This window comes from Bombina bombina, unplaced genomic scaffold, assembly GCF_027579735.1.
Source record: "Bombina bombina isolate aBomBom1 unplaced genomic scaffold, aBomBom1.pri scaffold_1183, whole genome shotgun sequence".
Taxonomy (NCBI): Eukaryota; Metazoa; Chordata; class Amphibia; order Anura; family Bombinatoridae; genus Bombina; species Bombina bombina.
The window spans coordinates 1679-73767 of NW_026511538.1; the positions used below are offsets into that span (position 1 = coordinate 1679).

At 37.2% G+C, this 72089-nt stretch overlaps 1 protein-coding gene across 1 annotated transcript; it reads left to right on the forward strand.

The window, feature by feature from the left end:
- Window positions 1-8808: 8808 nt before the first annotated feature.
- Window positions 8809-43590, forward strand: LOC128643785 (lysozyme g-like; the record flags this gene model as incomplete). The annotated part of the gene is made up of 3 exons (XM_053696598.1): window positions 8809-8982; window positions 21051-21247; window positions 43452-43590. Coding segments are annotated over exons 1-3 (424 nt in total), but the record flags the coding sequence as incomplete, so codon positions are not given.
- Window positions 43591-72089: the final 28499 nt, after the last annotated feature.

The window sequence follows — 72089 nt, forward strand, 5'->3', positions numbered from 1 at the left end:
CACTCAGTCACCCTCTGTCAATCAACTTTTCTTATTTGCACAGTCAAAATATTAACCCTTTACATTCTCAAGATCTATCAGTTACCCTCTGTCAATCATCTTTTCTTATTTACAGTTAGAATTATTAACCCTTTACATTTTCAAGATCACTCAGTCACCCTCTGTCAATCATCTTTTCATATTTGCACAGTCAGAAATATTAACCCTTTACATTCTCAAGATCATTCAGTCACCCTCTGTCAATCATCTTTTCTTATTTGCACAGTCAGAAATATTAACTCTTTACATTCTCAAGATCACTCAGTCACCCTCTGTCAATCATCTTTTCCTATTTACAGTCAGAAATATTAAACCTTTACATTCTCAAGAAAACTCAGTCAACCTGTGTCAATCATCTTTTCTTATTTACAGAGTCACAAATATTAACCTTTTACATGCTCAAGATCATTCAGTCACCATCTGTCAATCATCTTTTCTTATTTGCAAAGTCAGAAATATTAACCCTTTACATTCTCTAGATCACAATCACCCTCTGTGAATCATCTTTTCTTATTTGCAGTCAGAAATATTAACCCTTTACATTCTCAAGATGACTCAGTCACCCTCTGTCAATCATCTTTTCTTATTTGCAAAGTCAGACATATTAACCCCTTACATTCTCAAGATCATTCAGTCACCCTCTGTCATTGATAATTTCTTAATTGCAGTCAGAAATATTAATCCTTTACATTCACAAGATGACTCAGTCACCCTTTGTGAATCATCTTTTCTTATTTCCAAAGTCAGAAATATTAACCCTTTACATTCTCTAGATCACAGTCACCCTCTGTCAGTCATCTTTTCTTATTTGCACAATCAGAAATATTAACCCTTTACATTATCAAGATCACTCAGTCACCCTTTGTGAATCATCTTTTCTTATTTGCAAAGTCAGAAATATTAACCCTTTACAGTCTCTAGATCACAGTCACCCTCTGTCAATCATCTTTTTTTATTTGCACAGTCAGAAATATTAACCCTTTACATTCTCAAGATCAGTCACCCTCTGTCAATTATCTTTTCTTATTTGCAGTCAGATATATTAACCCTTTACATTCTCTAGATCACAGTACCCCTCTGTCAATCATCTTTTCTTATTTGCAGTCAGATATATTAACCCTTTACACTCTCAATATGACTCAGTCACCCTTTGTCAATCATCTTTTCTTATTTGCAAAGTCAGAAATTTTAACCCTTTACATTCACAAGATCACTCAGTCACCCTCTGTCATTCATCTTTTCTTATTTGCAGTCAGAAATATTAACCCTTTACATTCACAAGATCACTCACTCAACCTCTGTCAATCATCTTTTCTTATTTGCACAGTCACAAATATTTACCCTTTCAATTCTCAAGATCACTCACTCACCCTCTGTCAATCAAATTTTCTTATTTGCACAGTCAGACATATTAAGCCTTTGTGAATTATCTTTTCTTATTTGCAAAGTCATAAATATTAACCCTTTACATTTTCAAGATCACCGTCACCCTCTGTCAATCATCTTTTTTTATTTGCACAGTCAGAAATATTAACCCTTTACATTCTCAAGATCACTCAGTCACCTTTGGGAATCATCTTTTCTTATTTGCAAAGTCAGAAATATTAACCCTTTACAGTCTCTAGATCACAGTCACCCTCTGTCAATCATCTTTTTTTTTTTGCACAGTCAGAAATATTAACCATTTACATTAGCAAGATCACTCAGACACCTTCTGTCAATCATCTTTTCTTATTTGCACAGTCAGAAATATTAACCCTTTAAATTCTCAAAACAATTCAGTCACCCTATGTCAATCATCTTTTCTTATTTGCAGTCAGAAATATCAACCCTTTACATTCTTTAGATCACAGTCACCCTCTGTCAATCATCTTTTCTTATTTGCAGTCAGAAATATTAACCCTTTACATTCTCAAGATGACTCAGTCACCCTTTGTCAATCATCTTTTCTTATTTGCAAAGGCAGACATATTAACCCTTTACAGTCTCAAGATCATTCAATCACCCTCTGTCATTCATATTTTCTCATTTGCAGTCAGAAATATTAACCCTTTACATTCACAAGATGACTCAGTCACCCTTTATGAATCATCTTTTCTTATTTCCAAAGTCAGAAATATTAACCCTTTACATTCTCAAGATCACCGTCACCCTCTGTCAATCATCTTTTCTTATTTGCACAGTCAGAAATATTAACCCTTTACATTCTCAAGATCACTCAGTCACCCTTTGTGAATCATATTTTCTTATTTGCAAAGTCAGAAATATTAACCCTTTACAGTCTCTAGATCACAGTCACCCTCTGTCAATCATCTTTTTTTATTTGCACAGTCAGAAATATTAACCCTTTCCATTCTCAAGATCACTCAGTCACCTTCTGTCAATCATCTTTTCTTAGTTGCACAGTCAGAAATATTAACCCTTTACATTCTCAAGATAATTCAGTCACCCTCTGTCAATCATCTTTTCTTATTTGCAGTCAGAAATATTAACCCTTTGCATTCTTTAGATCACAGTCACCCTCTGTCAATCATCTTTTCTTATTTGCAGTCAGAAATATTAACCCTTTACATTCTCAAGATGACTCAGTCACCCTTTGTCAATCATCTTTTCTTATTTGCAAAGTCAGAAATATTAACCCTTTACAGTCTCTAGATCACAGTCACCCTCTGTCAATCATCTTTTTTTATTTGCACAGTCAGAAATATTAACCCTTTCCATTCTCAAGATCACTCAGTCACCTTCTGTCAATCATCTTTTCTTAGTTGCACAGTCAGAAATATTAACCCTTTACATTCTCAAGATAATTCAGTCACCCTCTGTCAATCATCTTTTCTTATTTGCAGTCAGAAATATTAACCCTTTGCATTCTTTAGATCACAGTCACCCTCTGTCATTCATATTTTCTTATTTGCAGTCAGAAATATTAACCCTTTACATTCACAAAATGACTCAATCACCCTTTGTGAATCATCTTTTCTTATTTGCAAAGTCAGAAATATTAACCCTTTACATTCTCAAGATCACCGTCACCCTCTGTCAATCATCTTTTCTTATTTGCAAAGTCAGAAATATTAACCCTTTACAGTCTCTATATCACAGTCACCCTCTGTCAATCATCTTTTTCTTATTTGCACAGTCAGAAATATTAACCCTTTACATTCTCTAGATCACAGTAACCCTCTGTCAATCATCTTTTTTTATTTGCACAGTCAGAAATATTAACCCTTTACATTCTCAAGATAACTCAGTCACCCTCTGTCATTCATCTTTTCTTATTTGCAGTCAGAAATATTAACCCTTTACATTCACAAGATCACTCACTCACCCTCTGTCAATCATCTTTTCTTATTTGCACAGTCAGAAATATTTACCCTTTCCATTCTCAAGATCACTCACTCACCCTCTGTCAATCATATTTTCTTATTTGCACAGTCAGACATATTAACCCTTTACATTCTCAAAATGACTTAGTCACCCTCTGTCAATCATCTTTTCTTATTTGCCCAGTCAGAAATATTAACCCTTTACATTCTCAAGATGACTCAGTCACACTCTGTCAATCATATTTTCTTATTTGCAGTCAGAAATATTAACCCTTTACATTTTCAAGATCACTCTGTCAATCAACTTTTCTTATTTGCACAGTTAGAAATATTAACCCTTTACATTCTCAAGATAATTCAGTCACACTCTGTCAATCATCTTTTCTTATTTGCAGTCAGAAATATTAACCCTTTACATTCTTTAGATCGCAGTCACCCTCTGTCAATCATCTTTTCTTATTTGCAAAGTCAGACATATTAACCCTTTACATTCTCAAGATCATTCAGTCACCCTCTGTCATTCATAGTTTTCCAATTGCAGTCAGAAATATTAACCCTTTACATTCACAAGATGACTCTGTCACCCTTTGTGAATCATGGGCGCGATCCCATATAGATCGTAGTTTGCGGAGCAAGCGAGGGAACCCGCGTCGCCCGCAGTTTCCGCTCGCAACTCGAGCTATCCCATATATGTCGCTGTCAGATGCTAACGTGCCGTAAGTCTGACAAACCAGCGATGTCCAGAAATCTGCGCAAGTACAAATTTCTGGCGTAGCCAGTGACTTGCGGCACGTTAGAAACTGCCGGCGCCTACAAAACCTGACTAAAGTCTAAATCACCCGCACTGTCTAACACGCCTCCCTAACATAGCCCGACACGTCTAACTCTCTATCCGCTATCCCCCCTCACTAGCCTAACAATAAAATATGTAATAACCCCTAAACCGCCGCTCGCGGAGCCCGCCGCTACCTAATAAAGTTATTAACCCCTAAACCGCCACCAGCTATATTAAATCTATAACCCCCTAAAGTGAGCCCCTAACACCGCCGCCATCTACCTTACCTACCCCCTAAAGTGAGCCCCTACCCCGCCGCTATCTATTTTAAAATTATTAACCCCTAATCTAATCCCCCTACCCCGCCGCCATCTATATTAAATTATTCAACCCCTAAAATACTAAACTATCCCTACCACTAAGCCTAAGTCAAAGTAACAGCTCTTTTGCCAGCCCTTAAAAGGGCTTTTGGCGGGGCTTTGTCACAAAGTAAACTGCTCTTTTACCTACAATCTACATCCCCCTACACCGCGGCCACCTATAATAAATGTATTAACCCCTAATCTAATCCCCCTACACCGCCGCCAGCTATATTAACTATATTAACCCTAATTATATTAGGGTTAATATAGTTAATTTAGTTATTATATTATATATATTAACTATATTAACCCTAATTATATTAGGGTTCATATAGTTAATATCGTTATTATAATTATATATATATTAAGTATAATAACCCTATCTAACTCTAACATCCTAACTAAACTCTTATTAAAATAAATCTAATATTAATATTATTAATTAAAATATTCCTATTTAAATCTAAATACTTACCTATAAAATAAACCCTAAGATAGCTACAATATAATTAATAATTACATTATAGCTATGTTAGGGTTTATATTTATTTTACAGGTAAATAGTTAATTATTTTAACTAGGTATAATAGCTATTAAATAGTTATGAACTATTTAATAGCTACCTAGTTAAAATAATTACCCAATTACCTGTAAAATAAATCCTAACCTAAGTTACAAATACACCTACACTATCAATAAATTAAATAAACTACAAATATCTATCTAAAAATACAATTAAATAAACTAAACTAAATTACAAAAACAAACAAACACTAAATTACAAAAAATAAAAAAAAGATTACAAGATTTTTAAGCTAATTACACCTATTCTAAGCCCCCTAATAAAATAATAAAGCCCCCCAAAATAAAAAAATTCCCTACCCTATTCTAAATTAAAAAAAGTTCAAAGTCACTCACTCACCATCTGTCAATCATCTTTTCTTATTTGCAGAGTCAGAAATATTAACCCTTTACATTCTCAAGATCACTCACTCACCCTCTGTCAATCATATTTTCTTATTTGCCCAGTCAGAAATATTAACCCTTTACATTCTCGAGATGAGTAAGTCACCCTCTGTCAATCATCTTTTCTCATTTGCAGTCAGAAATATTAACCCTTTACATTCTCAATATTACTCAGTCACCCTCTGTCAATCATCTTTTCTTATTTGCACAGTCAGAAATATTAACCCTTTACATTCTCAAGATCACTCTGTCACCTTCTGTCAATTATTTTTTTCTTATTTGCAGTCAGAAATATTAACCCTTTACATTCTCAAGATTACTCAGTCAACCTCTGTGAATCATCTTTTCTTATTTGCACAGTCAGAAATATTGACCCTTTACAGTCTCAAGATCACCAGTCACCCTCTGTCAATCATCTTTTCTTATTTGCACAGTCAGAAATATTAACCATTTACAGTCCTCTAGATCATCAGTCACCCTCTGTCAATCATCTTTCTTATTTGCAGTCAGAAATATTAACCATTTACATTCTCAAGATCACTCAGTCACCCTCTGTCAATCATCTTTTTTTATTTGCACAGTCAGAAATATTAACCCTTTACATCCTCAAGATCATTAAGTCACCCTCTGTCAATCATCTTTCTTATTTGCAGTCAAAAATATTAACCCTTTACATTCTCAAGATCACTCAGTCACCCTGTCAATCATCTTTTCTTATTTGCACAGTCACAAATATTAACCTTTTACATTCTCAAGATCACTCAGTCACCCTCTGTCAATTATCTTTTCTTATTTTCTTACATTATATCATACATTAACAGACTCACAAAAATAGATAACTTCTTTCAAATACTCCCCCCTCAGATTGTTACACAGTGAAGGAACTGGCTGAACTTGGTGACTAAGTATAAGGGGTCAATAGCTGTGCAAGTCTTTGCATCCTTTGTGTGGTGGTGTACAGATTCTGCAACCTGTCTGGCACACTTTCTGGTTACAAAATCCGATGACAAACAGCTTGTTCCATCTGATTTTTATAACCAGTAATGTGCGCATGCCATATAATTCCTCGACCCGTGTAAATCAGCTGTTTTAAGGAGGTTGGGCCTCTAGCACATGCGCAGTGAGCGCCACTGACCTCCAGCAGCTGATTCACGTCACCGGAAGTGACATGGTAGACACATTCCTACACGGTAGACAACTTATCTTAGAACACCGACCAGTGCGGATGATGACTGTGGCTCCAGCTTCCGGCCTGGACTACTGAATTTTACCAGAGGAGGGAAACCGTGCACCATATGACAGCGGCAGTGCACACATCCAACATGGGTCCGGGACATTTTTAAAACACCTGGAAAACTATTTGAGGGCAACACAGGGCTCAATGGGCAGCTGCCTTTGTGCCCCACAACAAAGACTGGGCCCGGAGCAGCTGCCCCTTTTGCTCACGCATTTGCTTTAAACTTTTAATAGAAGGCGTAAACCTGACACACGCAATCACCTGCGATAAACCCACTTTATCTGGCACTAAATGTTATAAATTCCAAGAAAACAATTTTATCCTCAGTTTCATTATGAGTGCTATTACTTACAGGAACACAGAACAGTAGTTGGTTGGCTGTGTAATAGTGAAAGTGAAACCAGTGAATGAAAGTATTTTGCAAGATGATTGGTTCTTATTTTGTCTCGTTCTTATTTCCTGGTACTGCAGGATATTCTTGTTGTATCTCCTGGTATTGCATGATATTCCTGGTACTGCATGATATTCCTGGTACTGCATGCTATTATTGTTCTAATTTCCTGGCACTGCATGATATTCTTGTTTTCCTCCCTGAAAGGGACAGGATCAAACAGTATTTGTGCTATTTAAAGGAATAGTGAAAGTCAGAAAAGATAATCAGCACATTTCTGCTATTTGTGTGCTACAGATTTTTGTCTGTGTGAAATATAGCACCGGTCATCTTTTCTTATTTGCACAGTCAGAAATATTAATCCTTTACATTCTCAAGATGATTCAGTCACCCTCTGTCAATCATCTTTTCTTATTTGCACAGTCAGAAATATTAACCATTTACATTTTCAAGATCACTCAGTCACCCTCTGTCAATTATCTTTTCTTATTTCCACATTCAGAAATATTAACCCTTTACATTCTCAAGATCACTCAGTCCCCCTCTGTCAATCATCTTTTCTTATTTGCAAAGTCAGAAATATTTAGGCTTTACATTCTCTCATACATTTACAGACTCACAAAAATAAATAACTTCTTTCAAATACTCCCCCCCTCAGATTGTTACACAGTAAAGGGACTGACTGAACTTGGTGACTGAGTATAAGGGGTCAACAGCTGTGCAAGTCGTTGCAGCCATTGTGTGGTGGTATACAGATTCTGCAACCCGTCTGGGGCACTTTCTGGTTACAAACTTCGATGACAGACAGATTGTTCCGTCTGATTTTGCAACCAGTAACGTGCGCGTACCATATAATTCCTTGACCCGTGTAAATCAGCTTTTTTAAGGAGGTTGGGCCTCTAGCGCATGCACAGTGAGTGCCACAAACCTCCAGCAGCTGATTCATGTTAATCGGAAGTGACATGGTAGACACATTCCTACACGGTAGACAACTTATCTTAGAACACCGACCAGTGCGGGTCATGACTGTGGCTCCAGCTTCTGGCCTGGACTACTGAACTTTACCAGAGGAGGGAAACCATGCACCCTGTGAAAGCGGCAGTGCACACATCCAACAGCTGATGCCACTTCCGGTGACCCGGGTCCTATGGGTCCAGGACATTTTTAAAACACCTGGAAAACTATTTGAAGGCAGCGCAGGGATCAATGGGCAGCTGCTTTGGGCCCCACAACAAAGACTGGGCCCGGAGCAGCTGACCCTTTTGCTCACGCATTTACTTTAAACTTTTAATAGAAGCAGTACACCTGACACGTGCAATCACCCGCGATAAACCCACTTTATCTGGCACTAAATGTTATAAATTCCAAGAAAACAACTTTATCCTCAGTTTCATTATGAGTGCTATTACTTACAGGAACACAGAACAGTAGTTGGTTGGCTGTGTAATAGTGAAAGTGAAACCAGTGAATGAAAGTATTTTGCAAGATGATTGGTTCTTATTTTGTCTTGTTATTATTTCCTGGTACTGCAGGATATTCTTGTTTTATCTCCTGGTACAGCATGGTATTCCTGGTACTGCATGATATTCCTGGTACTGCATGCTATTATTGTTCTAATTTCCTGGCACTGCATGATATTCTTGTTTTCCTCCCTGAAAGGGGCAGGATCAAACAGTATTTGTGCTATTTAAAGGAATAGTGAAGGCCAGAAAAGATAATCAGAACATTTCTGCTCTTTGTGTGCTACAGATTTATCTCTGTGTGATATATAGCACCGGTGATCCAGCACAAGGAAGCTATGGCTTTACGGCATGCTGATATAATGACTGTTCCTACAACAGGGGCATCAGCTAAAACTGCAGGATATGACAAACTTTCCTTTAAGGGTGAGTACTCCCTGCACTGTTTTCCCCCAGTATACATGAAAATTAGCACTTATGTTTTATAGCCATATTCTTTTTGTTTCATTTTTTGTTGCTGTAAGAAGATCAAAATTATAAAAATAATTTTGACTCATACAATTTTCAACTAAAATGTAACTTAAATCAGTTAAATGTAAACCAGGGGCAGAACTACCATTGGTGCAGCAGGTGTAGTGTCTCCAGGGCCCAAGAGCTGCAGGGGGCCCATAAAAGCCAGCGATACATAGGCGTAAGCAGAATGTGTACAATCCTAATGCAGGGAAGCCTTTCATTAGTGCAAGTTGCAGGTCCATTTATGTATCCTCAATATCATTATATTGACCAGAATGTATTTTATTACGTTTGCTTTTTATTGAGTTACCTTTGGGGAGGCCCCAAAAAATCTTGCAGCAGGGCCCTCTGTTGAGTAGGTCCACTACTGATGTAAGCAGAAAAGGACTTATTTTGTGTGAAAATACAAATGAGTTAAAAACATAGAGCAAGAAAATATTAAACACTATTCACAAAAAGGACCAGATTACGAGTGGAACCCCTTTATTTACGCTCAAATCTATAATACAAAGGGCGGGCTGTGTAAATTACAGCAATTCCTTTTTGTGCAAAATTGCAGTAATTTACGCTCCCCATATTTTCTATGGGTAGCGTTGAGCAGCAATATGTCCGAACGCAATCGCATTTGCCTCTCAAACTTATTACACAACCTAGTTTGGCTGGAAAAAAAACAATTGCACTAAACTACATTGTTAACCATTGAACTGCCACCCCTATTGCATAATAACCCACTACACTATTAACCCCTAAACTGCCACACACCCCATCACAAAGTAACACATTACACTATTAACCCCTAAACTGCCACACCACCCATCACAAAGTAACTCACTAACATCTAAACCCCTAACCTAACACCCCCTAAGTTACCCCAAAACAGACTATTTTTAGAGTAATTTTTTTTTAGATAGACTTTTTTTTGGGGGGGTTGTTACTTGAAGAGGTTTGTAGACTTTTTTTATTTCAGAAAAAGAGCTAACACTTTAGGACAATGCCCTACAAAAGGCCCTTTTAAAGGGACATTAAATACTTTGATATTGTACTATAAAATGATACTAGTGCAGAAATGTGTTAAAAAATAATAAATCAATGTGATAAAGTAATATTAAAGATACCATACTGTATAATAGTGTTCAAAAGTAATAATTTCATTGTGTAGGATAGATCTTCACATGTGTCCCCAAATTACTCAAAAGGATAATGAAACAATCTTAAAAAAGGCTCTTGTTACAGCCGAAACACAAAAACAACAGTTACCTGGGGTCGATGCATGCCTTATTACTTGTTGGTAAGCACAATTTTGTTAGTAGGTTTTATTTTGTTATAACAAAGTGCACTATGTTAGTACTTTTTTTTAGGCTATGATTTTGCACTTTTTACCTTGGAGACTGGTTCATTATCCTTTGGAGTAATTTGGGGACACATAAGAATATTTATCCTACACTATCCTACACAACAGTGATATCTTATGAACTTTTGGACACTATTATAAGTAATGTTTGATATTGTTTTTTAATATCACATTGATTTATCATTGTGTAACACGTTTCTTTACTATTAGATACACAACTGTTTTTGCAAGGGTAAACTGTACCCCTGTGGTAAATTGTGATCTTTGTGTTTCTAAAAGTACATTTTATTTTTATCTCACACACCAGAGCCTTATTTTTTGGTGCTTCCTTTTTTTTTTTTTTTTATATTTTTTCACACAAACACATCCAGACACTGCTGGATTCAAGAATGTTTTACACAAAAACATCTGGGTCTTTTTTTTAGAAAACCATTTAGTTTATAAAATGTTTAATTATGTGTGATAAAAACCTTGCAATATACTTTCATCATTATTCATTTTGTCTTTTGAAGTAGAATGTTAATAAAAGCCTAGATTACAAGTTTTGCGGTAACAGGGGTGCGTTGCTAACGAGCCTTTTTTTTTCAGCGCTCACTTAAGACAACGCTGGTATTACAAGTTATCTGAATGGCCGCGTTAGCCTCAGAAAAGTGAGCGTTGAGCAAAGTTTAGCTGCACATCTCACTGTAATACCAGCGTTGCTTAAGTCAGCGGTAAGCTGGTGTAAAGTGCTCGTGCACGATTTCCCCATAGGAAACAATGGGTCTGAGACGGCTGAATAAAAACCTAACACCTGCAAAAAAGCAGCGTCCAGCTTCTAACGCAGCCCCATTGTTTCCTATGGGAAAATAAAAAATATGTCTACACCTAACACCCTAACATGAACCCCGAGTCTAAACACCCCTAATCTTACACTTATTAACCCCTAATCTGCTGCCCCCGACATCGTTGCCACCTGCATTATACTATTAACCCCTAATCTGCCGCTCCGGACACCACTGCCACTTACATTATAACTATGAACCCCTAATCTGCTGCCCCTAACATCGCCGACACCTACATTATATTTATTAACTCCTAATCTGCCAACCCCAATGTCGCCGTCACCTACCTACAATTATTAACCCCTAATCTGCTGCCCCCAATGTCGCCACCACTTTAACTAAATGTATTAACCCCTAAACCTAATTCTAACCCTAACCCTAACACCCCCCCTAACTTAAATATAATTTAAATAAATATAAATAAAATTACTATAACTAAATAAATTAATCCAATTTAAAACTAAATACTTACCTATAAAATAAACCCTAATGTAACTGTAACTAATAGTTACATTGTATCTAGCTTAGGATTTATTTTTATTTTACAGGCAACTTTGTATTTATTTTAACTAGGTAGAATAGTTATTAAATAGTTATTAACTATTTAATAACTACCTAGCTAAAATAAATACAAAATCACCTGTAAAATAAAACCTAACCTAAGTTACAATTACACCTAACACTACTCTATAAATAAATTAATTAACTCAATTAAATTAAACTAATTACAATTAAATTAAATAAACTAAATTACGAAAAAAAAAAAACACTAAATTACAGAAAATAAAAAAGAAATTACAATTTTTTAAACTAATTAAACCTAATCGAATCCCCCTAATAAATAAAAAAGCCCCCAAAATAATAAAATTCCCTACCCTATACTAAATTACAAATAGTCCTTAAAAGGGCCTTTTGCGGGGCATTGCCCCAAAGTAATCAGCTCTTTTACCTGTAAAAAGAAAATACAATAATCCCCCCAACATTACAACCCACCACCCACACACCCCTACTCTAAAACCTACCCAATCCCCACTTAAAAAAACCTAACACTAACCCCCTGAAGATCACCCTACCTTGAGCCGTCTTCACCCAGCCGGGCACAAGTGGTCCTCCATACGGCAGAAGTCAGGGCATTTAGCTCTTTTACGTTGCCCAAACCCTAATCTAAAAATAAAACCCAGCTAAGGGCAATGCCCATCCAAATGCCCTTTTCAGGGCAATGGGGAGCTTAGGTTTTTTAGGTAGGTTTTTATTTGGGGTGGTTTGTTGTGTGGGTGGTGGGTTTAACTGTTGGGGGGTAGTTTGTATTTTTTATTACAGGTAAAAGAATTGATTGCTTTGGGACAATGCCCTGCAAAAGATCCTTTTAAGGGCCATTGGCAGTTTAGTGTAGGTTAGGTTTTTTTTATTTTGGGGGGCTTTTTAATTTTGATAGGGCTATTAGATTAGGTGTAATTAGTTTAAATATTTGATCATTTCTTTTTTATTTTGTGTAATTTAGTGTATATTGTTTTTTGTAATTTAGAGTTTATTATTTTTTGTAACAGAGTTTATTTTTTGTAACAGTTTATTATTTTTTGTAATTTAGATAAATGTTTTTTTGTAATTTAATTTATTTAATTATAGTGTAATGTTAGGTTTAACTCTACCTAGTTAAAATAAATACAAACTTACCTGTAAAATAAAAATAAAACCTAAGCTAGATACAATATAACTATTAATTATATTGTAGCTAGCTTAGGTTTATTTTACAGGTAAGTATTTAGTCTTAAATAGGTATTATTTAGGTAATAATAGTAATTTTGATTTATTTTAATTATATTAAAGTTAGGGTTGTTAGGGTTAGGGTTAGACGTAGGGTTAGGTTTAGGGGTTAACGTATTTATTTAGTGTTAGTGATGTGTGAGGCCAGAGGTTTAGGGGGTTTATAACTTTAGTAAAGTGGTGGCGGCGATGTTGGGGGCGGAAGATTAGGGGTTAATAAGTTTAGGTAGGAGGCGGCGACATTGGGGTTGGCAGATTAGGGGTTAATAAGTGTAATGTAGGTGGTGGTGACATTGGGGCGGCAGATTAGGGGTTAATAAGTGTAATGTAGGTGGCGGCGACATTTGAGGCGGCAGATTAGGGATTAATAAATGTAATGTAGGTGGCGGCGACATTGGGGGCAGCAGATTAGGGTTTAATAAGTGTAATGTAGGTGGCGGCAATGTCGGGGGTGGCAGATTAGGGGTGTTAATACTCGGGGGTTTATGTTAGGGTGTTAGGTTTAAACATATATTTTCTTTCCCCATAGGAATCAATGGGGCTGTGTTACGGAGCTTTATGCTCCAGTATTGCAGGTGTTAGGCTTTTTCTTCTATGGGCAAATCTTGCTCGAGCACATAAAAGCAGCTCACAGCAGCGCTGGTATTTGGGTTCGGTATGGAGCTCAACGCTGCCATATTGCCTGCTAACGCCGAGCTTTTGAAAACCTGTAATACCAGCGCTGTTAAAGGTGAGCGGTTGAAATAACTTGCAAGTTAGAAGCAAGGCAGCCATAAAGCAAAACTCGTAATCTGGCTGATTGTTTTCTATGTAAAAAAGTTTATTTTTCCCTGTTACATTCCTAAGTTGTGTGAGTGCACGGCAACTGGCAGGTTTATAAATGTAAATAACAAGCTACACAGAGGGAGGGGAGAGATAGCAGGCTGATTATACTTTTACCTGGAGGTTTATTCAATAAAATATTTGGTTTTATTTGGCTGGCAACATTATTAAAAAAATGTCAGTCCTTCTATTTCCCTGGTGGAATTATATAAAGCCCCTTTTATAACAAAACATAACATTTGTAAATTACACAGGAATCTATCATATTACATATGTGCACTGTAAAATCTAATTTAAGTACACCGGAAGTGCAAAAACACATACAATTGTACATATTAGTATAAAATACAAAACATAATTTTTTCGTAAAATGGGTTGAACATGTGGGTTCCATGGGCGTGTTTAAATTTTTCTCTCAAATTCCAGCGTTATTCTCAAAACATTTCGTCCCTGCAGTTCTCACTCGTTTTTACAAATGAAAAGGTGGTGAGGTTGTGACAAAATACTGAAAATATAAATACCCTGATATTAGCTTGCATTGGTAGGTGGCGGTTTAGGCTTTACTCTCCTTACCACCTCCCATACCAGTGTGGGGGTTGATTAGGTGATTATTGATGGTTAGCATTTAGTAGGCCTTAATCTCCTACCCACTCCCCATACCTATATGGGGGTTGATTAGGTGATTATTGATGGTTACCATTTATTAGGCCTTAATCTCCTAACCACTCTAATACCTGTATGTGGTTTATTAGGTGATTAGGTTAGGGAATCTTATGGGTTAATAGTGCATTTATCTACAATATATTTAAAATATTATGCTTTTATATGTAACATGCATATTCTTTAAACTATTGTATATAAGCAAATATGCATTTATTTTTTCTTGTGTTTTTTATTGTAAGCATAAATATATATTCTAAAATGTATATTTGTTTAAAAAGGTGCTAATATTACAATTTTATTATTACATAACAGTCATGCAGTTATGTAATATTATAATTATAATGCAACTGTCTTTTATAACATAAATATCTATTTTACAGATATATTTAAAATAATAAACACATCAAGCAAGAACATCTACATTTTAATGTATATAGCCAATACTTAAAGGGACACTAAACACAAATTTTTTCTTTCATGATTCAGGTAGAGAATACAATTTTAAACAACATTCCAATTTACTTCTATTATAGAAATTGCTTTATTCTTTAGCTATTCTTTGCTAAAGAAATAGCAATGGACATGAGTGAGCCAATCACACGAGTCATCTGCAGCCACCAATCAGTAGCCACTAAGCATATCTAGATATTCTTTTCAGCAAAGGATATCAAGAGAATGAAGCAAAATAGATAGTATAAATAAATTAGAAAGCTGTTTAAAATTACATGATGTTTCCAAATCATGAAAGAAGAAATGTGTGTTTCATGTCCCTTTAAACTAATATACATTATACGTAACCATGCCTTTCATTTCAAACATTATTGATATAATGTAGTTAGGCCTTACATTGATATTTAATATTTAAATTGTTATGCATGTATATTGCATAATGCAATTAGCTTGTTGTGTTTGTTAGTGATAACATAGATATATATGTTGATATATATATATTATTTTATAGTAGTCAGTAGCATTAAAGTATATTTTTTTACATAACACTCATGCAGTTATCAAATAATAAACACAACAAGCAATATTAATTACATTTTTTCTAACACCCCACACCCTCTTACTTTAACCTGCTTTGTGCAGTTATTTATTTATTTTTAAAAAAGCTATTTTTTTAATTTTAAAAAGGATATGTCCACTTTATTTTGGGGTAAATCGGGGGACATTTTTTTTTTCATTAACCAGAAATCTGATATGAATGCTACCTTCTGGGAGTAAGGGGGCACTTTATTTCTGGTCCCCCATTCCTCCCAAAAGGTACCACCCCCAAACAAGTGGTATCCTTAGGTGCCTCATGAAATTGACGACAAGATACTATAAGGGAGACTTGATCCCCGGAACCCTGCTCAATCGACATCCCTTTTAAGAAGCGGCAGACTGGCGGTCAATTCCGGTCTGACACCGATTTCCAGGAGCCTGGCTATCCGGCAAGGTTTTGCCAACCCACCGGCGGATGGGCCCAATCTCTGTGACACATTATGTAAACAATGATTATAATTTTGAAAAAAGAAGGAAATTATCCCATACAACACCGTGCACTATAAGGTCATGGGATAGTATACAAAAGGTGATCTTCGTCGTACCTCAAAGAAAATGGAGAGAAACTTTCAGAGTGCCAAACCATACCAGAATATCCCTTAAAGCACAACAGGAAAACTACTCACATGATTTTGAGCTACTATAGCTCTAAGTGATGCGCTCAGTAACAAATGGATCCAAGACTGTATTTGTTGTAGGGGGTTCCAATATTTAATAACAAAAATACAAACGTGTTAAAAACTAAGATTCTTTAAAAAACAAAGTCCTTGCAAAATAGAAAGGCAATAAATGTCCGTCTGGGGTACCAGGGGCTATCAACAGGCAACACTTTCAGACCTTCTCCCTAGATAGATATCAGAAGGGTCCTGTGCGATTTGATTTCAATATGCCTGCCCCTCCTTGTGACTTTGCCTTTGTGCCACCATTCAGCAAGCGCTATACAGAGCGCTTAACCAAATATGGACCAGCTCCTAAGCTTAGATTCCTGCTTTTTCAAATAAAGATAGCAAGAGAACGAAGACAATTTGGTAATAGGAATAAATTAGAAAGTTGATTAGAATTATATGCTCTATCTGGATTGAGAAAGAAAAAAAAATGGGTTTAGTATTCCTTTAACCCCTTAGTGACAAGTGACGTACCAGGTACGTCCTGCAAAAACTTGCAGTTAGTGACAATGGACGTACCTGGTACGTCACTTGTCTAAGAGAGTGCTGGAAGCGATCGCAATCGCTTCCAGCAGCTCTCAGGGTATTGCAGTGATGCCTCGATATTGAGGCATCCTGCAATACCCTTTAGAAACATCCGATGCAGAGAGAGCCACTCTGTGGCCCTCTCTGCACCGGTAGCGATGCGGCCGGTTCGTTGGTGGGTGGGAGCGCAACAGGGAGGCGGGTGGGCGGCCCATCGCTACCCGGCATCCGGCTCCTGTTAGTGCAATGTGCACGCCGGGTGCCGGGAGCGTGCAGGGGCGCGCATGCGCGTGCGCGTGCGCGCGATTACCTACCCACACTGACACCAATGAGTGGGAAGAGGGGGGGGGAAAGTAATAATATAATAATAAATATATGAGGATCTGGGAGGGGGAGGGGGGTTGGGGTATTGTGGGGGGCTGCTACACTACAGAAAAAATTAAAATGGAAATAAAAAATAATAAAAAAACCACTTTTTTGGGGGGCAAATTGGGTACTGGCAGACAGCTGCCAGTACCCAAGATGGCGGCAATTAGGTAGGGGAGAGGGTTAGAGAGCTGGGGGGGGGATCATGGAGGTTGGGGCTAAGGCAGGAGTCCATCACAGCTAAAACATTTTATTTTTTTTTATTAAAAAAAAGAAAAACTCCTTTTATTTAGTACTGGCAGACTTTCTGCCAGTACTTAAGATGGCGGGGACAATTGTGGGGTGGGGGAGGGAAGAGAACTGTTTGGGAGGGATCAGGGGGTGGGATGTGTCAGGTGGGAGGCTGATCTCTACCCTAAAGCTAAAATTAACCCTGCAAGCTCCCTACAAGCTACCTAATTTAACCCCTTAACTGCTGGGCATAATTTACGTGTGGTGCGCAGCAGCATTTAGCGGCCTTCTACTTACCAAAAAGCAACCCCAAAGCCATATAAGTCTGCTATTTCTGAACAAAGGGGATCCCAAAGAAGCATTTACAACCATTTGTGCCTTAATTGCAGAAGCTGTTTGTAAATAATTTCAGTGGGAAACCTAAAGTTTGTGACAAAATTTGTGAAAAAGTGAACTTTTTTTTTTATTTGATGACATTTGGCGGTGAAATGGTGGCATGAAATATACCAAAATGGGCCTAGATCAATACTTTGGGTTGTCTTCTAAAAAAAAATATATACATGTCAAGGGATATTCAGGTATTCCTGACAGATATCAGGGTTCCAATGTAACTAGCGCTAATTTTGAAAAAAAGTTGTTTGGAAATAGCAAAGTACTACTTGTATTTATGGCCCTATAACTTGCAAAAAAAGTAAAGAACATGTAAACATTGGGTATTTCTAAACTCAGGACAAAATTTAGAAACTATTTAGCATAGGTGTTTTTTGGTGATTGTAGATGTGTAACAGATTTTGGGGGTCAAAGTTAGAAAAAGTGTGTTTTTTTCAATTTTTTCCTCATATTTTATATTTTTTTTATAGGAAATTATAAGATATGATGAAAATAATGGTATCCTTAGAAAGTCCATTTAATGGCGAGAAAAACGGTATATAATATGTGTGGGTACAGTAAATGAGTAAGAGGGAAATTACAGCTAAACACAAACACTGCAGAAATGTAAAAATAGCCATTGTCATTAAGGGTAAGAAAATTGAAAAATGGTCCGGTCATTAAGGGGTTAAAGGAATAGCCCCTAAATGACCACAGCACTTTTCCATTTTCTGTCCGTTTGGGACCAAGGCTATTTTTACATTTTTGAGGTGTTTGTGTTTAGCTGTAATTTTCCTCTTACTCATTTACTGTACCCACACATATTATATACCGTTTTTCTCGCCATTAAATGAACTTTCTAAAGATACCATTATTTTCATCATATCTTATAATTTACTATAAAAAAAATTATAAAATATGAGGAAAAAATGGAAAAAAACACACTTTTTCTAACTTTGACCCCCAAAATCTGACTCATTGACATGTATATATTTTTTTTTAGTAGACAACCCAAAGTATTGATCTAGGCCCATTTTGGTATATTTCATGCCACCATTTCACCGCCAAATGCAATCAAATAGAAAAAATTGTTCACTTTTCACAAATTTTTTCATAAACTTTTGGTTTCTAACTTAAATTATTTACAAACAGCTTGTGCAATTATGGCATAAATGGTTGTAAATTCTTCTCTGGGATCCCCTTTGTTCAGAAATAGCAGACATATATGACTTTGGTGTTGCTTTTTGGTAATTAGAAGGCCGCTAAATGCTACTGCGCACCACACGTGTATTATGCCCAGCAGTGAAGGGGTTAATTAGGGAGCATGTAGGGAGCTTTTTGGGGTAGTTTTAGCTTTAGTGTAGTGTAGTAGACAACCCCTAGTATTGATCTAGGCCAATTTTGGTATATTTCATGCCACCATTTCACCGCTAAATGCGATCAAATTAAAAGAAACGTTAATTTTTTCTCAATTTTAGGTTTCTCACTGAAATTATTTACAAACACCTTCTGCAATTATGGCACAAATGGTTGTAAATGCTTCTCTGGGATCCCCTTTGTTCAGAAATAGCAGACATATATGGCTTTGGCATTGCTTTTTGGTAATTAGAAGGCCTCTAAATGCCGCTGCGCATCACACGTGTATTATGGCTAGCAGTGAAGGGGTTAATTATGTAGCTTGTAGGGAGCTTGCAGGGTTAATTTTAGCTTTAGTGTAGAGCTCAGACTCCCACCTGAAACATCAGACCCCCTGATCCCTCCCAAACAGCTCTCTTCCCTCCCCCACCCCACAATTGTCCCCGCCATCTTAAGTACTGGCAGAAACTCTGCCAGTACTAAAATAAAAGGTATTTGGCCCTTTTTTTAAAAAAAAAAAAAAGCATATTTACATATGCTGATGTGTAGGATCCCCCCTTAGACCCCAACCTCACTGATCCCCCACCAAACTGCTCTCTAACCCTTCCCCTCTGCAATAATGGGCGCCATCTTGGGTACTGGCAGCTGTCTGCCAGTACCCAGTTTTGTAACAAAATGTGCCTTTTTTTTTTTTAATTCCCTTTTCTGTAGTGTAGCTTTCCCCCCCCACCGAGACCAACCCCCAACCCCTTCCAGGACCCTTAGATTGCATTTTAGTGGGGGTTTTTTTCAACTTTTTAACTTTTTTTTTTCTGTAGTGTAGCGGTTCCCACCCGCTCCCGCCCCGTGCACGCGCCTGCCCACCACCCCCGTGCACGCGCGCGCTCCCGTGCGCACCCCCGTAGCTCCCGCCCCCCGATCCCGCCCCCCTCCACTCCACATAGCGCACCGATGGCCGCCACCCGCCTCCCACGTAAGCTCCCACCCACCAACGATACCGGCCATCGATGTCCGGTGCAGAGAGGGCCACAGAGTGGCTCTCTCTGCATCGGATGGCCAAGGGGGGTTATTGCAGGATGCCTCCATATCGAGGCATCACTGCAATAACCGGAAAGCAGCTGGAAGCGAGCAGGATCGCTTCCAGCTGCTTTCCAGACCAAGGACGTACGCCACACGTCCTCGGTCATTAACTGACTTTTTTTTGAGGACGTGTGGCGTACGTCCTTGGTCGTTAAGGGGTTAAAGGAGCAGTAATGCACTACTGGGTGCTAGCTGAACACATTGGGTAATCCAATGAAATTAAGCATAAATGTGCAGCCACCAATCATCAGCTAGATCCCACTAGTGCATTCCTGATCCTGTGCCTACCTATGTATGTTAAAAAAAGATACCAAGAGAATAAAGTAAATTATATAGTATAATAAAAGTTATATGAAAGTCAAAATTAAACTTTCATTGTTTAGACAGAGCATGCAATTAAAAAAATGTCCCCAATACTCTTCCTTTATCAAATTGTCTTTATTTTCTTGGTATCCTTTGTTGTAGAGCATAGGTAGACTTCGGAGCATGCATGTGCCTATATGGCAACAGTGCAGTAATGCATATTATAACATTAGTGCAATAACAACATGAAAATATAAGGGCCTAAAAAGCTTAAAGTGGCAGTTACATATGAATTTTAAATTCAAACATATTTTGCAGAATAGCATTATGTGCCGAAATGCTGTGGTTAAGTTATCCATGCAAAAGTGATCATTTTTTGATGATGCAATATTGGTTATAAGTATTTGCCTCCCATGCATGCTCTGAGTGCTGTTTGTGATGTGATGCATAATGCCACTGACAGTACTCAGCAGATACAATTAATACAAATGACATATTTCACCAATGTTATTTGTATCACTCATTCTTCCTCCTAAAATGCTCTCTTGCTTGTTGGTGCAGTTGGTCTCTATATAGTGTTACTTTACTTTTCATTATGCGCCTTTACTTTTAAAGGTGTGAAAGCTTCTCATCGTATGGCAGACGATGATCTCCAAAGTCTGAATAAATATAAGACAAGAATCAATAATGTTGCTAGAAGGCATAGAGTGGATCCAGCTCTGCTTGGTGGAATAACTTCTCGTGAGACCCGTAGTGGGAATTATCATAAAAATGGATGGAGTGACGATGGGACATGCTTTGGTCTAATGCAGGTAAGAAATACAATTGTAAAAATGATTGTGGAGTGGCTGCTTGACGATTTTGCATCAGTATCATACATAATAATCCATTACATGCAATATCATCCACTATGCAGCTGATTTGTATTAAGTGAGGAATTCTACACTCTATGGGGCTGATTTATCAAGCTCCGTATGACCGCTGCTTCATAACTTGTCCACCTGCTCTGCGACTGCGGACAGAAATCAACCCAATCGAATACGATTGCATTGATTGACACCCCCTGCTAGTGGCCGATTGGCCGCGAATCTGCAGGGGGTGGCATTGCACCACACAAGAACTGCTGGTGCAATGATAAATGCTAACAGCGTATGCTGTCAGCATTTATCGACGTGCAGCTGACATGATACGCTTCATCGTATCATGTCCGCTCGCACTATAATAAATATATCCCTAAATGATAATTGAGTTGACCATTTCCTTCAGCACCACTCCTGAGCTTCTGGTTGGAAAAGCATTATTTGCTTAGAGGATGACAAGATGGACAATAATAAAATAGGGCCCACATGCCTTTCTATCAGTCTGCTTCCCACCGTTCAATGTCTCTACAATGTGCTCATTTGGTAAGTGTAGTACACTGTAATCTTGCTAGATGTGCTTGTTTCATATGTGTGTATAACCCCTTAGCTGCCAGAGAGGGTTGCATTGGTGTCCTATCCACTAAACAAGGGGTTAAAGAGACAGAAGTGATGTGTATCTTCCAGTCAAGTGTACCTTATTTAGCTGGGCCTCCTGCTCTTAGATTTTCTTTTACCTTTGTATTGCTGAGAATTTCCCTACCCTCTACTGAAGCCACAAATACACTAAAACACATTTTAGTAACTAGGGCATAGTTAAGTTTCATTAAGGCTATTATTGGGATATAGCAGCTAGGGTAATAAGGGGTTATTTAGAAAGAAGTGCACTTTAAAAGAAAAAAAAATCTATATTTGTGTTATACATATAGGGCTAGATTACAAGTGGAGCACAATCAATAGCACAGGAGGCGCTATCTTGCGCTTAGGCTCCCTCTACAAACAACGCACAATCAGGTATTTGAAGTGGATAATTACCATTTTTAACCAAAGCATCTTAATGTGGGCCATACTTTTTTTAGCGCTTCCTATACTTTTAATGGATAGCATAGTTAGTGCTATTAACACGCTTATTGCAGTCGTATTACAAGTTAAAGGGACAGATACTGAACCCAAATACCCTTAACAAAAGTACTTAAATGGACAGTCTAGTCAAAAATAAACTTTCATGATTCAGATAGGGCATGTCATTTTTTTTTTTTAAATATTTATTTATATCCAACAAGGACCCATAACAATCAGATAATAATAAAAGAAACATAGCCATTGAGTATAAACAAAAGTAAAGCTTTTTCCAAAGCATAGCTTGGGTATAACAAATGTACATATAGTATACAAAATATTGCACATTCAATACTATGTTATAGCTATACATCAACTCTTTGAATGTGCCTTATATAAATAATAAGAATAACCCATGTGATAACACTATGCTTCTTAATACTCTATACCTTGTTGAGTTTTTATTTTTACATAGAAAAACAACACAGCGCCCCAAAAAAAAAAAAAAAAAAAAAAATAATAGAGAGAGAGAAAAAAAAAAAAAAAAGGGGGGGGGGGAAAGAGAACCCTTCACCATCTCCCCAGCAGAACTAGTTCAGAATTACGTAAGGGATGTATCAAATATTCAATTTCCGTAGGAGAAAAAGCTTTTATGAATGCTGACCATTTGAGAAAGAATTTAACAACCTGGACATCATTATCAACGCTAATATTGTATTGTTCAAGAATACATTGTTTTTTTAGACAGTTTTTCATTTCTGATATGCTAGGGACCGTGAGTGTTTTCCATTTTTTAAAAATAAGATATCTAACAGCCAGTATAGTTATATTAATAAACTTCACATTGAGTTGTCTATCTTCTGGGTCAAGATAGAGGAAAATTATGTGTCTGCTTGTCAAATTTAATGATGAGAGTTTTAGTATCTTGCATAGCCAAAATTGGACTTTGGACCATACGTTTTTAATTTTAGGGCAGGTACATAACATGTGCAGAAGATTTGCATAGGGAAACGAGCATTTAGGACATATAGTAAAATTCATACTGCCGCATCTCGCTCCTTTTTCTGGTGTAAAATATGTCATATGTAACAACTTCAAATGAGATTCTCTCCATGTGGCAGAAAGGGTTGTTTGAGAAACCTTTCGAATCGAGAGAGAAGGTATTTTAGATTCTACTTCCTGAGATAACAATGTTGCCCAGTTAATAGCAATTTTATCAAGATTAATTGTACCCCTATCTGAGACAATAATCAGATAGCATGGAGATATTGACATAAGTCCATTTTTTGCCAGAGTAAACCAGTTCTCTATATGCCCCAGTGACCAGTTCCAGCCGTACTCATTCACTAACTTCATAGCATAGTGTCTAGCCTGAAGATAGGCAAAAAAGTTTCTCTGGGAGATATTGAATTCCACCCTAAGAGCATCAAATGATTTCACACATCTTTTTTCTATGTCAAGCATCTGAAAAACATTAACAAGCCCTTGGGTCTTCCACTCTAAAAAGATTGAAGATGGTGTTCCTAACTGAAATTGTGGGTTCCCCAGAAAACCTAGGAATCTCGACACCCGGTGTTCTATTCCTAACAAAGTACATATCTTTTTCCAAGCTAGAATTATATTATATATAGATCTACAACGTTTAACTTGGGGTGGGATGTGAGTAGTGTCGAGATGAATCAGCGCAATAGGTGAAAAAGGATACAAAATACTGCTCTCTAAATCATTGTTTGTAACATAGTTATGAGCAAAAAGCCAATCTGCCAGAATACGAACCAGAAATACATAATTATAAACTCGTAAATCAGGTAAAGCCAAGCCTCCGGATCCTATTGGAAGGGAGAGTTTTGCAAGTGATATTCTGGGTTTCCTACCCTGCCACAGGAAAAACCGGAGCTGTGAATTGAACAAACTCAAATCGTTCTTCCTTAAAATCAAAGGAGTATTTTGCAGGACATATAGTATTTTTGGCAATAAGATCATCTTATAGGCTGCTATGCGTCCGGACAAGGACAACGGTAAAGTCTGCCAATTCTTAAAAACTGATTTGACCTTATTCAACACAGGAAGAATGTTCAGGGAGTACCAAGAATCAGGATTACTTGAGACATTTATACCCAAATATCTAAATGAGTCATTCACTATAGAGAAGGGTACATTTATAGGAGAGCTGTCTGTGTGCCTTATCCAGAGAAGTTCAGATTTCTTTATATTTACCTTATATCCTGAGAAGGAACCAAATTGTTGTATAGTTGATAAGAGAATAGGTAAATTTCTACGTAAATTAGAAAGATAAATGAGAATATCATCAGCATATAATGCTATTTTCAACTCCCGCCCAGCCACCCCAATCCCCTCCAATCTCTGTCTTATCATTATAGCAAAGGGTTCTATAGCAATATTGAAAAGGAGCGGGGAGAGGGGACACCCCTGCCTAGTCCCCCTATGCAAGATTATTTCTGGGGACAGCTGGCCATTTACTATCATTCTTGTGGAGGCTGTGCGATATAATTTTTCAATGAACTTAGCAAAATTACCTTTTAGCCCAAATTGTTCTAAAGAAAATAGAAGATGATCATGATAAACTGAGTCAAAGGCCTTTTCGGCGTCTATAGCCAAAATTGCAAAGTCTGAAATACCTCCCTCCTCTGGACAATCAGCATCGATACCATTCGAAAAGTAATCCAGGGTGAGCAGGAGTTCCCTTATTTTGGCCGCAGAATTCCTATTCTTCATAAACCCAGCCTGATCTGGGCTAATAATCAAAGGAAGAAGGGACTGGAGCCTCTGGGCGAGAATCATAGTCAACAATTTATAATCGGTGTTCATCAAAGCTATGGGTCTATATGATTCCACCATACTTGCATCTTTGCCCTTTTTTAAGATTAAAGACGTGTGTGAAGCTGTAAAATTAGATGAGGGTTCATTTCCCTCTATATATATATATAGTTAAATAATGAAGTTAAATCAGGTATTACGGTGGAAGGTATCATTTTATAGAACTCATTAGGTATTCCATCCGGACCGGGTGCTTTGTTATATGCCAGATTTTTAATTGCCTTTGCAACTTCTATTTCCGTAATGGGGGATTCAAGTTCCTCAATTAGACTAGGTGTTAATAATGGAGAAGAGATTTCTTCACAAAATTTTTGACGTTCTGTGAAGTCAGAAATCCTGGGGGAGTATATTCCCTTGTAGTAATCATAGAAAATCTGAACAAGATCCTGAGAGGAACTAAACATCTGACCCTCTTTTTCTAAGGAATCTATTAGTTGAGAACCCAAGTCCTGCCTTACCAATCTAGCCAAGAGTTTTCCAGTCTTATTCCCATATTTATAAAGTTTCGCAGAAAACCGAACTTCCTGCTGAGTGGATTTATAAAGTAGAAATGAATCTCTCTCTTCTAATGCAGTAATATATTTAGCCCATTTCTGAGACGTCTTTTCTAATAGATATGAGTTATAAGCATTTGTAACTGCACAAAGGAGTTCAGTTTCACGTTTTTTAAATTTCTTGGTGCGCCTAATGGTATATGCCAGGATTTCCCCCCTCAGCACTGCTTTAGCAGTTTCCCAGAACAAAGAAGGACGGGCTCTAGCCTCCGCATTGAACAAGGCAAAGTCCAGAAACTTAGTTTCGAGGAAGCCTCTAAATCCACAATCAGCAGACAAATATTTAGGGAAAAAAAAACGAGTACTTGTATGTGAAAGGCCAGACGTATAAATCTCGAAGCATATTGGAGCATGGTCAGATACCGCAATAGGCAAAATTTGAGCTGATACTTTGTGTTTACAAAGTCTTTCATCAACCAAAAATAAATCAATCCGTGACAATGATTTATGTGCTTTTGAGAGACATGTAAAATCACGTGTATCCGGATTCAATATCCTCCAAATATCCTTAACTCTCAAATTAGAAAAGATCCTGGAAAACAACTTTGCCTCGAGATTGTCTCTTTTAGTTTTTTTGACTAATGGCTGCTGCCTCATTCTATCAATTGGGTATTGAGGAGCCATATTAAAATCACCGGCTAAAATTAAAAAACCCTCTGCACATGTCATAAGCCTGGCCTGAAGTGTATCCCAAAATGAGAGATTGAAAACATTTGGAGCATATACATTGCATAAAGTATACAAAACATTAGCAGCCTTAATTTTCAGTATGATATATCTCCCCTCCTCATCTGATTCACTGTGTATTATCTCATAATTAATTTTTTTACCCAGAAGAATAGCAACTCCGCCTTTTCGGCTAGAACTAGATGAAAAAAAGACCTCCTTAACCCAAGAAGATTTTAGTTTAAGAATTTCTTGAGTCTTTAAATGGGTTTCTTGTAGAAAAGCAATAGCAGTACCTATTTTCTTCAAATAAGAAATTATCGTTTTTCTCTTAATAGGAGAAGTTAGCCCCCCTATGTTCCATGAAGTAAATGTAATCCCAGACATTATAATAGGTATCTATGTTCAAGAAGGGAAGATGGTGAGGGAGAAAGGGGAAGAAGAAAAAAAAAAAAAAAAATAAAGGAAGAAGAAAAACCCCAAAGCATACGGCCAGTCCACCTGAGCCGTCTGTTGCCCATTTGCTGAAAAGGGCCCATCTTAGAAGAGAGAGAAAAAATATCAGATCTATTCTAATTTTTACCAGGGAGAAGGAAACTAAATAGTGTGTCACCTCAACTGCTCAGGTGTGCAGTTTTTGGTGAAAAAAGATTCTGCCGTGCGGGCAGAATAAAAAAAATGCAAAGTGTTGTTACACACAAGTCGCAACCTGGCAGGATGTAAAATTGTCGCTCGCAGCCCCTGCTGTATGAACCTAGTACTTATCGGAGCCAACTGCCTTCTTTTTGAGGCAGTTTCAGCTGCATAGTCCTGAAATAATAGGATTTTTGTACCTTCCAGTAATATAGGTTGATTTTTCCGAAATGCTTGCAAGAATGTAATCTTGTCCTGGTAGTTCAGGAATTTAGCTATAATTGGCCTCGGCCTCATATTTTCTTTAGATAAAGGTGGTGGCCCTAACCTGTGTACCCTTTCTATAACTGGCTGAGTTTGAGGTATATTAAGCAATGCTGGTAATGTTTGTGTTATAAATTTATTTAGATCCTCAAACTGCTTCCCCTCAGGTACCCCCACTACTTTCAGGTTATTGCGCCTAGCGCGATTTTCCAAGTCTTCTACTTTATTTTGCAATTTAGCAAGGGCTGAGGAAGTGGCTTCTATTTTACTGTTTTGGGCTAGAGTGAGATCTTCTAAGTCAGAGACTCTCTGTTCAACTTCAGAAAATCTTTCTGAAAATTGTTTGACTTCTGTAGCAAGCTGCACAATATCTTGTTTGATTTCTATTCTGAGTGAATCAAACTTGGGTGCAAGAGCAGCAGAGATATTTAAGACTAGAGACTGTGTATCAGCAGAATCAAGTAAATTTGACGATTCTTGGGTTACCAATTGTGGCTCACCCGCAGGCTCTGGATTAAGTCTGTGTTTTTTATCCTTCTGTCTAGCCGACATGACTGAAGGTGATGTGCGAGATTGTGTATGTAGAAATTTATCCATAAAATAATGGGAATGAATTGTGGGGGAGAGGAAAAAGAAGAAAGAGACAAACTAATCTACTGAAGAAGGGAGGGAAGTGAGAAGGATATGTGATAAAAAAAAAGGTGCACTCTTTTGTGTATTGTTTAAGTTTATCTTCTCCTCTGAAGGGAGAGAGGAAAAAAAAAGAATAACCGTGAACTAAGTGAGTCAGGTTCAGTCATGCTGGTGACAGGGTAAGATGTATCATAACACAGAAAAGGGGTCCTACTTTGGAGCCTGCAGCTTTCTAACCTTTGAGAAGGTCCTCAATTAGTAATTAAAATACCGTTTTAAATCTTCAGCTAAGAACAGAAAAAACAGTATTTAACAACACAGGCCTCCTAGTCCGAGGCCATCAGTTCAATATTTTATAAATTTTAGAAAAAATCAGCTTTTAAGGTACTTTTAAACTAGTTGATACTCAGATTGTTTTACCTGTGTGTGTCTAGCACACAAGATTACTTGTAGGCTATTAACACACCTCTAGAATGAGTATAATACACTTCTATGAAACCAATGCTCGTGGTATATTTTAACACAAGTTAATGTAACTTTAAAACTTAAACAAAGCTATGTAGAGTAATCCTATGTTATAATACATTTGCTGTGGGTCTGAGAAAGAAAAAAGAAAAAAAAACCCCAGTCATTTAGTAGCAGTCTATATGGTTCAGGAAATATGATAATACAATGTTTCACATTTTGCTGCTACACATTAACAACATACAGTATCCAAAGGAAATGTATACCAATTAGAAACTAGGGGGATAGGCCAATAGCCGTTATTTATATCAGGGTCAAACACACCTCTAAAATAAATATATTTTACTTCTATGAAACCAATACTCATGGTGTATTTTAATACAACTGGATGTAGCTTCAGAACTTAAACAAAGCTATATAAAGTAATCCAGTGTTATAGTACCTTTGCTGTGGGTCTAGAAGAGAAACAAATGAAAACCCCCAGACAGTTAGTAACAGTCTAAATGGTTCAGGAAATATGATAATACAATGTTTCACATTTTGCTGCTACATATTAACAGCATACGGTTTCAGGGAGAAATATATACCAGTTAAAAACTAGAGGGTTCTAGGTTTTAACTTATCGTGAATACAAGCTAAAGAGAAAGAAACCTAACAAGTTTAGGTGTTATACAACGCTTGCAGGCCAATAGCTGTTATTTAAATCAGGGTCAGGCCAACTATCATAGCTTATAGGTTATGTACATTAATATCATTTGGAAAACCCCCAAAAAAGGGAAAAAAAAGAGCAAATAATAAAGGTCCAGTACTGAGCCAAGTCATTCCAGGGTAGAGGCAGCTGATAGAGAAGACAAAACTGCAAATTTTATCCCAAGAGTTCTACGTTACCCATAACAGATAGACTAATTTTTGAGCAGGGGACAGCCAGCGAACCTCATCCTCAGCCCCCCCTCACGCAGCATCGGTGGGAAGGGGAGCGTCTTCCAGATCGAGGGAACAGCGAGTGCCGGGAAACAAATCAACAGTCTGTGACACAAGGGTACCAATATCCTCGGCTCTTGCGTTTGTTTCAAAAAAGCAGGTCAGCTATTCTCAAAGGTATGACTCATATGTTACTACAATCACGCCACCAGCCGACATCAATATCACTCCTGAGTCTCGTCACTTTGGCTAGAGACGGAATAAAGTGGGCAGAGCGGGGGGGGAAGGCAGCCACAACTACCGCTGCAGCAGCTCCGCGTTATCCTCCCCGGAACCAACACTGCGTCAGGGATCGACCCGTCTCCTCCGGCGGTGGCCCCCCCTCACGCAGCACCGGTGGGAGGGGGAATGCCACTTCAACACAGGAATACACAAAGAAAAAACAGCAGGCTACACCATCCGCACCCACTGCTCCAGCCGCAAATGCCGGTATGATGTACAGGGAGCTCCGGCTCCAACTCCTGAGTATTCAATTAAGCTGTAAACAGGAGACAGGTAAGTTCTCAGAATCCAGACAACTTGGAATAAGTGCAGCGCCTCTCACCTCCGTCCTCCGTTTCAGATTATTCAGCAATAATCAGGAATTTAACTTGCCTGTCGATTTAGCTGAGCACTTTTTCTTGGGTTGCCTCGGCTTGATAGAGAGACTGTGTGACAACAACCATTTTTTTTTTTTATTTTAAAAGATATTAGTGTAGTGATAAGTCCTTTTTCAGGGCTGCTACCTGCAGCTATTTAGTGCATTGTCAAGGCACTATGGAGTTTCCAGCAGCGGTGATATTCAGCAATACAAGCCACCCTAAACTAGAGGGTTTTAGGCGCGGTTCCACACCAACAGCTTGTAGGTAGGAGAGATCAGAACAGGTGCAGCACCTGATCACACACCTGTGCTCCTCCTCCGGAAACCTCAACAGGGCATGTTTCCAATTCACTTTTATCATCAATTTTGCTTTGTTCGCTTGGTATTCTTAGTTGAAAGCTAAAGCTAGGTAGGTCATATGATAATTTAATAGCCCTTGAAGGCTGCCTCTTATCTGAATGCATTTTGACAGTTTTCACAACTAGAGGGTGTTAGTTCATGTGTGCTCTATAGATAATATTGTGCTCACGCACGTGGAGTTACCTAGGAGTCTGCACTGATTGGCTAAAATGCATGTCTGTCAAAATAACTAAAATAAGGGGGCAGTATGCAGTGGCTTAGATACAAGGTAATCATAGATGTACAAAGTATATTAATATAACTGTGTTGGTTATGCAAAACTGGGAAATGGATAATAAAGTGATTATCTTTTAAAACAATACAAATTCTCGTGTAGACTGTCCCTTTAAGTGCTTTTACTTTTTGTGACCTCACTGTGTATAATGTTCTCAGTGATATAATTATATGCCACTAATTACTGGCAATGCACGCACCAAATATTACTTATTATACCCCTAGACAAAGGAGTAGCTGAAATGTCAGAGGACAGTGGTGAAGCAGTAGTTCACCCATTTTGCTAGAGGGAGCAGGAGTAATAAAGCTAGTGAGAGGTGGCATTGCCTAAGCTGTAATAGTGAAAGTTCCAGATAGTCTAAATAGGAACAATTCACAATGGTATTTGTACCTTTAATAAAATAGAATAAACACATATACTAGTACTCTGGATAAGACAACACTCTCTAAACAAAAATATTCCTATACTCTTTTTGTAAGTGCCCCCAAAGTGTAATTAACATAGGATAATGTTAGTCATAAATTAAAATACAATTTATTAACAGTGAAACAATAATAAAGCGGCATTCAAACAGCAATAGCAAAAATAATCGTGTTAATAAATCAGTGATTAGCAAACGTACAGGTGAAACTCGAAAAATTAGAATATCGTGCAAAAGGTAATTTATTTCACTAATACAACTTAAAAGGTGAAACTAATAAATGAGATAGACTCATTACATGCAAAGCAAGATAGTTCAAGTTGTGATTTGTCATAATTGTGATGATTATGGCTTACAGCTCATGAAAACCCCAAATCCACAATCTCAGAAAATCAGAATATTACATGCAATCAATAAAACAAGGATTGTACATAGAACAATATCGGACCTCTGAAAAGTATAAGCATGCATACTGTATGTACTCAGTACTTGGTTTGGGCCCCTTTTGCAGCAATTACTGCCTCAATGCGGCGTGGTTTAGAAGCTATCAGCCTGTGGCACTGCTGAGGTGTTATGGAAGACCAGGATGCTTCAATAGCGGCCTTCAGCTCTTCTGCATTGTTTGGTCTCATGTCTCTCATCTTTCTCTTGGCAATGCCCCATAGATTCTCTATGGGGTTGAGGTCAGGTAAGTTTACTGGTCAATCAAGCACAGTAATCCCACGGTCATTGAACCAGGTTTTGCTGCTTTTGGCAGGGTGGGCTGGAAAATGAAGTCAGCGTCCCCATAGAGCTCGTCTGCAGAAGGAAGCATGAATTGCTCCAAAATCTCCTGGTAGATGGCTGAGTTGACCCTGGACTTAATGAAGCACAGTGGACCAACACCAGCAGATGACATGGCTCCCCAAATCAACACAGACTGTGGAAACTTCACACTGGACTTCAAGTTTCTTGCAGTGTGTGCCTCTCCATTCTTCTTCCATACTCTGGGTCCTTGGTTTCCAAATTAGATGCAAAATTTGCTCTCATCAGAAAAGAGGACTTTGGACCACTGAGCAACAGACCAGGTCTGTTTTTCTTTATCCCAGGTAAGACGCTTCTGACATTGTTTGTTGTTCAGGAGTGGCTTGACAAGAGGAATATGACATTTGAAGCCCTTGTACAGGATCAGTCTGTGTGTGGTGGCTCTTGTGAAAGTCCCCAACACTTTTGAATGGCCTTTTCCTGACAATCCTCTCCAGGCTGCGGTCATCCCTGCTGCATGTGCACCTTTTTCTTCCACACTTTTCCCTTCCATATAACTTTCTATTAATGTGCTTTGCTACAGCACTTTGGGAACATCCAACTTCTTTTGCAATTACCTTTTGAGGCTTTCCCTCCATATGGAGGGTGTCAATGATGGTTTTCCGCACAACTGTTAGGTCAGCAGTCTTTCCCATGATTGTAATTCCTACTGAACCAGATTGAGAGACTTTTTAAAGGCTCAGGAACCCTTTGCAGGTGTTATGGCTTAATTAGCTGAATAGAGTGGGACACTTTAAACCTAGAATATTGCACCTTTCACAATATTCTAATTTTCTGAGATTGTGGATTTGGGGTTTTCATGAGCTGTAAGCCATAATCATCACAATTATGACAAATCACAGCTTGAACTATCTTGCTTTGCATGTAATGAGCCTATCTCTAATATTAGTTTCACCTTTTAAGTTGCATTAGTGAAATAAATGAACTTTTGCACGATATTCTAATTTTTCGAGTTTCACCTGTATGCTATGTAATATCAGTATAATGCAACAAGTGTGAGTATACCACTGGCAAACCTATTCCCTAATAACAATTGTAAGGTTAATATTACTTGTATTTTGCAGAGACAAACATTGAAAGAAATGCAATGGTTTTATAAAAATGCAAATTAAAACAGTAATTCCACAAGTATCTGTGTGATGTAGTTTGGTTGTACAATTCAGTTGGAAATTTACCCTTGGCTTAGTGGAAATGTGCCCTCACCACTACTAGAAACAATTATGGGGCTCCATTACATATGGGGCGTCGCCTGCAAAAGTTGACGCCACCGCTTTTTACGCGGTTTTGATATCCAATATACATTGCCGCCTATAAATGCGGCACATAGATTTCACCCGGCGGCCGAAATTTTTACTCCCATAAGCTAACATGGGACCGCGTCGCAAATCGGTATCACATATTCAGCGCAAGGACTTACTTGGCAAAAATGGAGAAATTTTACTCCATTTTCACCTCGCCACACAAAGGCAGTCGCAGCAAGCAAGTATGTGAGCACCGTAACTCCTGTAACTTCCTGAAAATATAAACTAACACCTAATGCATGCTCAATATCTATCTACCTGTCAACTGCATTCCCCCACTGCAATAACTAATTGGGGCCTAGATTACGAGTTTTGCGGTAGCTGAAAAAGCACCGTTAACAGGTGCTAACACTGCTTTTTTACTACTGCTGGTATTACGAGTCTTGCAGGTTTAGGGTCACCACACACTTTTTTTGCCTTACCGGAAAACGACTACGTAAACTTTGTAAAGTCTTTTTTCTATGGGACTTTCATAGAGCTGGTATTACGAGTCTGTCCTGGGAGGCCAAAAAGTGAGCGGTACACCCTCTCCTGTCAAGATTCCTACCGCATTTGAAAGTCAGTAGTTATGAGTTTTATGTACAACGCGGTAGCATAAAACTCATTACTAAAGTGCTAAAAAGTACACTAACACCCATAAACTACCTATTAACTCCTAAACCGAGGCCCTCCCGCATAGCAAACACTATAATACATTTTTTAACCCCTAATCTGCCGCTCCGGACACCGCTGCCACCTACATTATAATTATTAACCCTTAATCTGCCGCTCCGGACACCGCCGCCACCTACATGATACTTATTAACCCCTAATCTGCTGCCCCCAACATCGCTGCCACCTACATTATATTTATTAACCCCTAATCTGTTGCCCCCTATGTTGCCGCAACCTACCTACATTTATTAACCCCTAATCTGCTGCCCCAACGTCACTGCCACTATAATAAACATATTAACCCCTAAACCACCACATTCCCGCCTCACAAACATTAGTTCAATATAATTAACCCCTAATCTGCCGTCCCTAACATCGCCACCACCTACCTACATTTATTAACCCCTAATCTGCTGCCCCCAATGTCACTGCCACTATATTAAATGTATTAACCCCTAAACCTAAGTCTAACCCTAACACCCCCCTAACTTAAATATAATTTAAATAAATCTAAATAAAATTACTATCAGTAACTAAATAATTCCTATTTAAAACTAAATACTTACCTATAAAATAAACCCTAAGCTAGCTACAATATAACTAATAGTTACATTGTATCTATCTTGGGTTTTATTTTTATTTCACAGGCAAGTTTGTATTTATTTTAACTAGGTAGAATAGTTATTAAATAGTTATGAACTATTTAATAACTACCTAGCTAAAAAAAAATACAAAAGTACCTGTAAAATAAAACCTAACCTAAGTTACACTAACACCTAACACTACACTATAATTAAATAAATTAAATACAATTACCTAAATTAAATTAAATTAGCTAAAGAGCAAAAAAGCACACTAAATTACAGAAAATAATAAACAAATTACAGATATTTAAACTAATTACACCTAATCTTATAGCCCTATTAAAATAAAAAAAGCCCCCCCAAAATAAAAAAAGCCCCTAGCCTAAACTAAACTACCAATAGCCCTTAAAAGGGTCTTTTGCGGGGCATTGCCCCAAGTAATCAGCTCTTTTACCTGTAAAAAAATACAAACAACCCCCTCAACAGTAAAACCCACCACCCACACAACCAACCCCCAAAATAAAAACCTAAATAAAAAAAACCTAAGCTCCCCCTTGCCCTGAAAAGGGTTTATGAATGGGCATTGCCCTTAAAAGGGCAGTTAGCTCTTTTGCCGCCCAAACCCTTACCTAAACCCCCCCCCACCCAATACAACCTTAAAAAAAACCTAACACTAAACCCCTGGTTGGAACAGCCAATAGAATGCAAGCTCAATCATATTGGCTGATTGGATCAGCCAATAGGATTGAACTTAAATCCTATTGGCTGATTGCATCAGCCAATAGCATTTTTTCTACCTTAATTCCGATTGGCTGATAGAAATCTATCAGCCGCCAATTGGAATCTAAGGGACGCCATCTTGGATGACGTCACTTAAAGGTACCTTCATTCAGCTTTAGTCGTCACCAGAAGAGGATGCTCTGCGTCGGATGTTTTGAAGATGGACCCACTCCGAATGGCTGAAGATAGAAGATGCCGTCTGGATGAAGACTTCTGCCCATCTGGATGACCACTTCGCCCGGCTTGGATGAAGACTTCTCCCGGCTTCGTTGAGGACTTCGGCCCGGATTGGATGAAGACGTCTCCGGGTAAGTCGATCTTCAGGGGGTTAGTGTTAGTTTTTTTTAAGGGTGTATTGGGTAGGTTTGTTTGTTTTTTAGGTTAGGGTTTGGGCGGCAAAAGAGCTAACTGCTCATCCAAATGCCTTTTCAGGGCAATGGGGAGCTTATGTTTTTTTTTTAGGTTTTTATTTGGGGGGTTGGTTGTGTGGGTGGTGGGTTTTACTGTTGGGGGGGTTGTTTGTATTTTTTTTTTACAGGTAAAAGACCTGATTACTTTGGGGCAATGCCCCGCAAAATGCCCTTTTAAGGGCTATTGGTAGTTTAGTTTAGGCTAGGGTTTTTTTTTATTTTGGGGGGCTATCAGATTAGGTGTAATTAGTTTAAATATCTGTAATTTGATTATTATTTTCTGTAATTTAGTGTTTTGTTTTTGTTGTACTTTAGCTAATTTAATTTAATTTAGGTAATTGTATTTAATTTATTTAATTTATTTAATTATAGTGTAGTGTTAGGTGGTAATGTAACTTAGGTTAAGTTTTATTTTACAGGTACTTTTGTATTTATTTTAGCTAGGTAGTTATTATATAGTTAATAACTATTTAATAACTATTCTACCTAGTTAAAATAAATCCAAACTTGCTTGTGAAATAAAAATAAAACCTAAGATAGATACAATGTAACTATTAGTTATATTGTAGCTAGCTTAGGATTTATTTTATAGGTAAGTATTTAGTTTTAAATAGGAATTATTTAGTTACTGATAGTAATTTTATTTAGATTTATTTCAATTATATTTAAGTTAGGGGGTGTTAGGGTTAGACTTAGGTTTAGGGGTTAATACATTTAATATAGTGGCGGCGACGTTGGGGGCGGCAGATTAGAGGTTAATAAATATAGGTAGGTGGCGGCGATGTTAGGGATGGCAGATTAGGGGTTAATTATATTTAACTAATGTTTGCGAGGTGGGAGTGCGGCAGTTTATGGGTTAATATGTTTATTATAGTGGCGGCGACGTTCGGGCTGCAGATTAGGGGTTAATAAATGTAGGTAAGTTGCAGCAACATAGGGGGCGGCAGATTAGGGGGTTAATAAATATAATGTAGGTGGTGGTGATGTTGGGGGCAGCAGATTAGGGGTTAATAAGTATAATGTATGTAGTGCTCTATGCTCACTTTTTGTCTTTTAACGCCGGATTTCTGAAAACTCGTAATACCAGTGTTGCATGAAAGTGAGCGGTGAGAATAACTTGCAAGTTAATACCTCACCCTTGTTACCGCAAAACTCGTAATCTAGGAAAAAGTATATTAACCCCCCTATATCTGCCATCAAACCCACATCACAACTAATAATTAAAGTATTAACCATTATATCCGCCATCAAACCCATATTGCAACTAATAATTAAAGCATTAACCCCTAAATCTGCCAACCCCAACATAGCAAACTACCTAATAAAACTATTAACCCCTTATCCGCCATTAACCCACAACACAATAAAGATATTAAAGTATTAACCCCTAACCCGCCAAAGCCCACAACGCAATGTTAATAAATCTATTAACCCCTAAACCGCCAAAGCCCACAACGCAAATAATTAAACACTAAGCAGCCTAACCTAACACCCCCTAAACCAGGGGTGGGCAGACTTTTGCAATACAAGGGCTACCTCTAATTTTATTCCAAGTTACGTGGTCACCTAACTAAAAAAAACACACCAGTCGCTGGCTGAAAATTGTATTTTTGTCACAAATAGGACCTGCTGGCTGAAAATTGTATTTTTGACACAAATAGGACCTGCTGGCTGAAAATTTAATTTTTGCCTCAAATAGCACCTGCTGGCTGAAAATTTTATTTTTTTCCACAAATAATACAGCTTTAAAAATCAGCGGCAGTCTTTAATAATAAATACAGCTGTGTTCTTTACTTTCTGCAAGAGCATTCTCTTTACGTCACGGTGGGACCATCAAGCAACCTTATATGTTTACCGCACCTGCGTATGAATAAGAAGTCTCACAATCAAGACGGCTCGAGTCTAGGGCTTGCGGAGTAGTCAAGCCTGGAACACATGGGAAACCCACAGCTCAGGTACAACGATGACAATTAACTATTCTCAGCCAATCATAGACAGACTCATTCTACAAGGTAATTTTATTGGCTGGACGCCATGTCAGGTTGATTAGGGGGCAGGTCCTTTTGACTCCTCTCCATCCGTCCGCTACTAGCTGAAGACTACTGCAAATAGTTGGGACAGTGACAGCGGCAGGACCTGCAGGTTCTGTACCACCTTACACAGCAACAAGAGACTGGTATAGTAGCAACAGCACTGACCTGCACAATTTGGTGACAACAAATTCTGGGGCAGAACCTGCAGAAACTAGCACAAAGTATAGCTAATATTAGTGTGTCAGAGAAAGTATCAGACAGCAGCATCAAAGCCTGGTACAGAGGTAAAATAACCTAAGGGGAGTAACAGACCCTGAGAAAAAACAACACCAGACCATTCACCCAGCATAGCCTGGTGACAAGTAACGGAGGAGAGAACTAGAAAGCAGCAGCAGAATATCAGACCGAGCAGGACCCGGAACTGCCAAACCCAGGGATACCAAGCAGCATCTCAGCCTGGCGCATGAAGAGTCTGTACTATGGACTGACCGCTCTTGAGACAAAAAGTAGGAGAATTTGGGACAGACAGTAACCAAAGCTGGGGCAGCGAATTCAGCTACAGCCGCCTCGCGCATGCTAAAGTACACATACCACCATAATAGACTCAAAACCGATTTTAAAAGTCTGCATAAGTGAAACATTTCTCATACATCTACAGTGGCGAAGCTCTTCACTCAGAATCTAGATGTGTGAGAAATATTTCTCTTATTATGCAGACTTTTGAAAACTTCCAGACGGTCACCTCAAAATTCACTCGCGGTCCACTAGTAGACCACGATCTACCTCTTGTCCACCCCTGCCCTAAACTAAACCCATTACATAAAATAAACTAAAATTAAATTAAAATTAAAATAAGCAAAAACCTAACATTACTTTAAAAATAAAAAAAACTAATTTTAAATTAAGCTAAAATTACAGAAAATAAAAAACAAATGATCAAAAATAAATTAAGCCTAATCCCTATGAAAACCAAAAAAGCACCCCAAAATAAAATAATAATATGGCTGATATAGGGGTTTTACATTCGGGTTTATTTTTGGGAGGCGTGTTAGACGTTTATGGGAGATTCGATATATATTTTATTTTTCTTAGGCGCCGGCAGTTCCTAAAGTGCCGTAAGTCCCTAGCGACTCCAGAAATTAGTATTTACAAACATTTCTGGATATCGCTAGTTTATCCGACTTACGGCACTTTATGAACTGTCGGCACCCTATATGTAATACCCCGATGTACGAGGTGAAATTACGGGCATTGTGGGTTGTTTATTTCCTTGACCCTGTAGAAAACATACGTGTAGATGTAAATTATTGTCCTTATTTAGATTGGAATAAAGAAAATAAATAAATGCATTTGTATTATTTTGCAGCAATAGTCCCATGTGAGAAGTTATATGTAGGATTATATAAAAAGCAATGAGGCCCATTTATCAAGCTTCGAATGGAGCTTGAGGGCCCGTGTTTCTTGTGAGCCTGCAGGCTCACCAGAAACAGCAGTTATGAAGCAGCGGTCTAAAGACCTCTGCTCCATAACCCTGTCCGCCTGCTCTGAGCAGGCGGACAGAGGTCAGCCACAATTCAACCTGATCGAGTACGATCGGGTTGATTGACACTCCCCTGCTTGCGGCAGGGTGCAATGCTAAATATGGAGAGCGTATTGCTCTCCGCATTCAGCGCAGTCTGTCGGACCTGATCCGCACTGTCGGATCAGGTCCGACAGACCTTTAATAAATAGGCCTCAATGTGTCTGTTAAAGGAAGATATATACTTAGGGGCTGATTTATCATTTGTCGGACGGACATGATCTGCTGTAGTGAATCATGGCCGCCCGACATCGCTGATGTCTGGTGAACTGCTTGTGCAATGCTGCCCCCTGCAGATTCGTGGCCAATTGGCCGTTAGCAGGGGGTGTCAATTAACCTGATCGTATGCGATTGTGCGGATTAATGTCCCCCACCTCAGAGGAGACGTACAAGTTACGGAGTAGCAGTGTAAGACCGATGCTTCTTAAAGGGACAGTCAAGTCCAAAAAAAACTTTCATGTTTCAAATAGGGCATGCAATTTTAAACAACTTTCCAATTTACTTTTTATCACCAATTTTGCTTTGTTCTCTTGGTATTCTTAGTTGAAAGCTAAACCTAGGAAAGACCTTGAAAAGCCGCCTCTAATCTAAATGCATTTTGACAATTTTTCACCACTAGAGGGAGTTTGTTCATGTAACATTGATCTCATGCACATGAATTTACCGAGGAATGAGCACTGATAGGCTAAAATGCAAGTATGTCAAAAGAACTGAAATAAGGGGGCAGTCTGCTGAGCTTAGATACAAGGTAATTGCAGAGGTAAAACGTGTATTATTATAACTGTGTTGGTTATGCAAAACTGGGGAATAGGTAATTAAGGAATTATCTATCTTTTAAAACAACAAAAATTCTGGTGTTGACTGTCCCCTTTACTCCTGTTTCCGGTGGGCCTGAAGGCTGGCATGGAACAGATACATTCAGGGCCATTCGGGCCCTTAATAAATCAGTCCCCAAGTCTGTGTGTGATGCTGGAGATTTTGTAGTCAGCTTAAAGGGACGTTGTACACTAGATTTTTCTTTGCATAAATGTTTTTTAGATCCATTTATTAACCCATCTCGGAGTGTTTTTGTAAACATGTATTGTTTTGCTTATTTTTTAATAACATTGTACTGATTTTCAGACTCCTAACCAATCCGCAAAGTATCAATTGTAGACCCAGGTCTACAAATTCTTGCTGTTATTGTTTGTGTAATCTATATTTTTATATGCAGGAAGGGAGGGGGGGATGTCTGCACTTTTTGTTATCCCAGCCCCTTTCACTAGGTGTCCCAGCCTAAACACATCAACGGTGCTAAACCGGGAGCTTCTAAGTAAGTTTTTAAAATCAGTATCTGTGCATACTCTTCTTTATAGTAGTGTCTATTACATGTAGTTATAAGAAAATTGGTGAACTCTGTCCCTTTAAGTTACACCTAGCCAAGAAGGGGTTATCTCCTCCATCTGCATCTTTTGTGTAGAGTATATTATTATTATTATTATTATTATTATTATTATTATTATTATTATTATTATTATCGGTTATTTGTAGAGCGCCAACAGATTCTGCAGCGTATATGAAGTCTTTCGAAGTCTGCCTGGTCTGTTCAGTCCTTCTCCTTAGTGTTAGGTCCCCTATTTTATGATGAATTCTACAAATGCTAATCACACCTATAACATTCTCTCTTTGTGGTAGGTTCAATGTCTTGCTTAATTTTGCTTTATTTTACAAATAATTAGAATTATTAAAATGCCATTATAGTTGAATAAATTACATGTTAATAATTCATTAAAGCATGTAAGTTTAATACCTGCAAAAAGTTATAGAAAATTACTATGGAAAATGATTTCCCCTTTGTTATGACAACACTACAGGGGAGAGTCTAAAGCATTACCACTTAAGTACCAGATAGGAACACAGGGGGGAATCTCAAAACTGAATTACTCTGATGAACAATCTATACTATAATCGCGTTCATAAATCATAATGCGTCCGTTGCCGTCGCCAGTGCACACACATCCTCAAAGGAATGTTGGCTGCGCAAGGCAGCCAAAGAATCCACCTGCATGCAGCGTAGGCAAACCGAAAGTCTTAAAAAAAAACAAAAAAAAAACAAGAACCACCCGCACAAAATAAATAAAAAACACGTAACTGCCCACATGAAATAAATAAAAAACACGTAACCGCCCGCACAAAGTATAACAAAAAAAAACTAGCTTCCCGCACAAAGTATTAACAAACACCTAAACCGCAAACCCCCACATCGCAAAATAATAAAGTAATTAACCCCTAATCGGCAAATAAAATAATTAAAATAATAACCCCTTAACCGCCAACCACCCACATTGCAATAAACCTAATTTACCTATTAACCCCTACACCAACAAACCCCCATATCACTATAAACCTAATTAACCTATTAACCCCTAAACCGACAAACCCCCACATCGCAATAAACCTGATTAACCTATCAACTCCTAAACCAACAAACCCCCACATCCCAATAATCCTAATTAACCTATTAACCCCTAAATCGACAAACCCCCACATCGCAAAAAAAAATCCTAGCACTAAGTCCCAAATAGGTACTCACCATTCCTGAAGTCCGGCGGAGAAGGTCTTCTTCCAGGCGGCTCCATCATCTTCTATCTTCATCTGGAGCGAAAGCGGCGTGGAGCGGAGGTGCGGAGCTGGCTTCCCTGACGCGGGGATCCTCAGCAGTGGTCCTAGTCAGCAGCGATTCTCAGCGGCGTGGAGGCTCACTCTTCATGCGATCGCCTTTCGCACACTTAAGATTGAATGCAAGGTACCTCATATTTATTGGGGTACCTTGCATTCCCTATTGGCTGAAATTTTTAAATCAGACAATAGGATGAGAGCTACCGAAATTTTATTGACTGATTTGAACAGCTAATAGGATTTCAGTAGCTCTAATCCTGTAAAGACAGCTGCTCCATAACCCTGTCCGCCTGCTCTGATGAGGTGGACAGGAATCGCCGGAAATCAACCCGATGGAGTACGCTCGGGTTGATTGACACCACCCTGCTGGTGGCCGATTGGCCGCGATGTTAAATGCGGAGAGCGTATTGCTGTCCGCATTCAGCGAGGTCTTGCGGACCTGATCCGCACTGTCGGATCAGGTCCGCAAGACCTTTGATAAATAGGGGGGCATAGAGTTTACATTTTTATTTTGGATAGCTTTGTTTATTTTTTTCTGTATTTTTACATTTTTTATGTTTGTATTTTTAGTTTTGGGTGTTGTAGTTTCTTTTTTTAAATAGACTGCCCTCTGGGCAGGCTTATCGCCTAGTCTGATAATAAAGTTCCAGTGGAAGTATAACTAAAGAAAAATGTTTCCATTATCAAGAGGAATGTTCATTAATGTATTTGTTTTAAAGTTTAGAACTGGAAGAAATTGACATTTTCTCTGTTATGGGTAGTGAACAGGATGACCTTCTGGGAAAATTGAAAAGATCTTGAGCATCTTAAAAGGTCCTTTCTTTCCTCTATCGTAAGGGACAGGAGAGAGAGAATATATTTTTACAGGTCTGGAAAATTGAAGTCTGACTCCAGTTTTCTAAATGTGGAAACGTGCATGTAAATAGATTGGAGCATAAGGTCCATTTTGGGGCTTGATCATATGATTTCTTGGAAGATCTGAACTTATTGGATAGACTTACCAAAATAAAGGTTGAAAGAAACCAACCAGAGGCTTGACGTTTCACTCATAAGAAGAAAGGAACCATTACCATTCTGTAATTTCTATAATAACAGCATTACATTTTTTTTTTCCTTAACTGAAAGTTTCTAACAATTGTTTAGAGCCTTTATCTGATGCCCAAATCTTCAGCCATAGGGGGGCTAGAGCTCTGTTTAGGGAAAGCTGTCATTTAAGTATCACAAACACAGAATGATAATAAAATGTTGCAGAAAAATAGGACAGCTAGATTATCAAAAAATATTATGAATATAACCAAATTTGTCCATCTAAGAGCCCAGAAAAAAAAATAGTTTATAAGTAGAATCAGAAGGAATGATCCCAAATTGGAAAGTAACGCTTGTTCATGAGGATATACTTTTTGGGTTTAACTAGTCCCCTCCCAACAGTAGAACGTTTACGTACAATTAGAAATACCCTTAAAGAGTTAGGAGGGCTGGAGTCAGTCAAATATGGTATACTAGGGGGTATAGAATCAATGGCATTTTACCATACCAATTAAGCATATCATTAGTCTAAGCTTATGAGCATCTTTATTCCAATAGAATATAGTTTTATTTTTTTATTTTGTTGTTGTTGCTGTTTCTAGGTTAGCAACATATGGCACAAGCCTCGTGGAGCATGGGACAGTGAAGAACACCTTAATCAGGCCACAGAGATACTGATTTACATGATAGATGCCATTGATAAAAAATTCCCACACTGGAACGCCCAGCTACGTCTCAAAGGTCTGTTTGAGTTTGACAGTGTTTAGTACAAGATTATCAGAGAGGTATATGTTGGGGGATTAAGGGCAGTTTACTATGACATTTTGCTAAATGTTGGTGAAATCCCACAGGATCACAGCAAAGCAAAGTGTGAAACCAGCACTGATAATGCTGACTGGCTGTTTTTTTTCCCCTTATGAAAGATAAGCTAAAGAATAACTGCTCACAGAGCCTTTAACCCTGGTGACCTGAGGACATTTTGAGGTCAAATATCTTTTTTACATAGAAATGTTCATGTGATTTGTTTTCTAATCAGTTTTTACAGATGTGCTACAGCTCTTAAGTAATTTAGCATATGAGTAACATGTCCCTTTAGCGTAAAATAACAGTGATATTCTTTTATTATCCAATAGAGAGGCTTTTTTCTTTGTCTAGTAGATAAATAATACATTATTACATTTCCCATTAATATGCAATACAATTTAATATAAATCATTTTGGGTGGATGTATACAAATCTGTTCATGATACATATTACATTATATTATATTGTATCATATTGCCTATATAAAACTTATTCAGAATTAACAGAATATCAGAGATACTGCACATTTTATACCAATACAACTTAACATTTAAAAAAATAAAATTGTAACACAACTATTTATTAAAAATGTAGCAACTCGTAAAAGTCCTGATTACCATAGTTAAAGCTATATGCTATTTGATCTCTTTATTTTTATTACAGGTGCTCTTGCAGGCTTATAACGCTGGTCCTGACAAAGTGGTGATGAAAATATAGACAAAATGACCACCTTTGATTCGAGACTATGCCAATGATGTTATTGCTAGGGCACAGCGTTTTTAAGCAACATGATATTAATTAAAAAATGGAGAGTCTTTCCCTCTGAGCAGTTCTCAAGATACACATTGAGGGCCAGATTATGAGTGGGGAGCACTAAAAGTTATGCGCAAGCAAAACGTGTTTATCACGGGTGTTTGTGCGCTACGAGTTTACCACTCGTATTACAAGTTGAAATTAAATGTAATCACTCGAAGCGCAATAGTGATTTACCCTAGAATAATTACCACGTCCTCAAAACTCTGGTTAACTGTTTCACAAAACGAAAAAAGTGTCACAAAACACATAAATAAAAAACACTACAAAAGTACAGTTACCTCATAATAACACCATCTAATATAAAATTATTTTTAAAAATATTGCACAAAAAAAGTTATAAAGGCTCAAAGATATGAGGTCTCAGGTGGAAGACAAAGTTTTAACATAGAGATACATACATTATACATGTCTAAAGGTGTGTGTGGTATATATATATATATAATACATTATATATATATGTTTGTATATATATATATATATATATATATAGTTTATGTGTGTGTGTGTGTTGTATATGTATATATTATATAAATATATATATATATATATATGTTTATGTGTGTGTGTGTATATATATATATATTTATATATATATATATATATATATATATATATATATTGCAGGTATGTGTATATATGTATTTATGCATATTACAAGCAAATATACACATATAAACACATAAATACATAGATACATATGTATACATATACAGTATAGATATATACAGGGTATATATGTTGTGCTTTTGATAATGGAGGTGTGCCAATACCTTTTTGTTGTATAATGATTGGGTCATATTGGCAGCACTCCAAAAGATGTGTAATATAAACCTTTTGTAAGGTGTACTAAAAAAACCATATTGTATTTGTATTTAATTGTAGGGGAGACTGACCATCTCCATTTGTTTAAGCACCCCACCCAAGTTCAGGTGTGCTCATAGACTGTGTAACAGAGTTGTGAACCAGGGAGTCTAATTCTATTATGAGGAGTTAAAGCAGAATGATTCTGTGGCAAAAGAACTCAGTGTTAGGACCAGGTCTATATTGGGGACAGACCTTGTAAGTGATGACTGGCTAAGCAAAATATGGCCATATTGTGTGACTAAGATCCCAATTTTATTTAAAAAGGATAGTTGTTTTGCAGGTATTTCTTTGTCAGCAGTTTAAAAAATTTGTTGTGCTTGTGATAATGGGAGGTGTAACAATACCTTTTTGTTGTATAATTTCTGGGTCATATTGGCAGCACTCCCAAAAGATGTATATATAAACTTTTTGTAAGGTGTGCTAAAACACACACACGCACACATATATATATATATATATTTATATATATATATATATATATATATATATATATATAAATAAATATATATATATATATATATATATATAATATAGAATATGTTCTATGTATTTATAAATAGATATTCCTATATATCTGTATAAATCTATACCTATATATAATAATGAGTGTATGTGTATATATATATATATATATTATATATTTATATATATATATAAATACATATAATAAATATGTGTGCAAAATACCATCATAAATATATAGAAATATGTATGTATAAATAGATATTCCTATATATCTGTATATATCTATACCTATATATAATAATGAGTATATGTATATATTTATATATATATATATATATATATAAATACATATAATAAATATATGTGCAAAATACCATCAGAAATATATAGAAATGTATTTATAAATAGATATTCCTATATATCTGTATATATCTATACCTATATATAATAATGGGTATGTATATAAATATATAAATATAATACTATATTTGTGCAAAATACCATCAGAAATATGTAGAAATATGTATTTATAAATAAATAGAACATATGCTGCTATGTGAAGAACATTTGAATGTGAAATATCCATATTTTCATGTTGGGTTATCGCTTTTTAAAATATACGATCCGGTTTGCATGCGAGTAGGAGTTTGCACACAATTTTCTAAGGTCGGTCTTTTTCTGCACGTTGATTAAGCGCTCAAGCAAAAACAGTTTATTTTCAACTTGTAATAAGAGCGCTACCTGACAAGCCTAAATACCTTACTTCTAGCGGAGTTAACACTCGAGCGGGAGTGTAAAATACTGCTCCACTTGTAATCTGGTCCTTAATGATTTACATGTAATGTTGATTTTGCTTTTTATTTTTTTTAATATTAAAATTAATTTACTTTTGTCTTAAAAAAAAGAAAATATTTGGGGTTATATGAACTAACAAACCCTGACATTTAAAATAATTTAAGTATGTCACAATATAGAGAAATATTTGTTATTGAATGTCTGTGTGTAAACTATGGTTAATAAAACAATTAAAAAGCAATTATATAACTTAATGCTGAACTTTTAAAGGACATTTCTTATTTCATTCATCTTTTTAAATCTTTTTAAATATTGAAATTTAAACTAATACTGTAATAAAAACATTGACATTACAAAATTATATCTGAAGAATTGATCTAGCAAGATCTCAAAATCTTATTTGGGTCTGAAAGACATTGAGTAATGTTGTATGTACAGAAAAAAAGGTCTACTAAAAACATTAAAATAATTACTTAAATAAGACAAACAGAAAAGTTCACTGACTCTGTATGGTGGCATAAACTGTGAAAGAGTCAACATAATTAGTTTAGGTTAAAAGTATCCAACATCTATGTAAATAGATATTCTAGGTATAGCTTTTAAAAAAAATGTTAAATCACTGTATACAATCACCAGTCTGAGAGATAAAATACAACATAGCAGGGCAAAAAGAAGGTATGTAACCCTAGACATTGCAAAGGAGGAGAAAAAAAGGGGGGGAGGGGGAGAAGCAGGTGGGAGGGGACTATTCATCACTTAGAACTGAAATTATTTTGCAGGGAATAAACTAAGCATTATCTACTGTGCAACAGGAGGATGGTAATTGGAAGCAGTCCAATAGGCCCTAAATATATATATGAAACCATTTTAACACACTTTCTCTGGGCCATCATTAAACCAATTTATCTCTCTCCCTTTACACAGTCTCTCCCAGAACACAGAAAAAAACCCACAGACCTTTTCACTCAATTGCTGCAATAGCCATCTAACTTTCTACAGGTAGCCTTCTGGAAAACAGCTTCCCTCCCTCCCTACCCCTCACCCCACCACCCCAAGCTCATTTCCTCATTTATAGATAGTCTCCCACACAACTTTAACTCTCCTAAAATGCAGGTGCAAACACTGATCAGCACATCCTTCCATTCCCTTAACCCCATAGAATACACAGTACTTTTATTATATTATGTTTCACATACCTTTTGTTCCGTTATGCAATTGTTACAGTAATTCTGTGTCTTATATTTTTAACTGGTTCCCAATTCTGTAAAAATGCTCAAATATATTTATATTCCTTTTCGCTACCCTTTGGTCTCTATAACAAACTACACTATTCAATTACTCCTTCTCCCTCTCCACCTGCACTGTTCATTAGCCCATCTCTCTTAAACTCACCTTACTTTTCTACTCATGAACTTTACCTATTCCTAAACACTCTCTCTACCCCTGCAGCTCATCTCAAAAGCAGTCTCACTACTGCAAATCTGTATCTCATCTCATGTCACTCTCCCTCTTGCTTCTACTTACTGCTGGTGACATCTCCCCTAATCCTGGTCCCCAACCACTGACAAGCCGTGCACATCCATGTGTACCATCCCATAGACTCAGAAACAAAACTCTGCACACCTTACTCACATTCCTCTTGCATCTAAAGCCACTACCCCTTTCACCTGTGCACTCTGGAACTCTCGCTCTGTTTGCAACAAACTCACTTCTATACATGACTCTTCATCTCCCACTCCCTCAACCTTCTGGCCCTAACAGAAACCTGGCTCTCTCCCCTAGACACAGCATCCACTGCTGCTCTGTCACATGGGGGCTCTCCACTTCAGCCACACTCCTAGGTCTGGTAATAGACAAGGAGGTGGTGTAGGTATTTTACTTTCCTCTCGTTTCACCTTCCAACAAATACACCCTATCTCTTCCTCACTTTTCCTCATTCGAAACCCACATGATTCGCTTATTCTCCCCTCTCTCTTTACGTGTTGCAGTCATATACGACCCCCTGGCTCCGCAACTTCAATTTCTAGATCACTTGGCTGCCTGGCTACCCTACTTCCTTTCCTCAGACACCCCTGCCCTCATTCTTGGCGACTTCAACATCCCCCTTAACAATCCCACTGCCTCATCTGCTAAACAACTTCTGCAACTCACTTCCTCTTTTGGTCTGTCACAATGGACTGATTCTCCCACTCACAAAGACGGTCACTCCCTTGACCTGATCTTTAGCTATCGATGCACTCTCTCAAACTTCTCAAACTCCCCTTTCCTCTTTCTGACCACCATCTCCTTACCTGCAACATATCATCCTTCCTACAACTCTCCCACCTTCTACTCCTCACACCAAACTTCACAGAAGCATTAGGTCTTTAGATCAGCAACAACTTGCTAATTCCCTTCAACCACTCCTCTCATCCTTCTCCACCTTTTCTTGCCCTGAACAATCTATCTGCCACTATAATTCCACCCTTATATCCGTCCTTGACAATCTCGCCCCTCTTACCACTGCTAGGAAATCACACACTCATCCCCAGCCCTGGCATACTCCTCTGACACGGTACCTACGCAAGATGTTCCCGTACTGCTGAACGGCATTGGAGAAAATCACGGAGTTCAGCTGATTTTCTTCATTACAAATTCATCTTGAACTCCTACTACTCTGCCCTTAATCTCCACAAGCAACACTACTTCTCTACTCTTATCTCTAATCTTTCTTCAAACCCAAAACGTCTGTTCGCCACTTTCAATACTCTCCTCCGCCCTCCCCCACTTCCTAATACAACTTCTCTGTCAGCTCAAGACTTATGCCAGTCACTTCACTAACAAAATTGACTCCATCAGACATGAAATCAGCTCTCAACACAATTCCATTCTCTCCCCCCTCAAATACTCTCACTCAACCACAACCTTCATAACCCGAAACTTAGTTCATTCTCCCCTGTTACTGAAGACGAAGTTTCAGCACTTATACTGCGCTCTCACCTCACTACCTGTCCCCTTGACCCTATCCCCTCACAGCTGCTCCCCTCTCTCTCTGCTACCCTTACCCCTATGCTAACACACATTTTCAACCTCTCCCTCAGCACTGTACATTTCCCTCATCGATGAAACATGCACTGGTCACACCTATCCTCAAAAAACCTTCCCTTGATCCTACTTCCCCATCCAACTACCGCCCAATTTCCCTCCTCCCTCTTGCTTCAAAGCTTCTCGAAAAACTAGTATATGCACGCCTATCCCATTTCCTTATGTTAAACTCCCTTCTTGACCCGCTGCAATCTGGATTTCGTCCCTATCACTCCACAGAGACAGCTATTGTTAAGGTCACCAGCGACCTACTTACAGCTAAATCAAAAGGACACTTCTCTCTGCTTATCCTCCTTGATCTGTCCGCAGCCTTTGACACTGTCGACCACCCTCTTTGCTCCAAACCCTCCAATCCTTCGGCATCTGTGGCACAGCCCTTTTGTGGCTCTCTTCCTACCTGTCAAACAGTACCTTCAGTGTAGCCTTCTCTGGGGCCTCCTCTGCCCCGTCACCACTTTCTGTCTGAGTACCGCAAGGCTCTGTCCTCGGTCCCCTTCTCTTCTCTATCTATACGTCATCACTAGGTTCCCTAATTAAGTCCCATGGTTCCAATATCATTTGTATGCCGATGACACCCAAATCTACTTCTCTGCACCAGAACTATCTCCTTCCTTGCTAACCCGTGTCACTAACTGTCTTTCTCACATCTCTTCCTGGATGTCCTCTCACTACCTCAAGCTAAATCTCTCCAAAACTGAGCTCCTCATTTTCCCCCCTTCTTCCAAAATCTCCACCCCCAATATCTCTATAACTGTCGACAACTCCATCATTACCCCCTACCCCGCATGCCCGATGTCTCGGGGTCACATTTGACTCAGATCTTTCCTTCACTCCTCACATTCAGTCCTTGGCTACAGCCTGCCGCTTCCACCTTAAAAACATCTCTAAAATTAGACACTTCCTTACACAAGACACAACTAAGATTTTAATCCACTCTCTCATCTTTCCCGCCTTGATTACTGCAACTCTGTCCTCTCTGGTCTCCCCACCTGCCACCTAGCTCCTTTACAATCCATAATGAATGCCTCTGCCAGACTCGTCTTCCTTACACGTCGCTCTTCATCTGCTGCGCCTCTCTGCCAATCCCTTTACTGGCTTCCTCTTGCCTCCAGGATCAAACACAAAACTCTCACTCTGACATACAAAACCCTCAACTGCACTGCTCCCCCCTACATCTCAGACCTTGTCTCCAGATACTCTCCCTCCCGTCCCCTTCACTCTACTCATGACCTCCTACTCTCCACCTCTCTTGTCACCTCATCACACTCCCGTTTACAGGACTTCTCCAGACTGGCTCCCATCTTGTGGAACTCTCTGCCTCGCTCCACAAGACTCTCTTCTAGTTTTAAAAGCTTCAAGTGCTCCCTAAAGACTCTACTGTTCAGGGACGCATACAACCTACGCTAACCTTTCCTAATACCAGTTCCTCTCATCCACTGCAATCCCCTGAACCCTCTTAGCATGTAAGCCTAAAAGTCCAGCTGTTTGCAGATCACCTTCTTAAGAGCTGACTACAACAGTGCAACTCTTGGCAGGGCCCTCTACCCTGTAATTGTTTTGTTGTACTCCCCCTTTGTTTATAGCGCTGCGGAATCTATTGGCGCTCTACAAATAACCTATAATAATAATAATAATAATAACCATTTATCCCATACCTCCCAATAGGCATCTGTTCTATCCTGCATCCTATAGACATATCTCTCTATGGTAGCCAAATAGCCAATTGATGCAAGAACCTTAAAGATTTTTGTTGCTACTAAAATATTAAACTCATCAGCCTTTTGGGGGCTTCTGGGATTCTGCCATCTATGATATGGAAAAGAGCACCCAGAGGGGGAGGAGACAGTGTGGCTACTAAGAGACTCTAGCAGTGAGAATATTGTGTTCCAACATTGGGGTGAGCATGTTGAATATATCTGGGCAAGTCTCACAGATGTGGCTATGCCACTTCAGTAATACTTTAGACTTGCAAGGTCTGTTTTCATGTAATACTTTTAGACTTGCAATGTCCTGTTTTGCAAGAGTTATAGCTTTATCTAGATAACGTTCTGAGATCTTGCAGTCTAATTCTCTACCCAATGCTATTATTTGCCAAGGTATTCCACCATCTAAAAAAAATATATTATATATATATATAATATATATATTTATATATATACATACAAATATTCTTTATCCTTCCAGAGAATAAAACGCTACACTCACCGATCTTGAGAATAATCCAATTTAATCACATCAACATGTTAAGTACAAATAAGCCCAGACATTTCGGTACCAAACTGGTACCTTTCTCAATGGGTAGTCCAAACTGTATCCAAGTGCTCTCTAACAAACACACACACCCGTTCCCTATTAAACCCAATGTGCTCTGACTTCCGGTTCAGCTAAGCCAGTGCGGTCTTGCCATGTCACAATGACGTATATCTATCTTACGATTAGGGCGCATGGCTAATTAGCATAGCCTCTCCCCCTGTGATGAAAACCAACTACGTCACAGTATAATCAACTCACTGCAGCAAGACACACAACAGCGCAACCGATCACAGAGATCAAACCCTTACTATATTAAAAAACACTTTACACAAGTTTATATAAAAAAAACACAATTTAGGCAATCCCTATAACTCAGATTAGGCCACTATAGGATTAAAAAGTACACTTCTAAGTCGTACCAAATTCCCTTCATGTTTATTGCCAGTATGGTAGAAACCCGCATAGGCGGATTACACACTCATCAACTGAATAGCCCAAGTAATATATACATATTGTAAATAGGGCTGTTATTGATTTCAGAGGTAGAGTTCTATTGTTATAGTTGTGCCAGATGAGACCTAGACCGTCCAGTCATAGAAAGATCCAGCTACAAGAAGACATTATAGTCCAGTTGTACATTCAAATCTCTGGGTGCTACAGTATCTAGTCGATAGATCCATGAAGCCTCAACTTTTAGGAGCTTTCTGTGCCTATCCCCACCTCTAGTCAGTGGGGCACATAATTCAATTATCATGGTTCTTAGGCTAGCAGCCGTATGACCTGCTTGCATAAAATTCTTGGCAACAGGTTGATCTGATACATGTTTATCAATAGCAACTCTTATGGCATGGCAGTGATTAGCCCATCCTCTCTCTAATGTGTTGAGGTCATGCCAACGTATACAAGAGAATACGGACATGTCAAAATATAAATCACAAAACTGCTGGTGCATGTTAATCTGTGAAAGATCTTATAACTTTTCACCGTCCCGAGGATGATGGAACTGAGATCCATAAGCATGCTGTTGCATGTGGTACAATCCCCACATTTATAACAACCCATCATCCAGGTGCCTTTCTGGTAGCATTTTACTGGGTCCCAATTTACTTTTATCACCAATTTTGCTTTGTTCTCTTGGTATTCTTAGTTGAAAGCTAAACCTAGGAGGTTCATATGCTAATTTCTTAGACCCTGAAGGCCGCCTCTAATCTAAATGCATTTTGACAATTTTTCACCACTAGAGGGTGTTTGTTCATGTGTTTCATATAGATAACATTGATCTCATGCACGTGATTTTAACGAGGAATGAGCACTAATTTGCTAAAATGCAAGTATGTCTAAAGAATTGAAATAAGGGGGCAGTCTGCTGAGGCTTAGATGCAAGGTAATTGCAGAGGTAAAACGTGTTCTTATAACTTTGTTGGTTATGTAAAACTGGGGAATTGGTAATTAAGGGATTATCTATCTTTTAAAAGAACAAAAATTCTGGTGTTGACAATCCCCTTTACTCCTGTTTCCGGCGAGCCTGAAGGCTTGCATGGAAACAGGTACATTCGGCCCTTAATAAATCAGCTCCCAAGTCTGTGTGTGATGCTGGAGATTTTGCAGTCAGCTTAAAGGGACGTTGTACACTAGATTTTTCTTTGCATAAATGTTTTGTAGATCCATTTATTTAGCTCATCTGGGAGTGTTTTTGTAAACATGTATTGTTTTGCTTATTTTTTAATAACATTGTACTGATTTTCAGACTCCAAACCAAGCCACAAAGTATCAATTGTAGACCCAGGTCTACAAATTCTTGCTGTTATTGTTTGTGTAATCTATATTTTTATATGCAGGCAGGAAGGTAGGGGGGGATGTCTGCACTTTTTGCTTTCCCATCCCCTTTCACTACGTGTCCCAGCCTAAACACATCAACGGTACTAAACTGGGAGCTTCTAAGTAAGTTTTTAAAATCAGTATCTGTGCATACTCTTCTTTATAGTAGTGTCTATTACATGTAGTTATAAGAAAATTGGTGTACTCTGTCCCTTTAAGTTACACCTAGCCAAGAAGAGGTTATCTCCTCCATCTGCATCTTTTGTGTAGAGTATATTATTATTATTATTATTATTATTATTATCGGTTATTTGTAGAGCGGCAACAGATTCCGCAGTGTATATGAAGTCTTCCCAAGTCTGCCTGGTCTGTTCAGTCCTTCTCCTTAGTGTTAGGTTCCATATTTTATGATGAAATTCTACAAATGCTAATCGCACCTATAACATTCTCTCTTTGTGGTAGGTTCAATTTCGTGTGCAATAATTTTGATATTCAAGCACCAAATTATTTTTCTAAACTGTTTACAACTCACTACGTTTAACTCTTGTTTAATTTTACAAATAATTAGAATGATTACAATGCCATTATAGTTGAATAAATTATATGTTAATGATTCATTAAAGCATGTAAGTTTAAGACCTGCAAAAAGTTAGAGAAAATTACTATTGAACATGATTTCCCCTTTGTTATGACAACACTACAGGGGAGAGTCTAAAGCATTACCACTTAAATACCAGATAGGAACACAGGGGGGAATTCTCAAAACTGGATTACCCTGATGAACAATCTATACTATAATTGCGTTCGTAATGCGTCCGTTGCCGTCCCCAGTGGCGCACACATCCTCAAATGAATGTTGGCTGCGCAAGGCAGCCAAAAGAATCCACCTGGATGCAGCGTAGGCAAACTGAAAGTCTCAAAAAAAAAAAAACAAGCAACCGCCCGCACAAAATAAATAAAAAAACACGTAACTGCCCACATGAAATAAATAAAAAACACGTAACCGCCAGCACGAAGTATAACAAAAAAAAACCTAGCCTCCCGCACGAAGTATTAACAACACCTAAACTGCAAACCACCACATCGCAAAATAATAAAGTAATTAACCCCTAATCGGCAAATAAAATAATTAAAATATTAACCCTTAACCGCCAATGACCCACATTGCAATAAACCTAATTTACCTTTTAACCCCTACACCGACAAACCCCCATATCGCAAAAAACCTAATTAACCTATTAACCCATAAACCGACAAACCCCCACATCGCAATAAACCTAATTAACATATTATCTCCTAAACCGACAAACCCCCACATCACAATAAACCTAATTTTAAAAAATGCACATCTTTTAAAGGCAAACATAATTGAGAGCTCAAACTATAAGAAGTAGAGGCTATTTCATTCAAATAACGGATCACATCACTAGAATTTATTTATTTATATTTTATATATTTCACCCCTTAACGACCAGTGCCGTACAATGTACAACGCTGGTCGTTATGCCCTTAAGGACCAGTGATGTACCCTGACGTTATCTCGCTCAAAATAGCGAGATGACACTATTTCTGCATGCCCCATGAGTGAGGCACTGCAGAATTTGATTTGCAGAGTTACTGAAGATGAGAGGGCCACTCTGTGGCCCTCTCTGCATCGGAGAGCGGTGGTGTCGATCGTTGGTGGGTGGGAGTGTAAGAAGGGAGGCGGTGGGCGGCCCATCGCTGGAGGGGCGGGAGGAGGGCAGGACCACTATGCCACGCAACACAGAAGGGAAAAAAAAAGTAAGTGAGGGGGAAGGAAGGAGGAAGGGAAATGATGGGTATCCTATCTTGGATCCATTGTGAGAAAGGGATCTGGGAGGGGAAAGGGTATGGGAAAGGGATCTGGGAGGGGATAGGGTATGGGAAAGGGATCTGGGAGGGGGATAGGTTAATGAGGGGGGGGGCAGCTGCACTACAGACACTACTAGCACTTAATATGTATTGTTATGAGACATACTGATGAAATACGAGCGTATCTTAGCCTAAAACAATCTAATTGATTGTGTCCGACAGAGCAGCAATTTGAAACAAATGTACAATTTACTTACATTAACAAAATGTACACTGTCTTTCGAGATATACACGCACGCACCGTGGACTAATGTCCGGAAATGAGCAAGTGATGGGCCACTCACCCGCCTCCCTCAGTGGAAGCCCTTTATGTCAGTGAGCTGAACTCCCCCCTCAAAATCCTCACTTAATTCCTGCATAAAATAAATCACTAGGTTGACAACTGCAGGAATACAGCTCAACTACAATCATGGAGTAAGAAGTAATTATTGAAAAACTTCTACCTTAACCCTTACACTGCTGCATTAACACATATTATCTTGCTTTCCTGAAGAGGCTAGTGTGACATTTAATTCAAAGGGGCTTTAGTTTAGAATGAGATATTTGATAGGGGGATTGCTAAAACATACAGGTGCATGGAAACAAATGGTTAAATTATCTTTGCTATTATAATTTAATTTTCATGTATGTGTTAAATGCAGCTTTTGTCTATTGTGTGCTTACTACTTAGAGTATTACTTATTAATGTATTGTTTGTGTGTAATTGCACAATAAAAAATCTAAACAAATGATTTGCATGGTTTCTGTGGATCATTTCTATATTTATTAAATAACAGGTTTAAGGTGTGGGGGGTACCTCCCTAAAATGAGATTTTACAGGTTGGGATGTCTGGGAATGTACCAGGAGATAATGCAAGACAGAATAAGAACAAATTATCTTGCAAAATACTTTCATTCACTGGTTTCACTTTCACTATTACACAGCCAAACAACTACTGTTCTGTGTTCCTGTAAGTCAGTGTTTCTAAACCTTTTAAGGAGAAATACCCCTTCATCTCTAAAAAAAATCCTAAGTACCCCTATCTTGGGAAAGTCATTTCTTATGTTTTAAATTCCAGACATATAATTTAGAATGAGTAGACACTAATATTTAAATCAATACCATATTGGATAATTTATTATTACTATTATCGGTTATTTGTAGAGCGCCAAAAGATTCTGCAGCGCTAGAAAAATCCTGATTAAAGTTAGTAATGGATATTTTTTAAATAACTATGAAATGATGTAGAGAGGAGGAGTATATAAACTATTAATATGTAGTATAAAAGACACAATAGAAATATTATACACACAAACTGTCAAAGGCATGCAAATAAATATAGCCAAGAATGAGCATACACAAAGGTAAAGTGGGGTCTTTATCTTTTAATTATATTTATATTTTCTCTTCCTTTTAATCATATTACACCAAAAAGTATATTGCAACCTACATTAATAAAACAAAAAAGAATGCATTTTTAATCATAGAACTGATACTCTAACAACTATCAGTAATCAAAACAAAACTTTTTCACAAACCTAAAACCTAAGCATGAATATAAAACGAAGGCTTATAAAATATGGTTTGATGACATAATCATATCAAACCTTGGGTTTAAGCTACTTATAGCTACAATTAGATTGTTTTCAGGACACAAACGATTTCTTGCTTTTCTTTTTAGTTGCAACATAAGCGAAAAAACTGGTTTTACATAAGTAGATTAAGGCAAAAGGAAGTAGTTCTGTGAGCGCACTCTTCCTCAGTTCTGAGTATTCAGTTTTTAGTTTCTGCCAAAACACTGAGATTTCACTCAGCAGGTTAAATCATTAATCTCCTCATTACCTCCCTTACTCTCAAGCACATATTTGACATAAGAAGAATACCATTACAGCAAGTACTAAAAAAAGCAAGCAAGAGTTAAATTATTAACTCCTTATCATCTGTATAGCAGGACACCACATAATTATAAGGTAAAAATGTAGTAATAAAAAAAGTGCATTGCTCGCAAGATCATGCAAATACTCTCTCACACACACACGATCACAGGCACACACTTTCTCTCACATACACATTATCACAGGCACTTAGTCTTGCATACACACACAAAAGCACACACTCACATTTACTATGTATATCTGACAAAAAAGATGCCCGATGTTCAGTCACAAAGAGATTTTTAAATAAAAGAGATCAAAGAAAAAAATCCTTTTTTAATTCCACTACTTGACTGAAAATTCTGTTACAAATGTGTCCTGAATTTCTAATTATACTGGGATTCTATTATTATTATTATTTATTTATAAAGCGCCAACAGATTCTACATGGAAATCCCCGAAACTAAATGGTAGAAATATATATATTAACATTTTCCATTATTCAGCAATCTTATATATACAGTACACACAGTTCAAATCAAGTTTCTATACAAGTGGTATAAACATACGGCTAGATTACGAGTTTTGCGTTATGAGGGGCGCAGTACTAACTTGCACGTTATTGTCACCGCTCACTTACCTACAGTGCTGGTATTACAGGTTTTTTAAACCCGGCCTCCCTGCAGCTGCTCCCACCCACCAACGATCGGCACCATCGTTGGTCGATTGCAAAGAGGGCCACAGAAAAGGTATTGCAGTAATGACCTCAATATTAAGGAATCACGCAATACCTTGAAAGCAGATGGAAGCAATCAGGATCGCTTCCATCTGCTTTAAACCCTGACGACATACATCTCTGTTTAAACAAAACAGTTACACACGTATGAAAACATGCTAAATGTATACAGATTTGTAGGCTCAAGGTTTATACATTGTATCATGTAGGTGAGCAAGCTCATGTGTAAGTGCTGGCTTGGGAAAGTCCATGGTTAAAACAGGGATTTAACACCAATAAAATATGGCTCCCCTATTGTAGGTAGTCCTTATTTAAAACCCCTATAACATTTTTGGAAGTAAATAATGTTAATAAGTTATCGCCTTTATCTTGAGAGAATGTAAAATAGTTTCATACCAACAACTATCCCTTTAAGGGGTTCAACTTATTGCATTGCAAAGTATTGCTGGCCTCTGGCACACACTCCCTTACTCACATGCGCTCCATAGACATACCCTCACTCACATTTCAATAACAATGTAATTGTACCTGGAGAAGCCATTACATTTTTTTGTGACAACACAGACACACATTTACGAGTCACAAATGTACACAGGTTCAAGATCACTCAGTCACCCTCTGTCAATCATCTTTTCTTCTTTGCAGTCAAAAATATTAACCCTTTACATTCTCAAGATCACTCAGTCACCCTCTGTCAATTATCTTTTTTTATTTGCACAGTCAGAAATATTAACCCTTTTACATTCTCAAGAAGACCAGTCTCCTCTGTCAATCATCTTTTCTTATTTACACAGTCACAAATATTAAACCCTTTACAATCTCAAAATCATTCTGTCACCCTCTGTCAATCATCTTTTCTTATTTGCAGTCAGAAATATTAACCCTTTACATTCTCAAGATGACTCAGTCACCCTCTGTTAATCATCTTTTCTTATTTCCACTCAGAAATATTAACCCTTTACATTCACAAGATCACTCACCCTCTGTTAATCATCTTTCTTATTTGCAGTCAGAAATATTAACCCTTTACATTCTCAAGATGACTCAGTCACCCTCTGTCAATCATCTTTTCTTATTTGCAGTCACAAAAATGAACCCTTTACATTCTCAAAATGACTTAGTTACCCTCTGTCAATTATCTTTTCTTAGGACAAAAAGGTTTAGACTGTGTGATATATATCACACAGTCTAAATATATATATAGCTCACCTTTAAAAACGTTATCCCAAATGTTTGCAAGTAAAAATGTGATATAAGGTTGCGCAACTTTGACTTGCTTATTCCCCATTGGATATATCTAACTTTAAATTTTGCAGGTTCAAGATTCTGAGATTCAAGGCTGCCAAGCCGAAACGTATTGATACCAGAGAACCAGTCACACTGATTGTGGTGAACAGGTGAATAAGGAGCAAACGGAGCATTTTGTGCACTTTTGAAAATTTATATACATCTTCCAGGTCTGGTAAGAATTACAGCTAGTTCCAACCACTAGCAGTACACCACCTATCCGCACTGAGGAGCAACAAGTGACCCCTAACACAAAAAAGGCTCACTAATCGGGAGCAGTAACAGAAAGCGGTTAACCACAGACCGCAGAAAGAAAAATCGCCAAGAGACACCCCAGGAGGAGCGGTCACATCAGCAGGAGGCGATCGGTCACTGACCGAAAGGAGGATCATCTATATTTGAAATTCACATCAGCAGGAGGCGATCGGTCACTGGCCGAAAGGAGGATCATCTATATTTGAAACTCACTGAGCAAGGATCTAAAAGGAACGGTGAAATAAAAACCGTAATACCAACTTAAGAAGCAGAAGCTCAGACACCATCTCACACCAGACCTGTTGGGGATCATTTGCACTACAATCCCCTTTTAACCACGGACTCACCGGTATAGTGCAATCAGTCAGATAAACTATAAGGTAACATTGGACCAATTGGTCTTTTAACAAACGTGTGCCCCTAATAACTGGACTCACTGCAATATTAACTCTGAGAAGATATATTGTGTAAATTGCATAAAATTTGGAGCTCAATCCATTCTTATAGGGAAAAGGTTTTGTTAGCAACTTTGTATAGGTTTATAAAAAAAAAAAGATATAAAGGTACATTTGTATATTTTATTATCATTGATACTCTGAATTTTAGAAGACACCGGTGTCTAGTTTTATAGCGATACACTATTGGTTTTAAAAGAAATATTAATAAAACTGTATATACCTTTTGAATCAACTATGTTTTACGCTCATTTTCCCAAGAGGAATATTTAGATTTAGGTGTGTTTAATGACCAGCAAATTTTAAAAATTAGATATATATCCAATTTGGAATAGCAAGTCAAATTGTGCCACCTTATATCACATTTTACAATCATCTATTCTTTTTGCAAGTCAGAAATATCAACCCTTTACATTCTCAAGATGACTCAGTCACCCTCTGTCAATCATCTTATCTTATTTGCAGTCAGAAATATTAACTCTTTACATTCTCAAGATCACTCAGTCACCTCTATCAATCATCTTTTCTTATTTGTACAGTCAGAAATATTAACCCTATACAATCTCAAGATCACTCAGTCACCCTCTGTGAATCATCTTTTCTTATTTTCACCATCAGAAATATTAATCCTTTAGATACTCAAGATAACTCAGTCACCCTCTGTCAATCATCTTTTCTTATTTGCACAGTCAGAAATATTAACCCTTTACATTCTCAAGATCACTCAGTCACCATGTGTCAATCATCTTTTCTTATTTGCACAGTCAGAAATATTAACCCTTTACATTCTTAAGATGACCCAATCACACTCTGTCAATCATCTTTTCTTATTTACAGTCACAAATATTAACCCTTTACATGCTCAAGATCATTCACTCACCCTATGTCAATCATCTTTTCTTATTTGCAAAGTCAGCAATATTAACCCTTTACATTCTCAAGATCACTCACTCACCCTCTGTCAATCATATTTTCTTATTTGCACAGTCAGAAATATTAACCTTTTACATTCTCAAAATGACTTAGTCACCCTCTGTCAATCATCTTTTCTTATTTGCCCAGTCAGAAATATTAACCCTTTACATTCTCAAGATAACTCAGTCACCATCTGTCAATCATCTTTTCTTATTTGCATAGTCAGAAATATTAACCCTTTACATTCTCAAGATCACTCAGTCACCCTCTGTCAATCATCATTTCTTATTTGCACAGTCAGAAATATTAACCCTTTACATTCTCAAGATCACTCATTCACCTTGTTTCAATCATCTTTTCTTATTTGCACTGTCAGAAATATTTACCCTTTGCATTCTTAAGATGACCCAATCACACTCTGTCAATCATCTTTTCTTATATACACAGTCACAAATATTAACCCTTTACATGCTCAAGATCATTCAGTCACCCTATGTCAATCATCTTTTCTTATTTGCAAAGTCAGAAATATTAACCCTTTACATTCTCAAGATCACTCACTCACCCTCTGTCAATCACATTTTCTTATTTGAACTGTCAGAAATATTAACCCTTTACATTCTCAAGATCACTTATCCCACCCTCTGTCAATCACATTTTCCATTATTTGCCCTGTCCAGGAAATATGAACCCCATTACATTCTCAAAATGGACTCGTCACCCTCTGACTATCATTTGTCTTAATTGGCAGTCAGAACTATTACCCTTTACATTCTCAAGATCACTCAGTCACCCTCTGTGAATCATCTTTTCTTATTTAGCAGTCAGAAATATTAACCCTTTACATTCTCAAGATCACTCCGTCACCCTCTTTGCAATCATCTTGTCTTCCTATTCACAGCTCAGATATATTAACCCTTTTCATTCTCAAAGATGACTCAGTCAACCCTTGCTGTCAATCATCTTTTCTTATTTGCAAAGTCAGAATATTACCCATTACATGCTCAATTTTGACGCAGTCACCCTCAGTCAATCATCTCTATTGCAAGTCAGAAATATTAACCCTTTACATTCTCAAGATCACTCAGTCCCCCTCTGTCATTCATCTTTTCTTTTTTACAGTCAGAAATATTAACCCTTTACACTCTCAAGATGACTCAGTCACCCTTTGTCAATCATCTTTTCTTATTTGCAAAGTCAGAAATATTAACCCTTTACATTCTCAAGATCACTCAGTCACCCTCTGTTATTCATCTTTTCTTATTTGCAGTCAGAAATATTAACTCTTTACATTCACAAGATCACTCAGTCACCCTCTGTCAATCATCTTTTCTTATTTGCAAAGTAAGAAATATTAACCCTTTACATTCTCAAGATCACAGTCACCGTCTGTCAATCATCTTTTCTAATTTGCAGTTAGAAATAATAACCCTTTAAATTCACAGGATCACTCACCCTCTGTCAATCATATTTACTTATTTGCACAATCAGAAATATTAACCCTTTACATTCTCAAAATGACTTAGTCACCCTCTGTCAATCATCTTTTCTTATTTGCTAGTCAGAAATATTAACCCTTTACATTCTCAAGATGACTCAGTCACCCTCTGTCAATATCTTTTCTTATTTGCAAAGTCAGAAATATTAACCCTTTACATTCTCAAGATCACAGTCACCCTCTGTCATCTTTTCTTATTTGCAGTCAGAAATATTAACCCTTTACATTCACAATATAACTCACTTACCCTCTCTCAATCATCTTTTCTTATTTGCAAAGATAGAAATATTAACCCTTTACATTCTCAAGATCATTTAGTCACCCTCTGTCATTCATATTTTCTTATTTGCAGTCAGAAATATTAACCCTTTACATTCACAAGATCACTCACTCACCCTCTCTCAATCATCTTTTCTTATTTGCACAGTCAGAAATATTAACCCTTTACATTCTCAAGATCATTCAGTCACCCTCTGTCATTCATATTTTCTTATTTGCAGTCAGAAATATTAACCCTTTACTTTCACAAGATCACAGTCACCCTCTGTCAATCATCTTTTCTTATTTACACAGTCAGAAATATTAACCCTTTACATTCTCAAGATCACAGTCACCCTCTGTCAATCATCTTTTCTTATTTGCACAGTCAGAAATATTAACCCTTTACATTCTCAAGATCACTAAGTCACCTTCTGTCAATCATCTTTTCTTAGTTGCACAGTCAGAAATATTAACCCTTTACATTCTCAAGATAATTCAGTCACCCTCTGTCAATCATCTTTTCTTATTTGCAGTCAGAAATATTAACCCTTTACATTCTTTAGATCACAGTCACCCTCTGTCAATCATCTTTTCTTTTTTGCAGTCAGAAATATTAACCCTTTACATTCTCAAGATGACTCAGTCACCCTTTGTCAATCATCCTTTCTTATTTGCAACGTCAGAAATATTAACCTTTACATTCTCAAGATCATTCAGTCACCCTCTGTCATTCATATTTTCTTATTTGCAGTCAGAAATATTAAGCCTTTACATTCACAAGATGACTCAGTCAACCTTTGTGAATCATCTTTTCTTATTTGCAATGTCAGAAATATTAACCCTTTACATTCTCAAGATCACCGTCACCCTCTGTCAATCATCTTTTCTTATTTGCACAGTCAGAAATATTAACCCTTTACATTCTCAAGATCACTCAGTCACCCTTTGTGAATCATCTTTTCTTATTTGCAAAGTCAGAAATATTAACCCTTTACAGTCTCTATATCACAGTCACCCTCTGTCAATCATCTTTTTTTATTTGCACAGTCAGAAATATTAACCCTTTACATTCTCAAGATCACTCAGTCACCTTCTGTCAATCATCTTTTCATATTTGCACAGTCAGAAATATTAACACTTTACATTCTCTAGATCACAGTAACCCTCTGTCAATCATATTTTTTTATTTGCACAGTCAGAAATATTAACCCTTTACATTCTCAAGATCACTCAGTCACCCTCTGTCATTCATCTTTTCTTTTTTACAGTCAGAAATATTAACCCTTTACACTCTCAAGATGACTCAGTCACCCTTTGTCAATCATCTTTTCTTATTTGCAAAGTCAGAAATATTAACCCTTTACATTCTCAAGATCACTCAGTCACCCTCTGTCATTCATCTTTTCTTATTTGCAGTCAGAAATATTAACTCTTTACATTCACAAGATCACTCACTCACCCTCTGTCAATCATCTTTTCTTATTTGCACAGTCAGAAATATTTACCCTTTCCATTCTCAAGATCACTCACTCACCCTCTGTCAATCATCTTTTCTTATTTGCACAGTCAGAAATATTAACCCTTTACATTCTCAAAATGACTTAGTCACCTCTGTCAATCATCTTTTCTTATTTGCCCAGTCAGAAATATTAACCCTTTACATTCTCAAGATAACTCATTCACACTCTGTCAATCATCTTTTCTTATTTGCCCAGTCAGAAATATTAACCCTTTACATTTTCAAGATCACTGTCAATCATCTTTTCTTATTTGCACAGTCAGAAATATTAACCCTTTACATTCTCAAGATAATTCAGTCACACTCTGTCAATCATCTTTTCTTATTTGCAGTCAGAAATATTAACCCTTTACATTCTCTAGATCACAGTCACCCTCTGTCAATCATCTTTTCTTATTTGCAGTCAGAAATATTAACCCTTTACATTCTCAAGATGACTCAGTCACCCTTTGTCAATCATCTTTTCTTATTTGCAAAGTCAGACATATTAACCCTTTACATTCTCAAGATCATTCAGTCACCCTCTGTCATTGATAATTTCTTAATTGCAGTCAGAAATATTAACCCTTTACATTCACAAGATGACTCAGTCACCCTTTCTAAAACATCTTTTCTTATTTCCAAAGTCAGAAATATTAACCCTTTACATTCTCTAGATCACAGTCACCCTCTGTCAATCATCTTTTCTTATTTGCACAGTCAGAAATATTAACCCTTTCCATTCTCAAGATCACTCAGTCACCCTTTGTGAATCATCTTTTCTTTTTTGCAAAGTCAGAAATATTAACCTTTTACAGTCTCTAGATCACAGTCACCCTCTGTCATCATCTTTTTTTATTTGCACAGTCAGAAATATTAACCCTTTACATTCTCAAGATCAGTCACCCTCTGTCAATTATCTTTTCTTATTTGCAGTCAGATATATTAACCCTTTACATTCTCTAGTTCACAGTACCCCTCTGTCAATCATCTTTTCTTATTTGCAGTCAGAAATATTAACCCTTTACACTCTCAGTATGACTCAGTCACCCTTTGTCAATCATCTTTTCTTATTTCCAAAGTCAGAAATATTAACCCTTTACATTCACAAGATCACTCAGTCACCCTCTGTCATTCATCTTTTCTTATTTGCAGTCAGAAATATTAACCCTTTACATTCACAAGATCACTCAGTCACCCTCTGTCAATCATCTTTTCTTATTTGCACAGTCAGAAATATTAACCCTTTACATTCTCAAGATCACTCAGTCACCCTTTGTGAATCATCTTTTCTTATTTGCAAAGTCAGAAATATTAACCCTTTACAGTCTCTAGATCACAGTCTCCCTCTGTCAATCATCTTTTTTTATTTGCACAGTCAGAAATATTAACCATTTACATTCTCAAGATCACTCAGTCACCTTCTGTCAATCATCTTTTCTTATTTGAAAGTCAGAAATATTAACCCTTTAAATTCTCAAGATAATTCAGTCACCCTTGTCAATCATCTTTTTTATTTGCAGTCAGAAATATCAACCCTTTACATTCTTTAGATCAAAGTCACCCTCTGTCAATCATCTTTTCTTATTTGCAGTCAGAAATATTAACCCTTTACATTCTCAAGATGACTCAGTCACCCTTTGTCAATCATCTTTTCTTTTTTGCAGTCAGAAATATTAACCCTTTACACTCTCAAGATGACTCAGTCACCCTCTGTCATTCATCTTTTCTTTTTGCAGTCAGAAATATTAACCCTTTACACTCTCAAGATGACTCAGTCACCCTTTCTCAATCATCTTTTCTTATTTGCACAGTTAGAAATATTAACCCTTTACATTCTCAAGATCACTCAGTCACCGTCTGTCAATTATCTTTTCTTATTTGCAGTCAGAAATATTAACCCTTACATTCACAAGATCACTCACTCACCTTCTGTCAATCATATTTTCTTATTTGCACAGTGAGAAATATTACCCTTTCCATTCTCAAGATCACTCAGTCACCCTCTGTCAATCATATTTTCTTATTTGCAAAGTCAGACATATTAACCCTTTACATTCTCAAAATGACTTAGTCACCCTCTCTCAATCATCTTTTCTTATTTGCGCAGTCAGAAATATTAACCCTTTACATTCTCAAGATAACTCAGTCACCTCTGTCAATCATCTTTTCTTATTTGCAGTCAGAAATATTAACCCTTTACTTCTTTAGATCACAGTCACCCTCTGTCAATCATCTTTTCTTATTTGCAGTCAGAAATATTAACCCTTTACATTCTCAAGATGACTCAGTCACTTTGTCAATCATCTTTTCTTATTTGCAAAGTCAGAATATTAACCCTTTACATTATCAAGATCATTCAGTCACCCTCTGTCATTGATATTTTCTTATTGCAGTCAGAAATATTAACCCTTTACATTCACAAGATGACTTAGTCACCCTTTGTGAATCATCTTTTCTTATTAACCCTTTACATTTTAGATCACAGTCACCCTCTGTCAATCATTTTTCTTATTTGCAGTCAGAAATATTAACCCTTTACATTCTCTAGATCACAGTCACCCTCTGTCAATCATCTTTTCTTATTTGCACAGTCAGAAATATTAACCCTTTACATTCTCAAGATCACTCATCACCCTTTGTGAATCATCTTTTCTTATTTGCAAAGTCAGAAATATTAACCTTTTACAGTCTCTAGATCACAGTCACCCTCTGTCAATCATCATTTTTTTATTTGCACAGTCAGAAATATTAACCCTTTACATTCTCAAGATCAGTCACCCTCTGTCAATTATCTTTTCTTATTTGCAGTCATATATTAACCCTTTACATTCTCTAGAGCAGTACCCCTCTGTCAATCATCTTTTCTTATTTGCAGTCAGAAATATTAACCCTTTACACTCTCAATATGACTCAGTCACCCTTTGTCAATCATCTTTTCTTATTTGCAAAGTCAGAAATATTAACCCTTTACATTCACAAGATCACTCAGTCACCCTCTGTCAATCATCTTTTATTATTTGCAGTCAGAAATATTAACCCTTTACATTCACAAGATCACTCACTCAACCTCTGTCAATCAATTTTCTTATTTGCACAGTCAGACATATTAACCTTTGTGAATTATCTTTTCTTATTTGCAAAGTCATAAATATTAACCCTTTACATTCTCAAGATCACGTCACCCTCTGTCAATCATCTTTTCTTATTTGCACAGTCAGAATATTAACCCTTTACATTCTCAAGATCACTCAGTCACCCTTTGTGAATCATCTTTTCTTGTTTGCAAAGTCAGAAATATTAACCCTTTACAGTCTCTAGATCACAGTCTCCCTCTGTCAATCATCTTTTTTTATTTGCACAGTCAGAAATATTAACCATTTACATTCTCAAGATCACTCAGTCACCTTCTGTCAATCATCTTTTCTTATTTGCACAGTCAGAAATATTAACCCTTTAATTATCAAGATAATTCAGTCACCCTATGTCAATCATCTTTTCTTATTTGCAGTCAGAAATATCAACCCTTTACATTCTTTAGATCACAGTCACCCTCTGTCAATCATCTTTCTTATTTGCAGTCAGAAATATTAACCCTTTACATTCTCAAGATGACTCAGTCACCCTTTGTCAATCATCTTTTCTTTTTTGCAGTCAGAAATATTAACCCTTTACACTCTCAAGATGACTCAGTCACCCTCTGTCATTCATTTTTCTTTTTGCAGTCAGAAATATTAACCCTTTACACTCTCAAGATGACTCAGTCACCCTTTCTCAATCATCTTTTCTTATTTGCAAAGTCAGAAATATTAACCCTTTACATTCTCAAGATCACTCAGTCACCCTCTGTCATTCATCTTTTCTTATTTGCAGTCAGAAATATTAACTCTTTACATTCACAAGATCACTCACTCACCCTCTGTCAATCATTTTTCTTATTTGCACAGTGAGAAATATTTACCCTTTCCATTCTCAAGATCACTCACTCACCCTCTGTCAATCATATTTTCTTATTTGCACAGTCAGACATATTAACCCTTTACATCTCAAAATGACTTAGTCACCCTCTCTCAATCATCTTTTCTTATTTGCGCAGTCAGAAATATTAACCCTTTACATTCTCAAGATAACTCAGTCACACTCTGTCAATCATCTTTTCTTATTTGCAGTCAGAAATATTAACCCTTTACATTCTTTAGATCACAGTCCCTCTGTCAATCATCTTTTCTTATTTGCAGTCAGAAATATTAACCCTTTACATTCTCAAGATGACTCAGTCACCCTTTGTCAATCATCTTTTCTTATTTGCAAAGTCAGAACATATTAACCTTTACATTCTCAAGATTATTCAGTCACCCTCTGTCATTGATATTTTCTTAATTGCAGTCAGAAATATTAACCCTTTACATTCTCAAGATCACTCAGTCACCCTTTGTGAATCATCTTTTCTTATTTGCAAAGTCAGAAATATTAACCCTTTACAGTCTCTAGATCACAGTCACCCTCTGTCAATCATATTTTCTTATTTGCAGTCAGAAATATTAACCCTTTACATTCTCAAGATCACTCAGTCACCTTCTGTCAATCATCTTTTCTTATTTGCACAGTCAGAAATATTAACCCTTTAGATTCTCAAGATAATTCAGTCACCCTATGTCAATCATCTTTTCTTATTTGCAGTCAGAAATATCAACCCTTTACATTCTTTAGATCACAGTCACCCTCTGTCAATCATCTTTTCTTATTTGCAGTCAGAAATATTAACCCTTTACATTCTCAAGATGACTCAGTCACCCTTTGTCAATCATCTTTTCTTATTTGCAAAGTCAGACATATTAACCCTTTACATTCTCAAGATCATTCAGTCACCCTCTGTCATTCATATTTTCTTATTTGCAGTCAGAAATATTAACCCTTTACATTCACAAGATGACTTAGTCACCCTTTATGATCATTCTTTTCTTATTTCCAAAGTCAGAAATATTAACCCTTTACATTCTCAAGATCACCGTCACCCTCTGTCAATCATCTTTTCTTATTTGCACAGTCAGAAATATTAACCCTTTACATTCTCAAGATCACTCAGTCACCCTTTGTGAATCATATTTTCTTATTTGCAAATTCAGAAATATTAACCCTTTACAGTCTCTAGATCACAGTCACCCTCTGTCAATCATCTTTTCTTATTTGCAGTCAGAAATATTAACCCTTTACATTCACAAGATCACTCACTCAACCTCTGTCAATCATCTTTTCTTATTTGCACAGTCAGAAATATTTACCCTTTCCATTCTCAAGATCACTCACTCACCCTCTGTCAATCAAATTTTCTTATTTGCACAGTCAGACATATTAACCCTTTGTGAATTATCTTTTCTTATTTGCAAAGTCAAATATTAACCATTTACATTCTCAAGATCACCGTCACCCTCTGTCAATCATCTTTTCTTATTTGCACAGTCAGAAATATTAACCCTTTACATTCTCAAGATCACTCAGTCACCCTTTGTGAATCATCTTTTCTTATTTGCAAAGTCAGAAATATTAACCCTTTACAGTCTCTAGATCACAGTCACCCTCTGTCAATCATCTTTTTTTATTTGCACAGTCAGAAATATTAACCATTTACATTCTCAAAATCACTCAGTCACCTTCTGTCAATCATCTTTTCTTATTTGCACAGTCAGAAATATTAACCCTTTAAATTCTCAAGATAATTCAGTCACCTTATGTCAATCATCTTTTCTTATTTGCAGTCAGAAATATCAACCCTTTACATTCTTTAGATCACCGTCACCCTCTGTCAATCATCTTTTCTTATTTGCAGTCAGAAATATTAACCTTTACATTCTCAAGATCACTCAGTCACCTTTGTGAATCATCTTTTCTTATTTGCAAAGTCAGAAATATTAACCCTTTACAGTCTCTAGATCACAGTCACCCTCTGTCAATCATCTTTTTTTATTTGCACAGTCAGAAATATAACCATTTACATTCTCAAGATCACTCAGTCACCTTCTGTCAATCATCTTTTCTTATTTGCACAGTCAGAAATATTAACCCTTTAAATTCTCAAGATAATTCAGTCACCCTATGTCAATCATCTTTTCTTATTTGCAGTCAGAAATATCAACCCTTTACATTCTTTAGATCACAGTCACCCTCTGTCAATCATCTTTTCTTATTTGCAGTCAGAAATATTAACCTTTACATTCTCAAGATGACTCAGTCACCCTTTGTCAATCATCTTTTCTTTTTTGCAGTCAGAAATATTAACCCTTTACACTCTCAAGATGACTCAGTCACCCTCTGTCATTCATCTTTTCTTTTTTGCAGTCAGAAATATTAACCCTTTACACTCTCAAGATGACTCAGTCACCCTTTCTCAATCATCTTTTCTTATTTGCAAAGTCAGAAATATTAACCCTTTACATTCTCAAGATCACTCAGTCACCCTGTGTCATTCATCTTTTCTTATTTGCAGTCAGAAATATTAACTCTTTACATTCACAAGATCACTCACTCACCCTCTGTCAATCATATTTTCTTATATGCACAGTGAGAAATATTTACCCTTTCCATTCTCAAGATCACTCACTCACCCTCTGTCAATCATATTTTCTTATTTGCACAGTCAGACATATTCACCTTTACATTCTCAAAATGACTTAGTCACCCTCTCTCAATCATCTTTTCTTATTTGCGCAGTCAGAAATATTAACCTTTACATTCTCAAGATAACTCAGTCACACTCTGTCAATAATCTTTTCTTATTTGCAGTCAGAAATATTAACCCTTTACATTCTTTAGATCACAGTCACCCTCTGTCAATCATCTTTTCTTATTTGCAGTCAGAAATATTAACCCTTTACATTCTCAAGATGACTCAGTCACCCTTTGTCAATCATCTTTTCTTATTTGCAAAGTCAGACATATTAACCCTTTACTTCTCAAGATTATTCAGTCACCCTCTGTCATTGATATTTTCTTAATTGCAGTCAGAAATATTAACCCTTTACATTCTCAAGATCACTCAGTCACCCTTTGTGAATCATCTTTTCTTATTTGCAAAGTCAGAAATATTAACCCTTTACAGTCTCTAGATCACAGTCACCCTCTGTCAATCATCTTTTTTTATTTGCACAGTCAGAAATATTAGCCATTTACATTCTCAAGATCACTCAGTCACCTTCTGTCAATCATCTTTTCTTATTTGCACAGTCAGAAATATTAACCCTTTAGATTCTCAAGATAATTCAGTCACCCTATGTCAATCATCTTTTCTTATTTGCAGTCAGAAATATTAACCTTTACATTCTCAAGATGACTCAGTCACCCTTTGTCAATCATATTTTCTTATTTGAAAAGTCAGACATATTAACCCTTTACATTCTCAAGATCATTCAGTCACCCTCTGTCATTCATATTTTCTTATTTGCAGTCAGAAATATTAACCCTTTACATTCACAAGATGACTTAGTCACCCTTTATGAATCATCTTTTCTTATTTCCAAAGTCAGAAATATTAACCCTTTACATTCTCAAGATCACCGTCACCCTCTGTCAATCATCTTTTCTTATTTGCACAGTCAGAAAATATTAACCCTTTACATTCTCAAGATCACTCAGTCACCCTTTGTGAATCATATTTTCTTATTTGCAAATTCAGAAATATTAACCCTTTACAGT